Source organism: Vicia villosa, linkage group LG3 (genome assembly GCF_029867415.1).
Source record: "Vicia villosa cultivar HV-30 ecotype Madison, WI linkage group LG3, Vvil1.0, whole genome shotgun sequence".
Classification (NCBI taxonomy): Eukaryota; Viridiplantae; Streptophyta; class Magnoliopsida; order Fabales; family Fabaceae; genus Vicia; species Vicia villosa.
The window spans coordinates 134,730,472-134,797,089 of NC_081182.1; the positions used below are offsets into that span (position 1 = coordinate 134,730,472).

General features: G+C 38.4%; 2 protein-coding genes across 2 annotated transcripts; both read right to left on the reverse strand.

Annotated features, from left to right (window-relative positions):
• Window positions 1–12,353: 12,353 nt before the first annotated feature.
• Window positions 12,354–15,494, reverse strand: LOC131662438 (tryptophan synthase beta chain 1-like). Its single transcript, XM_058932218.1, has 5 exons — window positions 15,013–15,494; window positions 13,828–14,184; window positions 13,159–13,601; window positions 12,934–13,028; window positions 12,354–12,738 (listed from the first exon to the last, which is right to left on the reverse strand). Exons 1-5 carry the CDS (start codon window positions 15,340–15,342, stop codon window positions 12,563–12,565), a joined length of 1,401 nt encoding a protein of 466 aa, XP_058788201.1. The 5' UTR covers window positions 15,343–15,494; the 3' UTR covers window positions 12,354–12,562.
• Window positions 15,495–40,140: 24,646 nt separating this feature from the next.
• LOC131659005 (uncharacterized) lies at window positions 40,141–43,248 on the reverse strand. Its single transcript, XM_058928251.1, has 2 exons — window positions 42,736–43,248; window positions 40,141–42,120 (listed from the first exon to the last, which is right to left on the reverse strand). The coding sequence occupies exons 1-2, from the start codon at window positions 43,246–43,248 to the stop codon at window positions 40,141–40,143; spliced, it is 2,493 nt and encodes an 830-aa protein (XP_058784234.1).
• Between the last annotated feature and the right edge of the window lie 23,370 nt (window positions 43,249–66,618).

Below are 66,618 nucleotides of genomic sequence, written 5' to 3' on the forward strand. Positions count from 1 at the left end.
AGAAACTTATAGTTTTGATTTATGGATGAAATCATAAGCTTGAGAAATTGGGGTTTTTAGTAAAAATCTTAGGGTTTGACTCAATCTGTGAAATTGATGTTTGTTGCTACTAATAAATCCTGAGTAGAGATCATATATGTTGTTCTATGCTTTAGTGTGAGTCTGGAACAGGTTTGAGTATGGAGATGATTGGTTTTAGACTTTGTTGAATCAAAAACCAGAGCTGGAAATTCTGTTTTCGCGCGCTTCGCGGCGCAAACAAGGGGTGGCGGCGCGAACATTGCAGATAATTCTGAGGTTTGGTTCTGCCATCAGTATGAGGCGCGTACAAGGGTTCGCGGCGCGAACACCATGAGATTTTGGTGAGGTTTGCTACTGCCAGAGGGTTCGCGGCGCGACCTAGCTGTTGCGCGGCGCGAACTGAAGCTTTCTTAGCCATTTCTTTAGTTTAATGAGATAAACCGTTTCGATCATAACTTTTGAACCAAAACTCTGTTTTAATCACCGTTCGAAGTGGTAGGAAGCTAGAAGCGTGTACTTTCTAGTAGTGTAGGTTTTGGGATCAAAAGGAGAATTATTTAATCGAGAGTCGGTAGTTTGCTTGATTACTTGGGTTATTTATCGTTCAGAACCATGTGAATGGTATGCTTTTGGTATGACGAATATGTACTCTATAATTGTGATAAATTGCCATTTACAGACAATGGTGATAATTGTTTGGTTGAGTTCTATTGCAGGTGGATTGGTATACCTTTGTTATATATGTTTATATCAAAGAGGTTTGGATAACTTCATTGTTATGTGAATAAAGAATAAGTGATGAAAACTAGGATTTGTTAGGTATGTGTAACTTAACAAAGAAAACCTAGGATGAGACATTATATGGAACATACATTTAATTAGAATTTTATGAGAAAAGGCTAACAGGCCTAGAGAAGGGCTAACAGGCCTAGTGATTTGCGTGAGCAATCACCATTGTATGATGTACTAATCGGAACCATTGTTTTTGTTTATTTCTTTTTCTTTTGAATGCTAACAGGCATTCTATGTGCAGAGAGGCACTGTGCAGAGAGGCACTAATAATCTTGGCAGGTTTGATTCCCGCTTTTGTGTACGAATGGAACCTAAGGGTAGAGACTTGTGATGGTGTACGGGCCATGTGAAGTGACGATTCATGGGGGAAGGCTCATGAATCCGAATCCATTTCGTATGTCAAGATTTCCCAAAGGATCCATGACTCGTGCCACCTCCTAGACGTAGAAGGGGACGGGAATAGAGGGATACCTTGGTAACGGTTTTCTGATTTGTAGTATTTATGTTGAGTTGTTGAACTCTATGTATGATTCCATATAATGTTAGTGTGTGAACTCAAGGTCTAGTTCCTTGTTGTGATTTGAGATTGATAGGCTAGTACCTTGTAAAGCCGAGAGGATCCATAAGATAGGGAACTCACTGAGATTTTGTATCTCACCTCATTATATATTGATTTCAAGTACTACAGGTTCCGCGAAGGGTAAGGAGAAAGCGATTTGATTCCTTATTCCTTATGTTTCTTTTTGGAATATGGCGAAGCTTCCGTTGTGGATTTCTTTTGTGATCATTGTTTGATCTAGTTCTTAGTATTTTCTTTTGGACATCTTGTATGTATGATGCCATTTAGTAGAACTTTTGTGTTAGGGCATTAATATGTATAATGTGTTGACTAGGAACTTATAAGTATTTTCAGTACCAAATACTTGGATTCATGTATACCTATATGCTTTGATGTATGTATTTATATATGGGTGTTACAGTTGGTATCAGAGCAGGTCGTATCCTCGACCTAGCCATGAGATATTATAAGTGTTCTTTCTGTCCAAGATGTGTTGTGTTCACATGAGTTTTGTTGTGTTATGACTATGGTATTGAGCCTGATCAACTTAATCCCATTTTGATGATCTCCAGGAACATGGCGGACGGACGCAGGACTCGTGGTCGACCCCCCACACGGCCTCCACAAGTGAATCCACCGGATGGCGGTGCGAATGTTCCCTGGCCCCAGTTCATGCAACAGATGCAACAGCAGCAGAATCAGTTCATGCTGCAGATGATGCAACAGATGAATGGCGGTCATAATGTTCCCGTGGTTGTGCCCGAAGCTGTAGGTGGGACTTATAGGGATTTCATTCGCATGAATCCTCTGGAATTTCATGGCGGACTAGATCTTATAAAGGCGCATGAGTGGGTGGCCAATGTGGAAGGAATCTTTGAGATCTTGCATTGTAGTGAAGAGAACAAGGTGGTGTTTGCTTCTCATTCGCTGAAGGGTCCAGCTATGAGATGGTGGAAGGGTGCTTCTGCTTTGATGACTACTCAGGAAGTACCTAAGGAATGGGAAAATTTCAAGACCACTTTTATGGAGAAATACTTTCCTAGTTCGCTGAGGACTAAGAAGGAGTTGGAGTTCCAACAGTTAAGGCAGGAAAATATGTCAGTGGCTACTTATGCTGAGAAGTTTGAAATTTTGGCTGCTTACTCTAGGCAGGCCGCGTATGCTCCTGATGAGAGTTGGAAGGTGGACCAGTTTCTGTTTGGTTTAAGGGCTGATATCTCACATAGTGTGTCCCAGAGGGAGTTCACTACTTATACGGAGTTGTTGCGACAATGTTATGTGGCTGAGACCAGTTTGAAGAAAGTTCAAACTGAGGAAGATTTGAAGAAGAAGAATCAACATGAGAGAGGAAGGCCAAGCCAACAATTTCGACCTAGGACACAAGCTTTCAAAGGGAAGCAAGTGCAAGGTTCTCGATCTAGTGCACCTCCGGTGTGTCGTAGATGTGGTAAGAATCACCTTGGAAGGTGTAACTTTGAAGGGGTGAAGTGTTTTCATTGTCAGCAAGAAGGGCATATGGCTAGGAATTGTCCTCAGAATAGGAATCAAGTGCAAGGAAGGGGTACTGGTAGAGTTTATACCTTGGATGCTAAGAAGACCAAGAGTGATAACTCTCTGATTGCGGGTACGTGTTTCATTAATGGGCATTCTTGTTTTGTGCTATTTGATTGTGGAGCAACACACTCTTTTGTGTCATTGCAATGTATGAAGCGACTTGGGTTGCAAGCTACTCCTTTATTTCCTCCTATGGCGGTTACTACTGCTATGGATGAGATGGTCGAGACACCGTTGGTGTGTGAGAATTGTGTGTTATCTGTGGGTGGTAGGAATTTCCAGATTGATCTTGTTTGCTTACCACTTAAGAAGGTAGATGTTGTTTTGGGAATGGATTGGCTTTTTGCTAATTCGGTATTCATTGGGTGTGAAGAGAAGTTAATCATTATCCCATCTGAAGAAGCTACTCCGAAAGATGTTTTGACTACTATACTGGAAGGTACAGTAGGCATGATTAATTTCTTGTTTGAGAAAGAGAAGTCTGTTCTGTTGGTTCTTACTGAGGAGACGGGTGACAAGTTAGAGGTTTTGCAAATTGCTGTTGTTAGAGAATTTCCTGATGTTTTTCCTGAGGATGTCACTTCTCTTCCTCCGGAAAGGGAAGTGGAATTCTCTATTGACCTGATACCGAGAACGGCTCCTATATCCATTTCTCCGTATCGGATGGCACCGCTTGAATTAAGAGAATTGAAGGGGCAATTGGAGGAACTGATGGCTAAACACTTTGTGCGACCTAGTGTCTCGCCGTGGGGAGCTCCAGTATTGTTAGTAAAGAAGAATGATGGTGTGATGAGACTATGTATTGATTACCGTCGGTTGGATAAGGCCACCATCAAGAACAAATACCATTTACCAAGGATAAACGACCTGTTAGATCAATTGAAAGGAGCCTGCGTGTTCTCGAAGATTGATTTGCGGTCGGGTTATCACCAAATCCGTGTGAAGAGCTCAGATGTGCCAAAGACTGCCTTTAGAACCCGTTATGGTCATTATGAATTCTTGGTGATGCCTTTCGGTGTGACGAATGCTCCAGCTGTTTTCATGGATTATATGAATCGGATATTCCAGCCTTACTTAGATCAATTTGTGGTAGTCTTTATTGATGACATTCTTATTTATTCTCGTACTCCACAAGAGCACGAAGAACACCTGAGGATTGTTCTGTCGGTATTGCTAGAAAATCAATTGTTTGCTAAGTTAAGCAAGTGTGAGTTTTGGATGACGGAGGTAAGATTTCTTGGTCATGTCATATCTCAAGGAGGTGTGGCGGTGGACCCGTCAAAAATTGAAGCGGTAATTAATTGGGAGAGATCGAGTAATGTCTCAGAAGTTCGAAGTTTCTTGGGTTTAGCCGACTACTACAGAAGATTTATAAAAGGGTTTTCTCAATTGGCTTTACCAATGACTAGACTTACCCGAAAGGAGTGTCCTTATGATTGGGATTCGGGGTGTGAACAGAGTTTCATGGGCTTGAAGGAAAGATTGACGACTGCTCCTGTTTTAATCATTCCTGATCCAAATAAGTCCTATGAAGTATTTTGCGATGCTTCCAAGAAAGGATTAGGAGGAGTATCGATGTAGGATGGTCAGGTGGTAGCATACACATCTCGACAGTTAAAAGTTTACGAAGAGAATTATCCAACTCATGATTTAGAATTGGCTGCGGTTGTTTTTACCCTAAAGGTGTGGCGTCATTACTTGTATGGAGTTCATTTTGAAATGTTCAGTGACCACAAGAGTTTAAAGTACCTTTTCGATCAGAAGGAGTTGAATATGCGTCAGAGGCGGTGGATGGAATACTTGAAGGATTACGATTTTGACTTGAAGTATCATCCAGGCAAGGCAAATAAAGTGGCGGATGCCTTGAGTCGTAAGGTGTTAAAGAGGGCCGAATTGATGATGTTAGAGTATGCATTATTGGAAAAATTTCGAGATCTCAACCTTCAATTTGTTTGGACCCAAAATGGAGTATTGATGGGAAACTTGAATGTTAATTCTATTTTGAGAAATGACATTCAACAAGCACAAGTGACAGATGCTAAGTTACAAGAGGTGTTGGTTCAACTAGGGTTTACTCGAGCAACGGATGGAGTAATTATGTTTAATCAGAGGATGTGTGTTCCGGACGATGCGTTATTGAAAAGAAGGATTTTGGATGAAGCTCACAAGGGTGCTTTCACTATACATCCGGGTTCTTCAAAAATGTATCAAGATTTGAAAAGAGATTATTGGTGGTCCGGAATGAAAAGAGATGTCGCGGTGTACGTATCGGAGTGTGCGGTATGCCAACAAGTAAAGATTGAACATCAAAGACCAGGTGGATTGTTACAACCACTAGAGATTCCAATATGGAAGTGGGATAGTATTTCAATGGATTTTGCGGTCAGTTTACCTCGTACTCAAGGTGGATATGATTCTATTTGGGTGATTGTAGATCGGTTGACAAAATCTGCACATTTCTTAGCCATGAAGACTACTTACAAGGCAAGTCATCTTGCACGATTATTTATTTCAGAAATTGTGAAGTTGCACGGTGTACCCTCTAGTATTGTGTCGGATAGAGATCCAAAGTTCACTTCGAGGTTTTGGAGAGCTTTTCAACAAGCGATGGGATCTAAATTATGTTTGAGCACGTCGAACCACCCTCATACGGATGGTCAAACGGAGCGAACGATACAAACCTTGGAAGATATGTTAAGAGCTTGTGTGCTTGAAAGTAGAGGAAATTGGAAGGAGCTTTTACCATTGATTGAATTGCGTACAATAACAGTTATCACGCAAGTATCGGTATGGCACCTTATGAGGCATTGTATGAGAGGAAATGTAGAACACTGTTGTGTTGGTCAGAAGTAGGTGATGATAGAATTTTGGGACCCGAAATTATTCAAGAGACCACAGACAAGATTAGAATGATTCGTGAGAAGGTTAAGCAAGCACAAAATCGTCAGAAGAGTTATGCGGATAACCGTAGGAGGCCTTTGGAGTTTATGGAGGGTGACCATGTATTCTTGAAGGTTACTCCGAGGTTGAGGTTGAAAGGACCGTTTAAGTCGAGGAAATTAAGTCCGAGATACGTGGGACCGTATGAGATTCTAGAAAGGATTGGTGAAGTAGCTTACCGTTTAGCCTTACCACCTTCTCTATCAGAAATGCATGATGTTTTTCACGTGTCTCAACTACGGAAGTTTATTCCCGATCCTCTTCAGCCGGTGTTACCAGATGCAATTGAGATAGAATCAGATTTGACTTTTGAACCCTTACCGAGCCGCATAGTGGGAAGAGAGACTAAATTGTTACGAAACAAGGAGATTCCTCTTGTTAAGGTTCAGTGGGATGTGACGCATCCGGGTGATGCTACATGGGAACTTGAATCGGAAATGCGGGATGCTTACCCTCACCTTTTCAGGTAATTCTTAAATTCGAGGACGAATTTCTATTTAATGGGGGGGGGGGGGGGGGGGGGAGGATGTAATACCCCGTATTAAATTAAATGCTCTAATGTTATTAGCTGACACCGAGGTTTTTATAAATTGGTACATTAGAGATACTTTTGGACATTTAGTTAGTAGTGTAACTTAAGATATTTTCTTATATCTTTTTCCTTTTTGCTTTTCTTCATTTTGGAACAAGAAGAGAAAGATAGAGAGAAGAAGTAGAGAGAAGGAAGAGCAAGAGGAGAAAAGAGGAAAAGGCTTGGATCTTCATCATTTCTCCGCCGAATCGACTCATCTTCGACATCAACGACTCGTAATCGAGGTGGGTTCTAGTTAGAAACTTATAGTTTTGATTTATGGATGAAATTATAAGTTTGAGAAATTGGGGTTTTTAGTAAAAATCTTAAGGTTTGACTCAATCTGTGAAATTGATGTTTGTTGCTACTAATAAATCCTGAGTAGAGATCATATATGTTGTTCTATGCTTTAGTGTGAGTCTGGAACATGTTTGAGTATGGAGATGATTGGTTTTAGACTTTATTGAATCAAAAACCATAGCTGGAAATTCTGTTTTCGCGCGCTTCGCGGCGCGAACAAGGGGTGGCGGCGCGAACCTTGCAGATAATTCTGAGGTTTGGTCCTGCCATCAGTACGCGGCGCGTACAAGGGTTCGCGGCGCGAACACCATGAGATTTTGGTGAGGTTTGCTACTGCTAGAGGGTTCGCGGCGCGACCTAGCTGTTGCGCGACGCAAACTGAAGCTTTCTTAGCCAATTCTTTAGTTTAATGAGATAAACCGTTTCGATCATAACTTTTGAACCAAAACTCTGTTTTAATCACCGTTCAAAGTGGTAGGAAGCTAGAAGTGTGTACTTTCTAGTAGTGTAGGTTTTGGGATCAAAAGGAGAATTATTTAATCGAGAGTCGGTAGTTTGCTTGATTACTTGGGTTATTTATCGTTCGGAACCATGTGAACGGTATGCTTTTGGTATGACGAATATGTACTCTATAATTGTGATAAATTGCCATTTTACAGACAATGATGATAATTGTTTGGTTCAGTTCTATTGCAGGTGGATTGGTATACCTTTGTTATATATGTTTATATCAAAGAGGTTTGGATAACTTCATTGTTATGTGAATAAAGAATAAGTGATGAAAACTAGGATTTGTTAGGTATGTGTAACTTAACAAAGAAAACCTAGGATGAGACATTATATGGAACATACGTTTAATTAGAATTTTATGAGAAAAGGCTAACAGGCCTAGAGAAGGGATAACATGCCTAGTGATTTGCGTGAGCAATCACCATTGAATGATGTACTAATCGGAACCATTGTTTTTGTTTATTTCTTTTTCTTTTGAATGCTAACAGGCATTCTATGTGCAGAGAGGCACTGTGCAGAGAGGCACTAATAATCTTGGAAGGTTTGATTCCCGCTTTTGTGTACGAATGGAACCTAAGGGTAGAGACTTGTGATGGTGTACGGGCCATGTGAAGTGACGATTCATGGGGGAAGGCTCATGAATCCGAATCCATTTCGTATGTCAAGATTTCCCAAAGGATCCATGACTCGTGCCACCTCCTAGACGTAGAAGGGGACGGGAATAGAGGGATACCTTGGTAACGGTTTTCCGATTTGTAGTATTTATGTTGAGTTGTTGAACTCTATGTATGATTCCATATAATGTTAGTGTGTGAACTCAAGGTCTAGTTCCTTGTTGTGACTTGAGATTGATAGGCTAGAACCTTGTAAAGCCGAGTGGATCCATAAGATAGGGAACTCATTGAGATTTTGTATCTCACCCCATTATATATTGATTTCAGGTACTACAGGTTCCGCGAAGGGTAAGGAGAAAGCGATTTGATTCCTTATTCCTTATGTTTCTTTTTGGATATTGCGAAGCTTCCGTTGTGGATTTCTTTTGTGATCATTGTTTGATCTAGTTCTTAGTATTTTCTTTTGGACATCTTGTATGTATGATGCCATTTAGTAGAACTTTTGTGTTAGGGCATTAATATGTATAATGTGTTGACTAGGAACTTATAAGTATTTTCAGTACCAAATACTTGGATTCATGTATACCTATATGCTTTGATGTATGTATTTATATATGGGTGTTACAGGAGGAGCTTCAGAAATCTGTATCTGCTGAAGTTTCACCCTGAGGGGTTCAGTGGCCTCGCTAGTTTTTCCTTTCAGATCTTCAGTCATATCTGCATCGAAGGATTCTTCAACATTAGTGTTGAAGACTGCATTGTCATTTAGGTCTTCAGTAGCCTGCTTTCCAGTTGAAATTGTCTCTGATTCCGGAACATCTACTTCAGACACTTCCACCATGTTGACGTCAAGTGGTTCACACAGGTTAGTGGCAGCAACATTCAAAGGGTCTGTGTCAACCTTCACATGACTCTTGGTTTTGTCAGCGAATTTCAAACGTCCGTCCTTGATAGCATTTTGAATTAGATCCCTAAAAAGAAAACATTGTGAGGTTTTATGGCCTAAAAAACCATGATATTTGCAAAAGCCTCGCTTCTTCCGCTGTTCTAACAGAAGAAATTTGGAATTAGGAGGCACTATCATCTAGCCATCTTTTACTAATAAATCAAATATTTCGTCACACTTAGTGACATCAAATGTATAAGTTTTCTTAGGAAATCTATCATTTTTATCATTATCTACTGGATTTTTTCCATTGGCATGGGTGAGCAATTTGTAAGAATAAGGTGGTACTTCTTTTAATTCAGCTAGATCTATTTCGACTTCTTCCACGCTGTATGAATCTTCAAAAGATTCTCCGTCAACGTCTTCAGCTTCAATATATGCTACTCTCTCCTTCTTGTAACTTTTATTTGCTCTGGCCTTTTCTGCTTTTAGTCGTTCGACTTGTCGAACCCTATCTGCCAATTGAGCCATATCCCTTAGGTATTGGGTATCTAGTTTCTTTCTGATTGAGTAATCTAGACCACCTGCAGCCATTTCGACTAATTCATGTTCTGGTACAACCGTGAAGCATCTTGATTTCATCAAACGGAACCTGTTTAAGTAATCATCTATAGGCTCTGTGAACTTCCTCTTGATGCTAGCCAATTCTTTCAGGCTTATCTTGGTTTGACCCATATAGAATTGTTCATGGAATAATCTCTCCAAGTGTGCCCATGCGTCTATGGAATTTGGGGGTAATGTGGTAAACCAAGTAAAAGCATTTTTTGTTAGCGAACTGGGGAAGTATTTAATCCTAAGGTCCTCGTTGCCTGCTAAATCGCCGGCTTCCGTCAAATATCTGGCTATGTGTTCCACAGTTGACTCGCTGGTGTCCCCTGAAAACTTTGTGAATTTTGGTATTTTGGTACCCCTTGGTAATTCTGTTTGCATGATATATTCCGCTATGGGGGACGTATAATTTGGACGTCGAACTCCAGTATTGAGGCCATTATTGGCCATAATTCTCTCTATCATGGTAGTTAGGTTATTTTCAGTGGCCATATTCTCTCTTCTAACCCTTTGAACTACTTCGTCTGGGTGTTCGTTCCTACCTACTATCCTTAACCTGGGTCTTTCCTCCGCCATCTCCTGATGGACAGGAATAGTCCTTTGGCTTGAACCTTCTAGGTCTATTACTTGGTTCCTTTCAATTGCTGCTGTTCTAGGTGGGGGAACTATGTCAGCGGTGGTTGCCCTAGGCGGAGGGACTACATCACCGGTTGTTTCTCTAGGCGGAGGAACCGTATTTTGAACACGTTCCAAAATGGGTTCACCCTCTCGATAAGGGGGTTGATTACTTTTTCGCCTAGGTTGTGGGACTCCTAAGAAATCCGCCATTCGCCCTATTTGTGACGATATTTTTTGATATGTTTCCACATTGTCTTGGTTAGTCCTTGTAATGTTTGCTACTAATGGATTGAAAATCGACCCCAATTCTCTAGCGAGGACTCCTAACATATCATGGTTACTTGCATCCATCTCCTGTCGAAATGCTGCTTGACTATTTGTGGTTAAGGGAGGTATTTGTGCAGAGAAACCAGTGTTTTGTGCGCTTCGACCTATCGAACTGACATTAGGCGAAAACGTTGTTGGGTTAGTTGTAGTGTATGTAGAACCCGTCCCTCGTAATCCTGCCATGTATGAATATGGCATTCCATATGGGTTGTTGGGTCTCCAACCTTCGAAAGCGGTTGATGGTCTTGGGGTAAATAATTGACTTGCGGCGTTTGTCGAGAAAAATGGTATCTCGTTTATGCCTGTGAGTGGAGGCACGGTAGTCGAACTCGAGACTGGAACAGTCCTTGTTGTCCCTGAAGTATTCTCGGGTATAGCCTGGGAACTACTTATGGGTCTAGATCCTGTCGAAACCGGTATATCCTACGCCTCTTGAGTAGAAGTCGAAACGTGCGTGGAATTTGCCGCTACTGTTCCTGACCCCTGTGGGGGATCTTGATCTCCCCCTCCACTGGCCGCATTGACCATTTTCTTGTTGTACCTTCGTTTAGGAATCGGTTGTGCACTGTTGGTTAATTTACCGTTCCTAAGGTTCATACAAGGTCTTGATATTTTCTAGACAAAACAAAACAATCGATTAATAACAATCTGTTTGACACTGTCCCACCGGGTGTGCCAATTTGTTTACGGTGATTTCCGGTAAACAACCGCTAGTCCTCCAAACTATAAAATATACTTTGGTTACTCGCAGGATCGACTAGATTGATCCTAGGACATAGTCAAACAATTGCCTCTCGATATGATTTGATTCATGTTCGTTTGTTCTGACTTCAAGAAAACTTGTTTGTGATGTGATCGAATGAATATTCACTTAAAAACAACACTTGTTACATATGTTAATATGTCTTTCGACAAAAGAAACGTAAACAAAAGCATGTAAATTGCAGGAATGTAAAGTGCAGAAATATAACGTGCAAGAATGTAAAGTGCAGAAATGTAAAGTGCTTCGAAATGAAAGTTAAACAAAGAAAAAGGAATTGAAAAGATACTTGAATAAAGAAAGATACAAATGTATTTAAAATGGTGTTGGTGTCATACGTACATTTCTCAGCGAACTCGTTCTCTAAACACTTGATACTTGAGTGATTTGTGAGTGATTTGTACAAAATGAACACACGGAATCCTAACATTAAGACCCTTATTTATACTAATTTCGACCCTAACGGTCCTATACTAATCTGATGCCACGTTGCCCACAAGAATCCCTGGGATGCCATCTGTCCTTGTGCAATTACACAAACTACCTCGAAATTCAAATCTTCCCGTCTGAATCCTCTCTCGACGCGTGGCAACGTGATCAGAACCGAGAATGCCACGAAAACACGTTCAACCTCAGTACCTTACGTGTTTCGCAAAACGTTTAAGTCTCAAAGATAACCCTCTTCGAATTAGCCCCAATTCTGACTATCTTCGTTCCAACTCAAACAATCATTCTCGAAACATGGCCATCAGTAGCCATCTTTAATCTCAGAAATGGTCATCAGTAACCATCTTCCTTCGAATTCTAACTCTTCAAAGAACATTCTTTCTAAACGAAATCTTCAGCCAACACATTGATAAAAAAAAAAAAAAAGTCATCTTGCAGACATGTGAATCAGTGAGGGGTTTATTTCTGGAATGCCACATCATGCAATAATAGCTGCTCTCTATATGGCTTTGTAGTTTTATTTTATGTCCCTTTGTTATAATGAAGATGTTGGCACCTAACTCATCTCCAGGTACTCTTGGTTGAATTCTCGTCCACCAATATCTAGAATACGGTGATAGATCCAAGTTTGCATCAATATATACTAATTAGTTAACAATCCAAGTTTGCATCAATATATACTAATTAGTTAACAATATTAGGCCCCATTTAACCACGATTCTCTGCATTATCAGGCACACGTCCACAACATAAAATCTCGTTCGTAGTAGGTATTAAATCACAACAATATTCAAACTCATACATCACTATAGCTTTCAAAAAATACAACACTCTCAAGCAGCAAATTTCAACAGCATATTTTAGTATCATTTATTACCTTACTCATAACATTCAAAACAGATAATTATTCGAGACTGTATAGCCGCAGATGGTTCTTTGACTATATATTACATTTCATGAATTTAAAGTGAACTAATCCTGTCTCTAAGTATGAAAACGAAACCAACCATTCAGCAGCTAAACCATTATTCAATACAAGAACAAGAAACCTTCTTCAAACTTTCAGGTACTTGATAGCAGTATGAACATCCTTATCACCTCGGCCGCTGAAGTTAACCACAACCTTTGTTCCGTTAGGAAGAGTTGGACATACTTTCTCAAGATAAGCCAAGGCATGTGATGTCTCAAGAGCTGGAATGATGCCTTCGAGTCGCGAAACTCTCTTAAAAGCTGCACGTATTATGGAAGACATCAATTATTGGAATAAATATCGAACAATTATAAAGGACAACTATGCCAATTGGAGAGAGCAGGAAACAAAGCACGAAGACTTAAAAATTCACGCAATTTTCATATTATACAAAATATTTTCACGTATATGTTTAATCATGTAAATTGTAAGCAACAAAGTCGCGGCAGTCCTACCTTCCAATGCTTCATCATCAGTGATGCTATAATATTCAGCACGTCCCAAGTCTTTCAAAAAGCTATGTTCAGGTCCAACACCAGGGTAGTCCAACCTAAAAAACAGTTTTTTAAGGAAAATAAGACAATCAGAACAGCCAGAATTCGAACTTTGGTTCTATCAAGTAAATATAATCTAAGTAAACACAAGAAATGTGATATAAAATTATTGGTCCGAAGAATTACCCTGCACTAATAGAGTGAGGCTCAACAATTTGTCCATCAGCATCCTGCAGCAGATAGCTCATGGCTCCATGCAAAACCCCAATTTCTCCTTTCGTTAATGTAGCAGCATGCTTGCCACTGTCGAGGCCAAAGCCAGCAGCTTCCACACCAATTAGCCTAACATCAGTATCATCAACAAATTCATGGAAAAGTCCCATGGCATTTGAACCTCCACCGACGCATGCAATCAGAACATCTGGTTTCCCTCCCCATTTTTCCAATGCTTGCTTTCTGGTTTCCTTGCCGATCACAGCATGAAACTCTCTCACCATCATTGGATATGGATGCGGTCCAGCGACAGAACCCAAAATATAATGAGTTGTTTCAACGTTCGTCACCCAGTCTCTTATAGCTTCGGATGTAGCATCCTTAAGTGTAGCAGTCCCAGAGTGGACTGGTCTCACCTATATTACAGAACTCAACTATTAGACACGATGTTGATACAAACACGTAGAATACGGCAATAATTTAATACAGGAGATGTGATTTAAGGTAGCCACATGTGTTGGTGCAGGACCGACACACCTAACTCTTTATAGGGAAAATTGTTACCATTTTTTCAACAAACAAGAGACTAAATATAGGATACATTAACTAAACCAAATGGAACAACAATAAAAACTGCTATACCTCAGCACCAAGAAGACGCATTCTGAAGACATTCAGTGACTGCCTTTCCATATCCTGTGCACCCATATAAATAATGCATTCTAAACCAAATCGAGCACATACAGTAGCAGTTGCAACTCCATGCTGCCCAGCTCCGGTTTCAGCAATAATGCGTTTTTTGCCTAATTTCTTGGCAAGCAAAGCTTGAGCAACAGCATTGTTAATTTTATGGGCTCCGGTGTGGTTAAGATCTTCCCTCTTCAAATAAATTTGAGGACCTTCACCATTAGGCCTCTTGTAATGCTCCGTCAACCTTTCTGCAAAATAAAGAGGTGTCTCCCGACCAACATAGTCCTTTAGAATCCCAGCCAGTTCTTTCTGCAATTAAATATCAATTTCAGAAGATTTCCTTTATTTTTCTTTCCAATAAACTGTTTTGATTACTGCCTATGTTTGAGTGTGTGTGTGTTATAATATAGTAGATCAATTGAGCGTATGTTTGGTTTTGCGGTGAAAAAAATTAATTTTAAGTGAATAAATTCTGTTATAATATAGATCAAATTCTAGTTTCAAGTAGAATCAATTCATCAATTCTACTTTAAAAGAACCAAACACCTCAAAAAATCATTCCAAAATCAATTATACACCTCTATAATCGCTTTTGACTCTTCCAAAAGATAAATCAAACATGCACTCAGTCAGAAAGAGTTCTATTTTGTTGTTCTGTATGAAACAAAAAATGATAAACATTCAAATTATCATAAAACTTCAAACTTTACAACCATCAATAGGTTAAGAAACAGAAAGTAAGAAAAAAGTGAAGTTAACCTTAAAAATTCTAAATCAAACTAACAGGGATGAGTGCAATCTTTAACCTCAGCTAAGTTTCTGGCAAATGACTAAACCCAACTTTCATGGAAAACCAAAGACGAATCAATTGAGCAAACAAATTAGCATTCCAAACACATTTAAACTTTCACAAAAACGAAACAAAACAACCATTGCCCTCAGTGCCACATTTCAACAGTCAATTAGTGTGCAACACCGACCAACAAACAAAACTCATTATTAGCGAAAATTAGCAAAACCCCACATTGCAAAAGAAGCAAATCAGTACCAGAATCTAATTAAACAGTTTCACAGAAAACAAAAACGTATCAATTCCCTTAAAAAAAACCTTAAAAATTGAATTTTTTTTTACAGAACCTGAAAATCTTCATCAGCAGCAAGTGCATAGAACGAAGCTTCAAGCTCAGTAAGAGCATGCATAAGAGTTTCAGGAACATATTTCCCACCATACTTCCCAAACCTCCCAAACGAATCGGGTCTTAGAGGAACAACCGACCCATTTTCAACCTTGTTCTGATCCTGCAATGGGAGAACAGAGGAAGCATCTCTAGTGACAGAACAAGAGATTTTTGAAGGTAAAGATGCAGACTTTAAGCTAATTGAATGAAAATTGGAAGATGGGTAGTTTTGTTCTTTGGAAATTGGAAGTAACATTGATGAATTGAGAGTTGAAATGGATGAAGCCATGTTAGGTTAGGTTTTTCTTTCTTCTTTGTTAATTGGATTGAAATTGATGTTGTTGTTGTTGAAGGTTTATGGAATTTATATGGATTTTTGAGATATGGGAATTTTGTCTATATGCTCAAAAAATTGAATGTTGAAGAAAAATATTTTACTTTTTATGGTACTATGAATATTTGAAATTTGAATATAGTTTTGATTCATTGTAATATGACAAATAAAACATTTTGGGATATTATAAATTATTTTTCAAAAATTTATTTCTTTTTAAAGAATTAATTTTAGAGGAGGAGATTGTAACAAGTGACCATGTTCATGTTCAAGATACATAAGATTTTATGGTTCACAGAATATTCACAAAATTGGTTATCTTTATTTTCTAAAATACTAGAAAGACTAAAAATTAATTATGATATTGACCTTCATAATAATATGATTTTTTAGGTATATATTGGTAATGTTAACTGAATTTATTGTACGTTATAAATTTGGTGCATGGAACTTGTAACCAAATTATTCAATTACTATCAAATGTTTTTATAAATATATTAAAGAAGAATATTTTTTCCTTTTTATTTATTTCTTAATATTAGAAATCAGATAAGAGATGAGAATGAAAACATGAAATTATTAATTTTTGAATATATTTATTAAAAAGCTGTTTACTAAACCAAATGTTTCAAAAATGATATATATATATATATATATATATATATATATATATATATATATATATATATATATATATATATATATATATATATATATATATATATATATATATATATATATATATATATATATATATATATATATTACTAGAAATTTCATTTTTAATGGTCATATTAATATAATATTTTTTCAATTAATTTAGAGACTAAAATTTAAATCTTACAAATATAATTATTTGGGTCTTGATTTCGGTGATTAATAAAATTTAAAGATAAAAAAATAACACGCCAAAATTTAACGGATTATTTGAATATTCAATGTTTTTTCTTACATTTGGAAATTTTCATTTTTATTTCATATTTTCCACTAAAAATTCACTTTTTATTTCTTTAATTCAATAAAAAAAAATATACCATCTGTGGCAAGCAAGGAATGCTCTTTGCTTTGAGAAAGTATCTCCAAGTCCGGATCTTGTCCACCAAATCAAGGTTGCAGTGGTATTGCGGGCGCGGGTGATTAAATGTGTGAAAAATCATGTTCAATTAGGATCTTGTGAGATTAGCTAAATCTTGGTCTATTTGTTTGGTTAGAATTTCTGTAGATGCCTGGATCTTTTGATCGGCTTTGTATTCGACTGTTTTGGTAATAAAATTATATATTTTACTCCAAAAAAATTCAATAAAAAAAATTATTTTTTTTCTCGTCACTTTTCTACGCAAACTCTAAAATATCTAATTCACGCTCACATTTTTCAGAAAAACAAAACTCATTTCCCACATTTTCAATTGTATTTTTCGCATTCTACTCACTTATAGTTTTTCCATTTTACTTTTCTCTTCTTAAGTGAGAAAAATAGGCTGAGTTCTCATTGCTACTCTTACTTCATCACGAGAAGCACCTTTTCAAGTTAGATTCGACAATTGTAACACTCTTCTAAATCCACAAATATTTCGCATATAATTTGTGAAAATTAAATCAAATAGAATCACAAACTCAAGGGTGTTGTCACACTTCATAGAAAACATCATTATAACAATCTTACTTCATAACACGGGTTACATCAATTAAAAGATGTATTTGATTACGATTCAACACGTCACTTTAAAAACATCGCAGCAGAATCATCGTCACATAATAAACTTCTTCATAACAAAACACATAAATATTCGGTCTTATTACAACTTGGATTTAAAACCATGTATGACATCCGAAAATATTATGAAAATAGTTTAATCAAATATAATAATCATCCGCAAACACAAAGCGTTTTGGACCCGATGTTACATATCAGAGAAAGACACCACTAATATAAAGTAACTAAATAAAACTCTCCGAAGCTATCCTCGAAACTTCTACGAACTACTCTTGGCAGGGCCGGTCCTTTGAATTTGGGTGCCTTGGGCGAATCAAACGAGTGATGCCCCTATAATTTTTCTAAACAAAAAATACATAAGGATAAAAGAAATAATTGGATAAAAAATACATTTTCATTTGGCATTGTGCAAAAAGAATAGAAGTATGGATCTTTGTATCAATATTTATACTACATCAAAAGATAAACAACTATAAAGAGAGTTATTCTTCTTCTTCTTCTTGATCCGATCTTTTTTCTTATAAAAAATTGACCAAACTTTAAAATTATTTAAATATCATCCTCTTAGCATTTTTTTGTTGCAAAATCATTAATAATTTGGTCATAATCAAGATTCTTCATGAAGGATAGAAAAACATTTAGAAAGGGGGGTTTGAATAAGTGTGACTTTAAAAACTTGTAAGATAAAAACAATGAACACAATTATTTTTATCCTGATTCGTTGTTAACGAAACTACTCCAGCCCACCCCCTTAGAGTGATTTACCTCAATTGAGGATTTAATCCACTAATCCAACTGATTACAATGGTTTTCCACTTAGATAACCTCTAAGTCTTCTAGAGTATACAGATCACAACTTGATCACTCTAGGAATTCACCACTTAGATAACCTCTAAGTCTTCTAGAGTCTACTGATCACACTGATCACTCTAGGAACCTTTTACAATCAATGTAAAATAATGTTTACAAGAGTATGAATTGCTTCTTATAAAGCTATAATCACAACAGTGATATTTCTCGTAAGTTCTAAGCTTAACACTCACTAAATATCACAAGAGTTTGTGAGGTTGAAGATGAAGTTCGTGAGCTTTAAATTTGACAGCGTTTTGGTATAATGTCCAAGAATTCGTTAGCTGCTTCTGATCAGAACTTCCATATATATAGGCTTTTGAGAAGATGACTGTTGGTTTCATTTAATGCATTGCGTGAATAGTACAACTTTGCATTTAATGTTTCACACTTTTGTCAACTACCTCGAGCCATGTTTTTCCTGGTTTTACTGACTTTGCCTTTTGTAGATTCTAACGTTCCTTTTGCCAGTCAGAGACTAGACTTAATAGTCTGTCGTCTTGTACTTGCTTCTGAACTCAGATTTGTAGATACAACGTTTGAATATCAGAGTCAATCAGCTTGGTGCAGAGCATCTTCTTCTCTTCTGACTTTGAAGAGCTTGAGCGTGATACCGTTCAGAACTTCAGTGCTTCTGCTTCTGACTTCATGTTCTTCTGATGCTTCATAGTTCATGTTCTGATTCTGCTTGACCATCTTCTGATGTCTTGCCAGAGCATGTTCTGATGCAGCCTTCCAGAACCTTCTAAGTCAGTGCTTCTGAGCGCTGAATTGTGCATACTCTTTATGTATTTCCTGAAATGGAAAATTCAAAGGATTAGAGTACCACATTGTCTTATACAAAATTCATATATAATGTTATCATCAAAACAAGAATATTGATCAGAACAATTCTTGTTCTAACAATCTCCCCCTTTTTGATGATGACAAAAACATATATAATTGATATGAATTTGTAACCATAATATCAAATGACAAAAGACAATTACACAGATATAGCATAAGCATATAATCAGAGTGTGTGAATATGTCTCCCCCTGAGATTAACAATCTCCCCTTGAAATAAATACTAGAATATTTTTATAAATGAAAGACTTCCCTGAGTATTTTTCCATTTCAGTAGAGACTTTCACTTTGCATAGAACTTCAGAATATTCAGAGCTTTTGCTTCTTGCTTCCATAGGACAGCTTCAGAGCTTTGAATTTCTCCCTTTGTAATCAATTGAATCACTGCATGCTTGATTGCATCAGAACATTTTTGAATGTATCAGAGCAGACTTACATCTTGGAATGTATCAGAGCATACTAAACAAAGATATATCAGAGCATGAATGGATCAGAACATTCTTAAGAAGCAAATGTATTAGAGCATTCAAAAGAAGAAAATGTATCAGAGCATTCTAAAAAAGAATATCAAAACATTCTTCTTGCTTCTGATCTTGAAGCTTCTCAGCGCTAAGCTAGCTTCAATTTCTCCTTTGTATTTGCTTCTCATGTTGAGCTTTTTCAGAATATCTTTAATCCTGCAAAAAATCTCAGAGACATAGAACTTGCAAATAATGTTAGGAAATGTTGAGACTTAATCCCATCAACTGATATAACAAACCAAATCAATTATCATGTTTCTCCCCCTTTTTGTCATAACATCAAAAAACATTAAAAGATTCAGATGATAAAAGACACATAGAGTGAAGAAGATAATATTTCATTGATCAAAATATCAGAAGGTACAAGAAACAAATGCAAGTCAAAGCAGATGCATAGAAACAAAAGAAAACAACTAAGACCAAAGACAGACGACGACGGGACAAGCCTATTAAGCTAAGATGGTGTTGCACCCCAAAATTTGGCCTCTTTCTCTGTGCTATAATTTATAAGGGACGTTTATTTCGTCGCTCAAAATCAAAGAAAAATAATAAAGAGTGTCATGGTTTCAAGACAGTTAGATTCAACTGAGTACGTGTGATGCAAGTTATGGTTTCGGGATATCACACCAAGGCATAATTTGAGTTATGGGGAGTGTGTGAATCATCTCAATATTAAGGCATTCATCATGGTTCAAAGTCCAAATTATACGTTCCAGTCATATTTCTTTGTTATCAAGATTTTAGAAGCATTCTTTCATTGGTTGGTTTTTATTACGAGTTTTGGTACAAATTGAACAGAATGGAAATATAATTGCAAAGTGTTATGAAGCTTGAATACTTATAATAATACGACTTTGATTCAAATGTTAGAAGAAGGTTATTCAAGATGCAAACTTTGGATTGTAATTCGCCATTTAATTGCAAGAACAAAAAGGAGGCATTTCAATTCTAATCAAATTCCATTTCGATTATTATTACAAGTCATCCAAAAATTCAAGTCTTCCACAAAATGTACAAAGCTCTTTACAACAGTGTTCTTTACAAAGAAGAAAGTCAACTGTCCATTCATTACAAGTTCAAGACTATTTCATCAGAAACATTACAAAATTCCATATAATTCATTACAAAAAAGTGAATGATAAAAAGAAAAGCAACGTGTTCGTGTTCGACCAAGTTTCTTCATGCCATAATCTATCTACACCTAAAAAAATCATGCAACGAATAAAACCAGTCCAAAATAACTCCCATCGGTTCAGCCCTGCAGTTAAACCAAAACTTACAAAGAAAACCTATTCACAAAAGCCAACCGAACCGAGACCGGTTCGTACAAAAAGCACACCAACAACACAAAAGGAATAGAGGGTGACAAGAAGCAGAACAGAAAATAACAGAGAGGAGAAAATCTGAACTAAAAGAGAACATAACCGAAAAAGTAACAAACCTGAACCGAAACGTAACAAACTTTTCTTGGCATCTTTATCTTCACCTTCACGCTTCCATTTCATCACCTACCAATCTTCTTCTCTCTGAATTTCAACTACACTATAATCATCATCCATCATCAACCTTCGATAACCTTCAATCACTCGACACCTTCTTCACTCTTCTTCATCTATGCGGAACAAAATCTCAACCTCCATCAATAATCCTCACGCTTCAATCAAAACCTTCAAGAACATCATCTTCTCTGAATCACACATCCATTTTCAATACGCATAAAGTTCTGCACAATTCCAATCAAGTCATCATGTCAACATAACCGTTATCTCAATCTTCATCACACTTGAGTTCTTCAATCATCAATTACCGAGTTCACCATGTTATCACGAATTCACCAAAAAAAACTCTCCAACCTTGAATCTCCAAGAAAACGACTCTGTAGAATCGTACCCGCTCTAACGTCGTCGAGCTTCATCAATCTCTTCCACCGCGAAGAAATTCAATAGGCAACAACAACGCATCATGCAGAGGCCACAGAAAAACGCAAGAGAATTCAAGAAGACGAGGAAAGCGAAAGAGAGAAAGAAGGAGACGAAGAACGGAATCGTATATCTGAGCAATGACCTTCGGTTTTTCTCTTTTCCTCTCGCTGCCGTTGAAGAAGGCGTCAAAGCTTCTCCGATCAGTAATCCTACAATCTTCGTGTTCCGTTCTTATTTTCTTTTGAGACATGATTTCGATTGATCGGAGAGAGGAGACGGAGGGGAGATGAGCGGGTGATTGAGAGAGACGCGAGAGGAGCGAGTGCGAGGCGGAAAGGAGAGTGGTTAGCAGTGTTGTTCCACGAGCTTCATCGGAGAAACCGGAGAAGAGAAGGTAAACCGCCCCGGTCGCCACATTTTGTTCGTGAGGAAGAAGAAGCTTCAAAGAAACTCCAATGGCCACATTTGATAGTTAACCCTAATCCCTTTCCTTTTTAATTTTAGCAATGTGAATTAATTGATTAATTTGAGTTTTAATTGTTTCATTAACTGGAAAATGATTTTAAAAAAATATGATTACTGAAATTGGTTTAGAAGTTCTAACGGATTGAATTACATTGGGCTGAACACGAAATTGCAATCTACACCCCCATAAGCCCAATCATATCTCTTTTTTTTTGTGCTAATTGAAACCTGAAACAAAAAATTCTGCTGGGCCTAATACATGTTAGGGCCTACGCCCAGAACTGCCATACACACCATATATCCAACTTTTAACCCCCTGGATCTATCTCAAATTCATGTTAGATTTAGGATTTTTCACTTAGTTTCTTCCCTATTTTTAGGTAATAAAAATGACATAAAAACAATTATATTTGTTAGACTTTTGCATGATAAAAGAATAATAAAAACATGTAATATCTCTTGCTTGTTAGAATTTAAATATTTTGTTATATAGTTTAGTTTTAACGTTTATACCCGATTTTACGGTTTTGGTGTACCTTTTGATTTGTAAATACTTGCTTTGGTTTCCATAATACTTGTGTACATATTTGACTAACATTTGAGCATTATTTCTGGTTGTTATCTTATTTTCGCTCGATTTATGTTTAAAAAGTGTGTTAATTTCTCATTTCGTATCCTTTTTCGGTGTAAAGCACCAACGTAATTCCGATTGCGATGTTTGTTATCTCTAACTTGTATGCTAGTGTGCAAGGCTTTTGGATAGTCATCGGTCGACGCTTATTACGTGAGTGTTCTGCTCTATTTGCGGGACACAATCTCATTCACTCGTACCGTGTTCTCATCATGGAGACACGTTCTTATTACTTTATATCTGCTTGTTTGGTTTGCTTGTTCCTCTTGCAGGTGTATTGTGATTATGCTCGACGCGCATGTCGACCTTTGTGTGCTTGCATGGCTAATCGGCGTGCTGACTATTTGCTTTTGCTTTGCTAGCTCGCTCGCGGGATCCTTAGTTTCTTTTCTTTTCTTCGCTACAGTTTACGGATCATCATCCGTTTGGTATTGATCCCGTTTCATTTTATTTTTTCTCGTACTTTATCGCTTTCTCGCATCATCCTGTAACATGAGAAGTAGGACTTAGACATGCACTGGCCAAGCCCTCGAAAGAGGCTATGTTTTTGTTGGTGTGTTTATATTTGTGCTTTACGGCAGGGAGTCACTATGTAATAAGCCCTATATGGCACTCCGTTAAGTCCTCATAGAAGGCATGCGGAAAGGGTTAGTAATCAACCCCCGCCCAGTCTCATCGAGTCCGTTCAGTATGCGCACGCTACGCGTTGCTCGCTTCTGAACCTGCACAAGATCTTGTTATCGAGTATGTCAGGAAAAGGGTTCATGCAACCAGACCCCCGCACTTCCTATAGCTCACGTTGATCGACGTTGACGCTCGGTGTACGCACGCACCATTTTCCTTTCATATCCGTGACGGCTTGGTTGCTGAGAGGGACCCGCTCCTCTTGTCTATGGCCCGATCATTTTCGCGAGGTCTAATGCTTGGTTGACTCGGGTGATTCGCTCCCATTGGCTATGGCGGGACCGCTTTTCTACTACTCGGCCTGCGCCGGCAGTTTTGTTTTCTTTACGATCGGAGCTCGTTTGTGTGATACTTTTGTGTGTTGTTTTTGTTTTCCCCCATAGGTTTCTAGCTTAGTTTAGACTTGTACCCTTTGTATGATAACATTAGGTAGCAAGCTTTCCCCCTTAGCTTAGGTTTTCCTCATGCATTCTTTAAAACACAAACCACACTCTTTGATTTTCTTTTCTTAAGAGCTTGTTATTTCCGCTCCATTCTGTAGCAACCTGCTATAAAATTAAGATTTAGAGTCGCCACCTATTCTGAAAGGCGAATAGGAAACCCTACGTAGTTAAGAGATCGGGGTAAGTTATTATAATCAGGTCGAGGGAAGGTGTTAGGCACCCTCAACCCTTTCCTAAGGTTTGTATCTAAGGTTAAGGCTTATGGCTAAAATATTTAGGATAATAGCTAAAGAAGTGAAAAGGGGGAAAATTGAGATTTGAACTGGATGGAGGTTTTAGGGAAGGGGACTCGCCTTGGTTATCCAAGTGCCTAAGTATCTCCTTATGGAGAATCAGAGTCAACGTAGTTCGGGCACAGGGTTGTACGCCTTATAATTAGAATTTGTGGTTTGAAATTGTTCTAAAGGCTTTTTGAATGGCCTATCGCAGTTTTGAATTTGATTTGAAAGACATTTTGAATTGCCTGGTTGAAAAGGATGAAAATCTGTAGTTTGATTTGAAGTGTTTTGGATGTTTTAGATTTGGGCGCACAACCCTGGTTTAATATGTCATCGTTAGATGCGATGATTAATAGATTTGATCAATATAGCTAACGGATTAAGGGGGCATTGCTGGTTACTCAGATCGATAGATTCGATCGTCGCGGGCAGCAAATTAAATGTATTTTAGGTTTTTATATATCTTATCTCTCGTCTAATGCGACTAATAGATTTAGTCGGGTTGAGGAGAGAATTAATTAAGGGTTAATGTTCTTTGCCAAATGGGCAGTGGGATTGGACAAACCCTAACGCATATAACCATTCTAGGGTTTTCGTGATTTTTAATATTAATTAAATCAATTAAGTCGAATAATCAAAATAATCGAATAATCGGGAAAATCCAAAATCCTAATTTAATCTAACCCTAATTTTATACCCTAATCCTAATTAAAATAAATTAACCTAATCAAACATAATTAATTAATACTTAATTTGATTTAAACAATAATAATACAAAAAAATTATATTAAAAAAACATGGCAGTTATTCTGTGTAGCGCATTCTTGAAGTTCATGATAAGGTTGCAGTTCTTGGGGCGTTTGATCTACTTTTGATGTGATCTAATGGCTGGATATTGAGTGTGTACAGTGGTCTTTCGTGTGCCGTGCGCGCTGGATCTGCTGATGAGAAAATAGAATAAAAATGTAACAAAACCTGGGGTCGAACCAAGGTACCAAAGGTTATAGGTCTCTCTCCCTCGCCAAATGTGCTAGATTCATTATTCAATTATGTTACGGAAAGCCTGTATTATGTAACAATTAATATCTTAACTGAATAAATACAAAAAATACAAGTCAAACGAGTGGGCCCAGACCGAGTAACCAGCGAATAGAGAAGGGAGAGAGACAGCTGCTGAATGCTGACTAGCCTATCAACAATCCACACGCGCGGAGGGAGAGAGGGCATTTGTTGACTGCCCAATCGGATTGCGCCTGGAGGCCACGCATGCAAACGCCTCAAAGTCCAAGAGTTTTGTAGCCACCGGAACAGTAAGTCCGTTCTTCTTCTCCGACGACAGGCGTCTGCGAGCCTGCGTGAATGGCAGCGAATAACACGAAAAAACGCCCAGATCCCGTAAATAGCATGTTGCGAACCCAATGGAATCATCATCTTGACCTGCGGCACGCTGCAACCATGTATACGAAGATGAAGAACCTTGGTGCCACAACAATGGCATCCGTCGATCCGGTGCCTAAATTTCACATGTTCTTTGTTCAACCTGCCTTAAACAACCTTCTAAACACGAATATCAACACGAAATAAGTTAATAAGTCTTAATTATTGGATTCGAAAACTTCAAACCTTGTCTCCAATGAAGATGGGCTGCGACGTTCTGAGGACGTTTGTTTCTGTTCGATGATTGGGATGAGTTCTTGGGATGTTCAGGAATGCAATGGGGTCATTGAGAGTCGTTCAAACTTTCCAGAGAGTGTTATCTGTTATGCCCTAATATTATCAAATTTTCTCATACGTGAACCCTAGTTTTTCTTTGGCCCAAATCCCCCCAAACCTTGTGAACACCTTCTGTACTTATAGTACAAGGTGTTAGGTCATCAGAACTTAACTGAATCTTTTTTAAATCCATGATTAGCATATTGATTGAGATCACCATGAAAACCTTCCAAAATTAGCTCTAATTCCCCTCTTCATGATTTTACACGATTTGCTAGTTATCCCTAGGTCATCTTGGGCTTCCAATATAATAGCAATCCAAGCCCTTAAGCCATGCACCATTCTTTTGTATTTAAATTTTATTTTTTTATTTAAGATTTAATAAATATAAATAAAAGTCATAAAATATGAAAATAGGTTTAGAAATTTTATTCATGTTATGGGTGTGTTGAATCATTTAAACTAATTGAAAAATCAAAACAAATTATTTCAATTTTATATAATTTATCAATGTTTAAATGAAATAAAAATTCTATTAAATAAAGATAAATATAATAAAAATAAAATAAAGGTTTCAAGAATCCTTTTATGGGCCATGGTTATGTTTGAAATCAAAATTCTAGGCCCATTAGTCCAAAAACCAAGTTTTGGTCAATTAGGGTTTCACGCCTCTCTTGAAAATTGCTCAACCTCAACCATGCGTATCTCTCTCAATTTTAACCCCATGGAGGTGTTATTGATCAATTTATAAAGCTTAGAATGTCTTCTAAATGATCCTTTTTGTTTCATATCAATTGAGTCTTCCATGTTCATGTATGCTTCATTTGAAAAAAGATGACTTCTAATTGACTTTCAGAAGGACCTGTAATGTTTTTGTCTATATCTCCCAAATGGTGCATTTCTTGATTTTGGGCCTAACATCAAAGTTGTAGAGAATGAAATTTCCTTGAGAATAGGCTTTGGTTGGACAATTTCTGATAAACCATGTGAGAGTTATGACCGGTCAAAGTTGAGTTGACCTTTTTTAGTGAAAAACCCTGATTTGAACCTTTGATTAGGAGAGAGTGACTTGAGTTTAACCACTGAGCCTTGAACCCTTGAAGATGAAATAAGACGAGCAAAGTTTGGGGTATGACACATTCCCAAGCCTAAGTCTCTAAAGGTCGAGCAGCGGCGTGTGAATGTAACTCGTTCACCTAAAAAACACAAAACAAATAGAAACTAGTTATCCGAGCTACGATACCTCTGATTCCACAAAACGGATACGTAGGCAGCGGGGTAGGGCCCGTGTGTAGCAGCCTGCCCTAAAAATTAAAGATTAGAGTCGCCACCTATTCTACCAAGGCGAATAGGAAACCTCACGCCGTTAAGAGATCAGAGTAAGATACTATATTCAGGTCGAGGGAAGGTGTTAGGCATCCTCAACCCTTTCCTAAGGTTTGCATTATAATGATCAAGGTTTATGGCAAAAAATAAAGAAAGGCTACAGATAGTCAAAAGGGTTAAAAGCAAGATTATTAATATTAAAGGTTTGTAATTCAAAGGAATAAAATCGGGACAAAATGAGATTTATGGGGGAGGGGACTCGCCTTGTTGCCAAGTGCCTACGTACCTCCTTATGGAGGATCAGAGTCTACGTAGTTTGGGGAAGGGTTGTACGCCCTTAGAGTTGTAATTTGATTTGATATGGTTTTGGAGGTATTTTGAGTTACCTATCGTAGTTTTGATAATTCGTAGTTTTGAAAAGGTTTCGGGAAGTGTTTTAAAGTTTGGGCGTACAACCCTGATTTTAATTTGTACTATTAACCGCAATAATCGATTGATTAGACTACCATAGTTAAAAGATTAATAATTGTATCGTTACCAATTTTAATCAATTGATTTAATTATCACTAATAACGAATAATAGTATTTTTTAATAATTTTTATGAATTAATTTGTATCGTTACCCCTCGTAATCGATTGATTCGATTAAAAAGAACAACAAATTGGAATGAGAGAAATAAAAGAGTTAATCATTGCAACTAATAGAATAGTTGAAATCATTTAACCAAATAGAAATTAATTACATTTTAATTAAATAATATTTTAATTAAAATTATTATTGACCATAGCGATTAATCGATTTAATCGGAACGAACAACAAATTATGATTTTTAATATTAACATTATATATTAATTTTACTTGTAAAATAATTATTATTATATAAATAAATACTTTAAAAAGATTTAATTAACATAAATATGTTAATTAAAATAATTTTTAGTTTATTGAGATTATGATTCTATGTGGCTGGATTTGAGGTTTATATTATGGGGACTAATTCTGGGCGTTGGATCTAAGGGGTTTGAAGATCCAGTGGCTAGATCTGAAGGTATATGGTACATGGTCTAGATGGGAACACACAGGATTGCACAGGAAATTTCAGAAAAAAATATATGCCTTAGGGGAGGCTCGAACCCACGACCTCCCCCTCGCAACTATCTCCACTAGCCAACCCAACCACGCATGCAAGTCGTTAGTCCAACGCACATTAAACAATAAAATATGAAGACAATTGGGGCACATGAAAACGCGCGCGCAAAGTTCAAACAGGCCAACCAGACGAAGACAGTTCATTGTCTTCCTCAACTATACCTGTATTTTCTGGATATTTAGCTACCATTTTACTACGAACTCGTTCGTAGCAGATGCACCTGAAAAAATAACGAATCTCACACAATGCATATATAAATTTTTCGCGACCCCTCTGTCCTCTTCGTCTTGCTCTTGCGAACCTATTTATGCCCTTACTTTCTCCTACTTTTACCTCTAACTAAAAAACCCTAAATTTAACTCAAGAACCCTAATCCTATCAACAGTGGCAATCGGTATCAAATGTGCCCAGTGTCATACCCCAATTTTTGACCTAAGATACCACCTCATATCATTGCATATGCATCATTTGCATAGCTTGTGTTTGCTACTTGTGACTCAGCAGGGTTAAATCAAGAAATCACTCATCAATACAAGTAACAATCAATTAGGGTTTTGTTCTCCCTTCATCTCAAATGAATCATCTTCATCAACAATCAACATTTGGTCCTCAGAGATTCATTTCAACAAGCTCAAAGGCTCTGAACCAACTAGATTAGGGTTTTGACTGAAGATAGCATACTCCTGACTTTTGCTCAGGATGTGACCCAATGACTTGGGACATGACCTCAAGACCCCAAGTACATCATTTTGACCTAATACATTGACTCAAGACATCTCCTACACAAGGATTGATCAACAGTGAAATTTCAAATCATCAGAATTAGGGTTTTGAACTATCAGGGACTAAAATCAGGGATCACATTTGGGAAACCCTAAAAATCCCCAGGAAGTCAATCAAAGGTTTCAATCATCCTCAAATAATCCCTATGACAATATCCAATGGAAATTGCATCTCAATTCAAGATCCACAGTCATCAATTTCATCAGGTCGACAATTAGGGTTTTTGACCTAATGCACTGAACAACTGACTTTTTAATCAGGACATGGTGCCACAACTCAAACCATGGCTCAATATCCTCTAATGCTTCAATGTGATTTATTCATACCATCCATTTGGTGAGGATAGCCTGTTTCATTTAAAACCTCCAGAAACGCAATTCGTCTGAAAAAGTCAACTGTACAAAATCACCATTGACTTTTGGGGAATTTTGGTCAAACATGACTTTTGAAGTTTTAAATCATCAATATATGATATGAGAAGTCATTTGATCAAGAAAAATCAAGAAAATCAATCAAGAATCAAAAAGTCAAAAGTTTGACTTTCCATACTTAGAAAAATTTCTAAGTGTTTTTCATGGTTTTTTCCAAACTTTGGAAGGGAATAACTCAAAATTTCACCTACAAACTGAAAAAAACTTCCAACATGAAAGTTGTAGATTTTGATCCAATAAACAACTTTGACACATATAATTTGTTTCCATAAGATCAACCATTTAAGAGATATGGAGCTTCAAAGTTGGCATCTTTGGAAAATTTCACTTGAAACTTCATTTTTCTCAAAGTTCATGGATCTTTTTCACCCACTTCCTTAAAGATCTTGAAGAAACTTTCAACTAGGGTTTTGAAGTATGTAATATGAGCTTTCCAAAATGTCCAAGAGCATGAAAAAATATGGAGTGTAGCTATGGTTTTGAATTTTGACATTAGTGACCATTTCACTTGAAATTTCAAGCCATTTTTGCAAAGTTATGAACCAATTTGCCAAATAATGCAAGTAATGACACACCAAAGCAATGATTGAATGATATTTTCTGGTTTAAGATCAGATAGGAAAGAGATAAGAAGCTTGGCCAAAATAACCATGGTTTAGTTACTTTTAACCATTGCATTAAATGTGAAAGATTCCTTTCTATCCCTTAAGCCAAATCATCACTTCTTGAAGCAAGTTGCAAAGCTCTGAGTTCAGACTCTTTGGCCTATAAATAGAGGTCATTACCTCATTCAAAAACACACCAAAACCTCACAAAGCATAGGTTTTCTCTTTCTTTCTTGAATTGCAAGTTTCATGTTTCAAAGTGAGGTAGAAATCCCAACCTCCAAATCCTTGAAGCTATGGCCAAAGTGATGATTCTAGCAAACCATAAACATCATATGGGATGTGTTTGAATCACTCATGCACCCAAAAACACCTCAAATCTCAGAATCACTACCTCACTTCCATAATTGCATATATTGAACCTTATCATGCCAAAATCCATACCAAGCTATATCTGTCCAAACCAACACTTCTAACACCATCCATATACTTCATATGAATGATCCAAACACTCACCAGCAATCTGAAACACCTCCATCTTCAAATTCGATTCACTCTTAAAGCATCTGCAGATCGGGTACCATGGCCATGCTCAGATGAATTCAGTTGGTTCCAAGCATCCAGACACCTTCCATAATCATCATTGAAGCTATCCAGATCATCACAAAGCATCTGTAACACCTCCAGGCACGATTTCAATTTCCAGTTTGGCCGTTTTTGAGGTAAGTGTTCTTGAACTTCAAACTCTATCATACATGCATCATAAACGCAAAACTGAGTTACTATCTTGTTTCTGCACCATCACTGAATAATAGCCCTCAATCAATTGCATCATATCATGATTATACACGATTTCACAAAGATTTGTCATATTAGGGTTCTTCGTGTTCATCAGAGGATTAATCATCTTAGAACAAAAATAAATGAAATTAAAGGTCGTCATCATGTTCCTCGTCCAAAACCGAGTGAGATAGACCCTTGGATCGATCAAAACAACACAGTTTTGAAGAATTTTGAAAATCAGTTAGGGTTGTGTTCTTGGCGCCAGATTTGGTTTGAGAAATTCAAATTCTTGATTTAAAATATATTTTATCAAACGCGTATGTTTAACAAGCCACAAGCGTGGCTCAGTTGGTCCATGTTTTGGCTGATGAGGAGAGGGCGTGAGTTCAAGCCCTAGGGGAGACAAAACCAATTTTTTGCAACCTTTTTTCTTTCATTTTTTAACAAAATTCACCAATTAATTTAACCAATCAAAATTCATTATTTTCACTTCATTTTTTTACACTCTTTATTTAATATACATATTTTGACAATATTAAAAAAAATCACAAAAAAAGATTCATTTAATACTTTTTTAATTAAGTTTAAAATGACATGTTTTTAAGTTTTTTAAATACTTTTAAATATTGTTTTTCACTTGATTTTTTAAATCTAATCACTTGTAAATATTTTTGGAGCAAACCCTAATCATCTAAGTGTTAATTAAGGATAACCTTTTTGTTTATTTTGATTAATTAACTTCTTTCAAAATTCAAACCATTTTAGAACGAGCGATCGCGATTCTTTTCAAAAACGATAAACCATTTCTTTTTGAAACTATTTGATTAAATCTTTTTAATTGATCAATTGATTTTCAAAGCGATGTGGGGCCTCTCGAATATTAGAGAGTATAAGTCCCTTTTCCTTTTTTATACAGTTTTCTTTTGTACAGAAAACCTCTTTCAAAACAATAACTTTCAAACAGTTTTTTCAAACCTCGCGTCTGTAAATAAAACAATCAACCATGTTTTATAAAATAAAACATGGGCCTCCACATAGGTATAAGTCCCATTCCAGTACATGAAATTAGGTATTTCATTGTACATACACATTTTTGTACATATCTTAATTTGTTTTTTAACTTTGAATAACAAATCAAAAATGAAGGTTTTCTTTAAATCTTCCCAAAAATATACCATGGGCCTCCATGTAGGTATAAGTCCCAAGCCCTTTGTGAATACCTGTTTACATAGCTTTGAATAAACTCAAAAGGGCCTCTCCCCGAGTATGAGTCCCGAGCCCCTATGTATACAAATGGAGCATGCTTACAGGTATATTTCCTTCATAAACTCCATTATATGCACACACTTTGTCATATATATGTGCTTGTTCATACTTGTTCATATCTGTTCATATAACTGTTCATATTTGTTCATGTACTCGTTCATATTTGTTCGTACTTGTTCATGTTTGTGATTGTGTTATATATATTTGTTCAACTTAGTACAACACTAGGTTCCCCATAGCCTCCTATTGGGCTTCGTGCAAAGAATCTCACTAGTTTAGGTTAGGACATAGAGTATGGTTTCCCGGTGAAATCGCTCTAAGAGCTCAAACCAACTATACCATGCCTCCCCTTGGGCTTTGTACAAACGAGTGTCCCTCCCATAGCCTCCTCTTGGGCTTACAATGCAAGGACCCTGGATTGTCCCTCCCATAGCCTCCTCTTGGGCTTACAATGCAAGGACCCTCGGATAGCCTCCTCTTGGGCTTCGTACAAGGACCCACGGGCTTCTTATAAGCATCCCCAATATCCAAATCAAATACCCTAGGAGATTAGACATTTTTCATCTCTATGCTAGGAGTATCTCTTCTATATCATCACAAACAATCAATCAATCAATCAAACTTTTTGCCACAAGGCTGGCTAATCAATCAAACTGTTTTACCACCGTACTGGATGATTAATCAAAGTTTTTGTCACAAGGCTGACTTCATTGAAACTTTTGCCACAAGGCTGGCTGATTAATCAAAGTTTTTGTCACAAGGCTGACTTCATTGAAACTTTTGCCACAAGGCTGGTTAAACAAAAACATCTTTATCATTCTAAGCGCCATAAGTGGCACAGCCCAGGGCTTATAATGAAAAGATTTTCAAACAAAAATCAAACAGATGTATGTGATGATATAGATTAGATACATCTAGCATTTAGACGACATTTGTCTATTTTCCTTTGCTTCCACTAGCATAAGTGGGAACTACGATTGCTCTGACTTTCTCAACATCCCTTTGAGAATACGTAGGCACAAGGTCGATCCTTGGCGAGCAAAACAAAACAAAAAAAACATTCAAACCTTAGCACCCGTAGACCCCGAGCTACAGATGCTCTGATTCCCTCTAAGGGATATGTATGCAGAGGATCGCGATGATCTTTGCGAGCATAATCAAACAAACACCTTAGGTCCCACCTATTTCACAAGAACCTCTCAATAACATGGAATGAAAAACAAAGCAAAGAAACCTATAGAGTACTATAGATACGTTGGGTGCTAATACCTTCCCTTCGTATAACCAACCCTCTTACCCAAAGATCTCTCCCCCCACTTTTTAGGTTATTGCAGCTTTTTTCCTTTTCCTCCTTTGGAAATAATAAAAAGTTTGGTCGGTACAAAAGAAAAATCATTTTTTTGAGCACTCGAGCCCAAAGAAGGCATCAGGTGTCTCATCCGAAAAAAGACATACGATTTTTCGCCCGCGACACCCAGAAATCCAATTAAACACACAAGAATGTTCACAACAATCATACAAACCATAATATGCAATCAGAATTACATGAGAATGCGTGAACTACTCTAATCGAGCCAAATTTCTGAGCTACCTACCTCGGTCAATTGGAGATTGTTCTGGGGTTGTTGTTGCAGCGCAATGATCCACACAGCTTCAGAATGATCCCACGAACCTTTTGCAATCCCTAGATCCTCTTGAAAGTCACGAATTCTACCAAACTGAATTCCAATTTCTTGGTGAAATTTTCAGTTCTTAAACGTGTGCCTCTTGCAGAATTCTCAACCCCTATTCATGTGGCCTCCATTCTCTACTTATAGGGAATGTATTAGGTTAATAAAATTGTCCAAAACCTCACTTGAATCCAATCTTGCAACTTTGAGAAATTTGATTTAAAATTTGATTGGAAACTTTCTAATTTTGTCAAATTTTGTATCAATATTTTCTCAATCAATGTACCACGAAATTATATTGCTAATATGTCATAAATGTGATTGGAATTGGCTCATGTGAATATTTTAACACAATATTTGATTTTTCCTTTAATTATATTATTTTAAATCATTTTTAAATGAAATAAAAATCATATAAAATCAAATAAAAAGATAAAATTCGTGGCACTTGGTTTGGGTAACATAAGTGACTTGTTGACCAAGGTTGAATCATAAAAATATAGGCCCATTTGCAAAAAAATCCAATTTGAACCTCTTTTATTTCACATTTGGTCCTCCAAAATCACCCTACTTTGACCAAGCATATCTCACTCAATATTTTAGCTATGAATGAGTTCTAGGACTTTTTGGAAACCTCAAGAGGTCCTCTATAAGCCACTTTGGAACATATTTTCCATTTGTAGCTTTTATCTTGATCATATCCCCTTTGACAAAAAACTGCTTTTGCATGATGCTTGAAAAGGACCTATAAACTTTTGCATTATACCTCTCAAATGAAGCATTTCTAGCCTTGGCTTGTGAGAGACAAAGTTGTAGAGAATCCAATTTCCTTCCAAATAGGCTTTGAGTGGGGAATTTTTGATGTTCCACGTGAGAGTTATGGTCAGTCAAAGTTGAGTTGACCTTCTCCTAGAGAAACCCTAATTTGAACCTTTTTGCATTTGTTCATCCCTGAGTTTCTACTGATAAATCATGATCAAATTTTTATCAAATGATGGATATACACTTTTATATTTGATGTTTGATCAATGATCAGAGGTTTGGACCATGCTTGGATTGTGGTTGACTTTTAGGTTTAATCAGTTGACTGTGAATCTTGGAGTTTGTTTGAGCAGGTAACTTTTGGAGTTGAGCTTTGACTTTTGCCATGGAGCTATCTTAGGTCATTATGAACCATAGAACTTTGATTGAGAACCTTATCTTATTGATCTTTTCAAGAGAACCTCAAACCCTAGCCTCAGGAGACTCTTGACTTATGGAATGTTGTTTTGATAGAACCCTAATTGTAGGTGGGATGAAGAAGGCAAATTTTGGGGTATGATAGCTGCCCTTATTTAATCACCTTCGACTGAATGGCGTGAGGGTACGCAGTTCTCACGTCTTTGGATCGAAGAGTTATTAAATAATGGAAGACCCCTTTGAATTTGCCTTGTACCCGGTGGTGGAGAAAGGAATGCCTTGCTAACGCTTGAGGTTTACGCAGCGAGGACTCGTAGCTTGCTGCATAGAAAGTAGTTACCTTTCTATAGTGCTAGCAAGGGTTTGCAGTTCGTAGGTAACCCACTTACTATAGTCATTGTAAGTCGTCGCGGCTGGTATACCTACTCCCTATCGTAGTTTGAGTAAGCTCATCGTAGATGGTAGGGCACACTTACTATTATGCTAGTAAGTCATCGCAGTTTTCCATACCTGCTTACTATCGTAGCTGGAGTGAGTTTATCGTAGATGGTATGACCCACTTACTATTGTGCTAGTAAGTCGTCGCAGTTAGTCATGCCTACTCACTATCGTAGTTGGAGTAAGCTTATCGTAGATGGTGTAGCCCACTTACTATTATGCTAGTAAGTCGTCGCAGTTAGCCATACCTGCTTACTATCGTAGCTGGAGTGAGTTTATCGTAGATGGTATGAACCACTTACTATTGTGCTAGTAAGTCGTCGCAATTAGTCATACCTACTCACTATCGTAGTTGGAGTAAGCTTATCGTAGATGGTGTAGCCCACTTACTATTGTGCTAGTAAGTCGTCGCAGTTAGCCATACCTGCTTACTATCGTAGCTGGAGTGAGTTTATCGTAGATGGTATGACCCACTTACTATTGTGCTAGTAAGTCGTCGCAGTTAGTCATACCTACTCACTATCGTAGTTGGAGTAAGCTTATCGTAGATGTTGTAGCCCACTTACTATTGTGCTAGTAAGTCGTCGCAGTTAGCCATACCTGCTTACTATCGTAGTTTTGATTAATCCCAAAAGGGCTACTTGCTATAGCTTTAGCAAGTGCTCACCTGGGCCAAAAAGATTCACTTGCCTTGATACGGACAAGTTCACCTGCATAGAAGGTTACTTTGCAAATGCATTATGCGTATGCTTATGATCTTGTTGTAAATGCATGAATGTTTATGCAAATGGCACGTATGTGAGTGTATATGAATATGGATATGTATGATGACTTCGATGTACTATCTTTTGTCACCCATTGGATTTGTTTAAAACCTTTCGAGCAGCTTTGCGGATCTTAACTCAGATCGTCTGAGGTTAGTCTATTGGGATATTGCAGTGTTTTCGGAACTATCATATCACCAGGCGTGTATTGACTACCGGAGATGTCGTGGTCTCATCCCCTTTATTTTTTCTAATGATTTGTAAGTTTCTTGTTTTAAGTTCAAAGTTTAAAGTTTACGAGGAATAAATTATTCTTTGCATTTGGTATTGAAATGACGGAAGACACAGTGTGAAAGGGAAAATCTTTTATTGATTATTGCCTTGAATTGGCGAATGTACAAAAAAGTATGGGAGAAAGAAAAATGACAAATAGAAATGATATTAATATTGCTATCGCTCTTTTGTTATCGAGGGCCCCAGTAATCCTTTGACTTCAGAAGTTGGTGATTGCACGACTTTTTATCCTTTACGAATCATCTTGGATCTCGTTTGGAATCTTGCCCCTGCTATGCGTAGTACTTCTTGACTGCATCTGAATTGATTGGATGCGACAACTCATCTCCATCCATGGTGAGGACAAGTCATCCTCCTGAGAATACTGTTTTGACGACATATGGACCTTCATAGTTAGGTATCCATTTTCCTCGGGCATCGAGTCGGGGTAGTAATATCTTCTTGAGGACGAGATCTCCTTCTTTGTAAGTTCGAGGACGGACCTTTTTATCGAACGCCTTTTTCATCCTTTTCTGATAGAGTTGTCCGTGACACAAAGCTGTCAGTCGCTTTTCTTCAATGAGATTCAGCTGATCAAGACGGGTTTTTACCCATTCCGATTCTTCTAACTTTGTATCAGCTAGGACTCTTAAAGAGGGAATCTCTACTTCGATGGGAAGAACTGCTTCCATACCATAGACCAAAGAGAAAGGGGTCGCCCCTGTGGATGTGTGCACTGAAGTTCTGTAACCGTGTAAGGCGAAGGGAAGCATTTCATGCCAATCCTTGTACTTCCTCACCATCTTTTGTATTATCTTTTTGATATTTTTGTTTGCGGCTTCAAAAGCGCCATTCATCTTAGGCCTATATGGTGAAGAATTATGGTGTTCAATTTTGAATTCTTCGCACAACTCCTTCATCATATTATTGTTCAAGTTCGATCCATTGTCAGTGATGATTCTACTTGGAATCCCATATCGGCATATGAGGTTATGTTTGATGAACCGGGTAACCACTTGTCTTGTTACATTAGTGTAGGAAGCAGCCTCGACCCACTTGGTGAAATAATCGATGGCAACCAATATGAATCGGTGTCCATTAGAGGCTTTGGGTTCGATCATTCCTATCATATCAATCCCCCACATCGCAAACGGCCATGGTGAACTTAGCACATTCAATGGATTTGGCGGTACGTGTACTTTGTCGGCGTATATTTGGCATTTGTGACATGTCCTTGCATATTGGAAGCAATCAGCCTCCATTGTTAACCAGTAGTACCCTGCTCTTAATATCTTTCTTGCCATTGAATGTCCATTTGCATGAGTTCGAAAGGTTCCTTCATGGACCTCCTTGATGATCTCCTTGGCCTCATTCTTATCCACACATCTTAGTAACACTGAATCGTAGTTTCGCTTGTATAGGACATTACCATTGAGGAAGAACTTGGATGCTAACCTCCTTAGTGTCTTTTTGTCGATTGCGGAGGCGTTCTCTGGATATTCTTTTTTCTCCAAGTATTTCCTAATATCATGGTACCAGGGCTTGTTATCGGGTTGCTCTTCGATCGTAAGGCAATAGACTGGTTCGTCGAAGTGTCTGATCGTTATCCGAGGTTCGTGATTTGGCCAGGTTACTTTAAACATAGAGGAGAGTGTTTCCAACGCGTCAGCCATTTGATTTTCCTCCCTCGGGATATGATTAAAAGTGATGGTCTCAAACTCAACCATTAGTTCCAGTATGAGGTCTCGGTATGGGATTAGCTTTGTATCTCGCGTATCCCATTCTTTATTGACTTGGTGGATTACCAACGCTGAATCCCCATATACCTCGAGTAATTTAATTCGTAGATCGATCGCAGCTTCTAACCCCAATATGCACGCTTCGTATTCTGCAATATTGTTGGTACAGTCGAAACATAATCTTGCAGTGAAGGGTATGTGACGATTGTCAGGAGATGTTAAGACTGCCCCTATGCCATGCCCTAGTGCGTTTGAGGCTCCATCGAACGTAAGGGTCCACACCAATCCTGGTTCGGGTCCTTCATCGGGTCCAGGTATTTCATAGTCTCTTACTAGCATAATGTCCTCATCAGGGAAGTCGAATTTCATAGACTGATATTCTTCGATGGGATGATGAGCTAGATGTTCTGCCAGTACACTCCCTTTTATTGCTTTTTGAGTGACGTATTGAATGTCATATTCTGACAGTAGCATTTGCCATCTAGCGATTCTTCCTGTGAGAGCCTGTTTTTCGAACACATATTTCAGAGGATCCATCCTCGATATTAACCATGTGGACTGAATCAGCATATATTTCCTTAGACGTTTGGAGGCCCATGCTAGGGCGCAACATGTCTTTTCCAACGGTGAATATCGAGATTCGCAATCGGTGAATTTCTTGCTAAGATAGTAAATAGCGTGTTCTTTCCTACCAGTTTCGTCTTGCTGCCCTAGTACGCATCCCATAGACCTTTCGAGGACAGTGAGGTACATGATCAAAGGTCTTCTTGACACGGGAGGCACGAGTATCGGTGGTTCTTGTAAATAATGCTTTATGGTTTTGAAAGCTACTTGACAATCGTCGTTCCACCTGATTGGTTGATCTTTTCTTAGTAATTTGAATATGGGCTCACATGTAGCAGTTAAGTACGAAATGAACCTTGAGATGTGGTTCAAACGACCTAGGAAACCACTAACCTCTTTTTCTGTTCTTAGAATGGGCATTTCTTGTATGGCCTTCACTTTGTCAGGATCTACCTCTATGCCTCGTTGGCTTACTATGAATCCTAACAGCTTTCCTGATCTCACGCCAAATGTACACTTGTTTGGATTCAACCTTAGCTTGAACTTCTTTAAGCGTTCGAATAACTTTTGCAAGTGCGTAATGTGTTCCTCTTCTGTACAGGACTTAGCGATCATGTCGTCCACATATACTTTGACTTCCTTGTTGATCATATCATGGAACAGCGTGACCATAACTCGTTGATATGTTGCCCCAGCATTTCGCAATCCAAAAGGCATCACCTTGTAACAGAAGGTACCCCAAGATGTCATGAAGGTGGTTTTCTCCATGTCTTCGGGAGCCATTTTGATTTGATTATACCCAGAGAATCCATCCATGAATGAAAATAGTGAAGCTTGTGCGGTATTGTCCACTAGTATGTCTATGTATGGTAATGGAAAGTCGTCCTTTGGGCTTGCCTTATTCAGATCTCTGTAATCAACACACATGCGCACCTTCCCATCCTTCTTAGGAACTGGCACTATATTGGCGATCCATGGTGGATATTCAACCACGGTAAGGAAACCTATGTCAAACTGCTTGAGTACCTCTTCTCGGATTTTATTATCCATGTCGGGTCGAACTCTTCTGCGCTTTTGTCTGACAGGCGTACAACCCTCTTTGAGCAGTAGCCTATGTACGACGATGTCTGTATCCAAGCCAGGCATGTCGCGGTATGACCAAGCGAATATCTCTACATAGTCTTGGAGGAGTTTGACCAGCGTTGCTTTTAGGTCCTCGTTCAGTGTTGCCCCAATCTTGATTTCCTTGGGTTCTTTATCGGTGCCCAAGTTTATGATTTCAATGGCTTCTTGAGGAGGGAGCATGCTTTTGGATTCTCTGCCCATTAGCCTTGACAATTCTTCCGGAAGTCCATCGTCTTCCTCATCCCCTTCCTCAGACTGATTAGCGAGAGCCTCGAGTTTACATTGAGTTTCAGCAGTATTATTATCGGTGATGTCAGAAGGTGATCTGCACATGTTTATGTTTTGTTTTTAGTATGCAATTATGATTGTGCTTTTGTTTTATGCAAGAATGTTATTTGTCATTTTTAGGAAAGTAAATGCAAGAACGAGACGGTGTTTTCAATACCAAATGCAAAGGACAATTTTATTAATAAACTCAAACTTTGAAAGTAAATGGGGCCCTTACAAACCAACTCTATGCTTCGGGCGAGGCATGAGCGACATTGTTTTTTGATTAATTGAAAGGGAAATAAAACACACGACAAAACAAATTACTTTGAAATATAAACTATCTCTGGTATCTCCAGGCTTGTCCAATTTTGGAGCTGTTCTCCTGGTCTGATCATTCGGATGAAATTGGATGTACCCTCCATGCTAGATATCATGGATACATGCTCGTATCCGCCTGTGACGAAAGTTTGCACGATCGGAGGGAATCGTTGCTCTTCCTTTGCAGCCTTCTTTGTTTGTTGACATCCTAACACCAGACGATCTCTTTTCTCTTGCACTTCTGGAATCTTGCCCCATCCTTCCATTTTAATGTCTTGCAAATCTCTCCAGGATGTTACCGTCCTTCGTATTTTCTCGATTGGTAGCGTGACAACAGTTGCGATCTCTAGTGCTTGGAACGAAGTCTCTAATGCCCCTTCTCTAGCCTCGATGTATCGGTACGAGTCCAGATTGCTAACAAATATATCTTCCTCCCCATTGACGATCACTATAGAGTTTCCATCCACAAATTTTACTTTCTGATGCAGAGTAGAGGTAACTGCCCCAGCAGCATGAATCCAGGGACGTCCCAATAAGCAGGTGTAAGCAGGTTCAATCTCCATTACTTGGAAATTGATGCAGAAAGTATGAGGGCCGACTACAACAGGGAGGTCTACTTCTCCGAACACTGGGCTTTGTGATCCATCGATGGCATTAACCACTAGACGACTTGGTCTAACCACTAGGCCTTCCAAATCTATTTTATCGAGGGTAGCTTTTGGCATCACATTTAGTGACGAGCCTGTATCAATCAGAACCCTTGATAGGTGAGCTTTCCCACATTGTATAGAGATGTGCAAGGCTTTGTTATGCTCCTTCCCTTGTGGAGGTAGTTCATGATCACTGAACCCCAGACATGCCCCGGCCGTGAGGTTAGCCACCATTCCATCGAATTGGTTCACAGTGATGTCTTTAGTCACATGGGCAGCATTCAGGATTTTCATCAAGGCGTCTCGATGCTTCTCGGAGTGTACCAGTAATGAGAGGAGCGATATTTTAGATGGTGTTTGTTGTAACTGGTCCACCACTCTATAATCACTCTTCTTGATTAATGCTAAGAATTCTTCAGCATCCTTATTAGCGGCTGCCTTATCCTTGGGAGAGCCTTCTTCAGTTGGTGTTGCGGCAGTCCGATTACTGGCTGGCGCCAAGTTCTCATTAGATTGTGTAGTTTTGAATATACGACCGCTACGAGTCATGCCCCCAGGTCCGATAATGTTTGACACGGCAACATTGGTACTAGAATTGTATTCCCAAGGGACTGCTTTCATTTTGTCCATAGGGTATGGAGCTCTGACAGGGATTATTCTAGTGTTCCCTTGTGTGGGTATTATCACCGGTGCCTTAGAATAGGGGATAATTAATGGCTTCTTTGCCCCTTGGGTGGGTATTATCAACGACTCGTTTCTTTCTAGCATAGCCACATATTCCTCTTCCAGATGTTCCTTCAGCTGAATCAGTCCTTGATCCATGAGCCTTTGCAGAGTGTCCTTAAAAGCCTCGTTATGTTCCAGGATGAACCCCCTTGCTAGTAGATACCTCTTAAGGGAATCTATGGGGGAGCTCCGTTGTTGAACTAACTCTTGCTTAGTAACGACCTCGATTGTATTGACTGTGCCATCATGATGAGGCATGGGATTTGTTTTCACATTAGGTTTGTCAAAGGCGATTGCCCCTGATTCTATCAAATCCTGAACCTTGTGTCTGAAAGCCCAACACTTTTCCAATGTGTGTCCGGGGGAATTAGCATGAAATTCGCACCTTTCATTAGGGTTGAACCTGGGTGAAGCTTTTCCGGGAAGCGGAGGTGGCATAGGCCCGAGCTCTACCAATGACTCGCTCACCAAGTATTTTAGTATTTCACTTCTGGAAGTAGGCAAAGGATCGAATTTCCTTGGAGGACCTTGGAACCTGTTTTGTTGAGGTGGGAATGACATAGGAGGTCTCGATTCTTGGTGCACCACTGCATTGGTTTCCCCTTCCTTCTTTTTAGCGAAGGTTGAGGTGGGCCTCTTTGAGTGATAAGAGTTGGATGATACTCCTTGTATCTTCCCATCTTTGATCCTGTCCTCAATTCTTTCTTCGATGACCACTAGATCTTAGAATGCTGAGGATACACTTCCGATCATCTTATCGTAGTATGGTCCTTGTAGAGTTCTCATAAACATGTCAACCAGCTCCTTTTCTAGCAACGGAGGTTGGACTCGGGACGCCATTTCTCGCCATCTTTGGGCGTATTCCTTGAATGATTCTTCCTTCTTTTGGGACAAATTTTGTAATTGCATTCGATTGGGTGCCATGTCCAGATTGTACTTGTATTGCTTTAGGAACGTATTAGCAAGGTCGTTCCAGCTTCGGAGATGCGTCTTTTCCAATTGCATGTACCATTCAACAGATGCCCCACTTAGACTGTCTTGGAAGAAATGCATCATTAGCTTTTGGTCATTGGCATAAGCAGCCATCTTCCCGACGTACATGCATAAATGACTTCTTGGGAATGTAAGTCCTTTGTATTTTTCAAAGTTGGGTATCTTGAACTTATGAGGAATAGTCAAATCCGGAACCAAGCTCATTTCATAGGTATCCACATCAAAAACATCATATCCTTCTACTGCTTTCAGCCTTTCTTCTAGCGCCTTGATTTGTCCACTATTTCTAGCACTTTCTTCAGAATCAGATTGGGTTTGCTTATGTTGGGGTTCCTGGTTTGTTTCATCCGCCTCCCCATATTGTAAATCCACGTAATCCTCATCCTTAGGTGGAATGTTAGCAGGGATGCGAACCGTGCAAGGCGCCCCCTCTTTCTGAGTGGTGGGAATGAATCCTTCATGGGAACCTTCTCCCTCTTCATGGATTCTGGTAACTCTCTTAGAGGAGTGAGCATTTGATTTGCGAGGGTCGAAGCCCTGAACAAATCCTAACAGCGGGTTGCCATCGTTCGGTATTTCCTCATACTGATTCCGAGCTTCCCTAGCCTTTTCCTGTTCATCCCTGATGTCCTTCATGAAACTCAACATCTGAGCCATTCCTCCCTTAATCTCATCTACAGTACCTTTCAACTGAGTTACTTCTTCGTGAAGGGCGGCTTGATTATGCTCTAGTTGTTCCATGGCTTTCTTCTCCTAAGCACGGGTTTGGTATGGTGGTATGGTTGCTTGGTTGCCTTCTCCAATGGTGTGACTGGAGATAAAGATAGTTTTTTCTTTTAATGCTTTGAAAATAAACTATGGTATGCATGATATGAATGTTATGCTTATGTTATGTTCATGTCTTATCCACATTATTATAGTAAATATATATATTCTATTTTTTTATATTCTTTTTCTTGTACTTTTCTCTCTCTTTTTTTTTTATGTAACTATTTGGTGAATAATATAGGAACAATAAGTAAATGCGAAAAATAAACACACTTTATTAATTGAAAGGAAATACCACTTTATTGTTGGTTTACAAATAGGAATGGAAACTGAAATTAAAATACTTGAAATAAAAGCAACAAAGAAATAAAATAAAATTAGGAATGCTTTTGGATGTCTTCTCGGAACTTGTCCACCATGTCCCTACAAAGCTCCATAAATTCTTTGACTTCTTTAGGAAGGATGATAGGAGATGATTCCGCCTTTGCCAAACTCCTTGGAATATCTTGGAGCAAATCATTACACAAGAAGACTAGCTTATCATAATTATCGCGACATTTTTCATAGTCTTCAAGCATCTTAGGAACCATGCTCACATGTTCATTTGCCGTAGAAACAATTGTGTAAAGTCTCTTCCAATGATCTCTTTCATCCATGGCTGCCTCGTACATCTCTCTTTTCCTTTTGAACACTTGCCTAAGTAATGTCATGGCTTGAAGTGCTCTATCGTACTCCCCGGTGCGCTGTAAAAGTGCTTCTTCCATGGTTAATCTCCTTGCGCGCTCTTGTTGTCCATAATTGCGAGCTTCTTGAAGATCATATTTGAGGTTCCTTATTTCTTCCTCTTGATCTTTAGTCCTATCAGTTAATTCAAAGACTACATCTTCTAGATTTTTCTCGGATTCCGCTTTGTCATGGGAAGCTTTTTCATAACGTCTTCTCCACCTTGCAATTTCTAGATTTGCTTGTTCCAATCTCTCATTATATGCTTCTAGATTATAATTAGCACTTAGGACTCCTTCGGTTGCACGTTTCCTTTTACCTCTTTGCCTATCATTATCTTCCTTCATTGCTTGAAGCTCTTGGTTTTTATCTTTAAGGTCAAAGCGTAGTTGGCTCCTTTCGTTGGTAAGTTGATGTATATCAAGCTCTAATTTTTCCTTTTCCTTTCGGGACGCCTCTAGGGAAGCCCTGATCCCTTCTACCTCTTTGATGGATAGAGGAACAGGATTAGGAGAATCAGGCTTGTATGCGGGATCCACAACAAAAAGAAGCAAAATTTTTCCAACTCTTTCTTGAACCCAACTAGTATAAGGCTCTCTAGCAATGATGTTCTTTGGCCCAAAACTCTTTGCTTGAACATGCCTCCAAGCTTGAATTATTTTCTTTAAAGTCCTTGGTTCCCCTTTTCCATTGTCATGCAAGACTAATTCCTCCATTTGTGGTTTGGGGGGTTCACAATCCATAGAATGACCTAGTTGGCGCAGTGCTAAAATAGGATTATAATTAATGCATCCTAATGTTCCCATTAAAGGCACATTGTTGAAATCCCCACACTTGTAAATAATCTTATCGGAATTTAATTTCTTTGCATACCAAGGGATAGAATCTGCTTTGAGAGCCCTTAATTTTTGGGACCAATCATTTCTAGTCAACTCTTTAATAAAACAACTAGCTTTGTAGAGATGGGAAGTCAGCCAAGAATATAGTAAATGCACACAACAAAATAGCATCCCTTTCTTCTTCATACACCGAGCATGGATGGCATAATAAATATCAGCAAGGATGGTGGGAGTTGGATCCTTATCAATAATCCTAAAAGAGGTGAAAGCATGAATGGCGGCAGGATCAATATAATCAATATTTTTTGGCAATAAGACAACGCCAAAGATCAAAAGAGCTAATAAATGTCCACAAATGTCCCATTGTTTTCTTTGAGCATACATTAAAGCTTGATTTTCTAAGTAAGATCTTTTGATCCCATGCACATCTCCATCAATTTTACAATTAGATTTCAACTCCGTAGCGGTCAATCCCAAAGCTTTTGCCAAATCTGAGAAATCAACTTCTTTACCCACACCAGTATAGAATTCCCATTTATCCTTGAAAATCCTAACATAGCATCCATTTCTTCCAAAGTCGGAGCCAACTGAAAATCTTGAAAAGTAAAGCATCTAAGCGGAGGATCATAGAATTGGACCAATGCAGTGATAGCTTCCTCTTGGACTTTTACCTTTAACAAATCCAAAATATCTCCATAACGGGCCACAAACCTATCCAAAGCACTGGATGGTAGTTTTTCCTTTATTATTTTTAGTTTCTTGATATCTGGGGTGGAAACAGCAAAGGGGATAATGGGCTTCTTTGTACTCATCCTTCCTACAAATTCACCAAATAAAATACATTTTTATATTTATATATTTTTTTACTTTACCATTTTTCTGTGGATAAGTCATGATAAAATGCATATGATGAATGATGCATGCACACAAATAAAACAAAAAAAAATAAAAACAAAAAACAAATATAATAATCACAAATAATATTTCATATTTAATCACATAAACACAAAAGCCCTAGGTTCATAGGTTCGACGTAGCGGCTTTTAGGGAGCCTACCCTTTCCATTGGTATGTCCTAGACACGGGTCTCATGGGGTCGTTCGTAGCCTCCGAGACTTCTTGTCTCTTCGGATTTTAGAACAACTCATTTTATCCAATGAGGTTCGAATTTTTGGGGTAGGTTCTCGGAGAGATCAGCTGACTATCCAGTCCTGCCCTCAACAAAGTCAAGCCTCGTTTTGGAAATTTTCGAATATTCAACCCACTCCAAGTGGAGTTATGAATGAGACTCGTAGGCGATTCAAGTCCCCCCCTGATCTTAAGGATAACTCCCACACTTAGGTTTTAACACAACATAATATATACCCAACAATGCATATAATATAACAATTATGTAATTAAATACAAATATCAAAGCAAATAGAATATTTTGCAGAAACAATTAAACAAATAAAAATGAAAAACAAACAATTAAAAAAAAAATCAAACGCAAAACCCTAAAAATGGCAAATTAGCCAAACCCTAACACTTTGCCAAACCTAAACCCTGCCAAAACCCAAAACCTATAGGAGCATAGTATTCATCATTATAGTTTTCCCCAACAGAGTCGCCAGCTGTAGCAACCTGCCCTAAAAATTAAAGATTAGAGTCGCCACCTATTCTACAAAGGCGAATAGGAAACCTCACGCCGTTAAGAGATCAGGGTAAGATACTATATTCAGGTCGAGGGAAGGTGTTAGGCATCCTCAACCCTTTCCTAAGGTTTGCATTATAATGATCAAGGTTTATGGCAAAAAATAAAGAAAGGCTACAGACAATCAAAAGGGTTAAAAGCAAGATTATTAATATTAAAGGTTTGTAATTCAAAGGAATAAAATCGGGACAAAATGAGATTTATGGGGGAGGGGACTCGCCTTGTTGCCAAGTGCCTACGTACCTCCTTATGGAGGATCAGAGTCTACGTAGTTCGGGGAAGGGTAGTACGCCCTTAGAGTTGTAATTTGATTTGATATGGTTTTGGAGGTATTTTGAGTTACCTATCGTAGTTTTGATAATTCGTAGTTTTGAAAAGGTTTTGGGAAGTGTTTTAAGGTTTGGGCGTACAACCCTGATTTTAATTTGTACTATTAACCGCAATAATCGATTGATTCGACTACCATAGTTAAAAGATTAATAATTGTATCGTTACCAATTTTAATCAATTGATTTAATTATCACTAATAACGAATAATAGTATTTTTTTAATAATTTTTATGAATTAATTTGTATCGTTACCCCTTGTAATCGATTGATTCGATTAAAAAGAACAACGAATTGGAATGAGAGAAATAAAAGAGTTAATCATCGCAACTAATAGAATAGTTGAAACCATTTAACCAATTAGAAATTAATTACATTTTAATTAAATAATATTTTAATTAAAATTATTATTGACCATAGCGATTAATCGATTTAATCGGAACGAACAACAAATTATGATTTTTAATATTAATATTATATATTAATTTTACTTGTAAAATAATTATTATTATATAAATAAATACTTTAAAAAGATTTAATGAAAATAAATATGTTAATTAATATAATTTTTAGTTTATTGAGATTATGATTCTATGTGGCTGGATTTGAGGTTTATATTATGGGGACTAATTCTGGGCGTTGGATCTAAGGGGTTTGAAGATCTAGTGGCTAGATCTGAAGGTATATGGTACATGGTCTAGATGGGAACACACAGGATTGCACAGGAAATTTCAGAAAAAAATATATGCCTTAGGGGAGCCTCAAACCCACGACCTCCCCCTCGCAACTATCTCCACTAGCCAACCCAACCACGCATGCAAGTCGTTAGTCCAACGCACATTAAACAATAAAATATGAAGACAATTGGGGCACATGAAAACGCGCGCGCGAAGTTCAAACAGGCCAACCAGACGAAGACAGCTCATTGTCTTCCTCAACTATACCTGTATTTTCTGGATATTTAGCTACCATTTTACTACGAACTCGTTCGTAGCAGATGCACCTGAAAAAATAACGTATCGCACACAATGCATATATAAATTTTTCGCGACCCCTCTGTCCTCTTCGTCTTGCTCTTGCGAACCTAATTATGCCCTTACTTTCTCCTAATTTTACCTCTAACGAAAAAACCCTAAATTTAACTCAAGAACCCTAATACTATCAACAATGGCTATCAGTATCAAATGTGCCCAGAAATCCAATTAAACACACATGAATGTTCACAACAATCATACAAACCATAATATGCAATCAGAATTACATGAGAACGCGTGAACTACTCTAATCGAGCCAAATTTCTGGGGTTGTTGTTGCAGCGCAATGATCCACACAGCTTCAGAATGATCCCACGAACCTTTTGCAATCCCTAGATCCTCTTGAAAGTCACGAATTCTACCAAACCGAATTCCAATTTCTTGGTGAAATTTTCAGTTCTTGAACGTGTGCCTCTTGCAGAATTCTCAACCCCTATTCATGTGGCCTCCCTTCTCTACTTATAGGGAATGTATTAGGTTAATAAAATTGTCCAAAACCTCACTTGAATCCAATCTTGCAACTTTGAGAAATTTGATTTAAAATTTGATTGGAAACTTTCTAATTTTGTCAAATTTTGTATCAATATTTTCTCAATCAATGTACCACGAAATTATATTGCTAATATGTCATAAATGTGATTGGAATTGGCTCATGTGAATATTTTAACACAATATTTGATTTTTTCTTTAATTATATTATTTTAAATCATTTTTAAATGAAATAAAAATCATATAAAATCAAATAAAAAGATAAAATTCGTGGCACTTGGTTTGGGTAACATAAGTGACTTGTGGACCAAGGTTGAATCATAAAAATATAGGCCCATTTGCAAAAAATTCCAATTTGAACCTCTTTTATTTCACATTTGGTCCTCCAAAATCACCCTACTTTGACCAAGCATATCTCACTCAATATTTTAGCTATGAATGAGTTCTAGGACTTTTTGGAAACCTCAAGAGGTCCTCTATAAGCCACTTTGTAACATATTTTCCATTTGGAGCTTTTATCTTGATCATATTCCCTTTGACAAAAAACTGCTTTTGAAGGATGCTTAAAAAGGACCTATAAACTTTTGCATTATACCTCTGAAATGAAGCATTTCTAGCCTTGGCTTGTGAGAGACAAAGTTGTAGAGAATCCAATTTCCTTCCAAGTAGGATTTGAGTGGGGAATATTTGATGTTCCATGTGAGAGTTATGGTCAGTCAAAGTTGAGTTGACCTTCTCCTAGAGAAACCCTAATTTGAACCTTTTTGCATTTGTTCATCCCTGAGTTTCTACTGATAAATCATGATCAAATTTTGATCAAATGATGGATATACACTTCTATACTTGATGTTTGATCAATGATCATAGGTTTGGACCATGCTTGGATTGTGGTTGACTTTTAGGTTTAATCAGTTGATTATGAATCTTGGAGTTTGTTTGAGCAGGTAACTTTTGGAGTTGAGCTTTGACTTTTGCCATGGAGCTATCTTAGGTCATTACGAACCATAGAACTTTGATTGAGAACCATATCTTATTGATATTTTCAAGAGAACCTCAAACCCTAGCCTCAGGAGACTCTTGACTTATGGAATGTTGTTTGGATAGAACCCTAATTGTAGGTGGGATGAAGAAGGAAAATTTTGGGGTATGACACCGTGCGAGTATAACTCTTTATTTTCCCTACATTTTGCATGCATTTTAGTCCAGATTAGTGTAGATTTGTTACACACCCATAGTTTTAGACACAGGCGTGGATACCATCGAGTACGATGGGCGCGAGGGGTGCTAATACCTTCCCCTCGCGTAACCGACTCCCTTACCCTTTTTCTCTGGTCGTGAGACCGTTGTTTTGTGGTTTGCTGGCATTCCCTTCCTTTTCAGGATAAATATGTAAGTGGTGACTCTGTTAATTTTCGCGGTAGCGACAACTGGCTACTCTGCTAGGGACGTCTCGACCTATTGCGGGTTCGGACTTAGCGAGTCGATCCTAGCGCTTGTGTGTTTATCTTTGGGTGTTTTATTGCTTTGCATATTTACCTGTTTGCATTGCATTATATGTGTGCTTTTACTTTTCTACATCATATTCTGGACTGTCTGGATCTCTGTCTGTTGGGTGGGTGTTTCAAGAGGTAAAAGGCCCAATACCTAGGCTATGTGTGAACCATAGGAACCCTAGGATAGAGTGGGAGCATGATTTGTCTCGAGGTGTATGTCTCGGGATGGATTATGTGACCACGAGCAGAGTAGTGGTTTCAAACGGAGGTATTATCGTCACCCACATTCGCGCTGTGATGATGCTTACCTTCGGACGGACCGTATATTGCGTTTCATGACCTTACCCAGGCCTAGATTTTACCCGTGAGTGGGGAGGGAATCAATGATCATATAACAGGTACATTTTTGGTGACCGCTGTTCTCGTTCGTGGGTTACCGCTATCCTCGTTCGTGGGTTACCGCTGTTCTCGTTCGAGGGTTACCGCTGTTCTCGTTTGTGGGTTACCGCTATCCTCGTTTGTGGGTTACCGGTGTTCTCGTTCATGGGTTATCGTTGATCTTGTTCGAGTGTACTATTGGTTCCTGTTCGTGGGGTACTATGGTTCTTGTTCGAGTGGTAATCTATGTTCTATTCCAGTGTGTTGTTAACTATGGGTTTTGGTTCCATGGATTGACATTCCGTGTTCCGTGGATTGACATTCTGTGTTCCATGTGGTATAACATTTGGAGCCGAACCTTGACTTTGTACTATGTGTGTTACCGTCAATCCAGAATGCCCGGTGGGCGGCACTAAGTCCCACCACCTTGCATCATTGCATATTTACTTTTGAAAAAATGTTGTACAAAAATAACTAGCATACATGTTCCTTCCATTTCCAAGGAATCACATCTCTAAGCCTCGTATCGAGCTTTTCCATCTCTTGCTTTCTAAAAAATAAAAAACATGAGGATTCCTTGGAAATTGAATGAACATGACATTGCATTCATATCATGCATCTCATACATTTCATGCATAACAGGTGTTCAGGATTGAGGATCTCTTATTTAGACTTGGTACTCTCTTCAGACTCAGACTTGATTTGTTTTCATTGTGTGCTCAAAGATCAGTCATGAAACAACTTTGTCTATCTTGAGCTTGCACCATTTGCATTGCTCGAATCCCTAAAGCATTACAAATTCCGTGTGACTTTGCCAGAATCTTCTGCCAGACAGTAATCAAGAGTGATCTGCAAAGGCATCTCTCATTCTCAAGGTTCTGCTTAATGTCATACCCCAATTTTTGACCTAAGATACCACCTCATATCATTTGCATATGCATCATTTGCATCTCTAACAAATTGCATAGCTTGTGTTTGCTACTTGTGACTCAGCAGGGTTTAATCAAGAAACCACTCATCAGTACAAGTAACAATCAACTAGGGTTTTGTTCTCCCTTCATCTCAAATGAATCATCTTCATCAACAATCAACATTTGGTCCTCAGAGATTCATTTCAACAAGCTCAGCAGCTTTGAATCAATCAGATTAGGGTTTTGACTGAAGACAGTATACTCCTGACTTTTGCTCAGGATTTGACCTAATGACTTGGGACATGACCTCAAGACCCCAAGTGCATCATTTTGGCCTAATCCATTGGCTCATAACATCTCCTACACAAAGATTGATCAGACAAATCCTCAGATCAGAGTTTTGAACTATCAGGGACTGAAATCAGGGATCACATTTGGGAAACCCTAAAAACCCCCAGGAAGTCAATCAAAGGTTTCAATCATCCTCAAATAATCCCTATGACAATATCCAATGGAGATTACATCTCAATTCAAGATCCACAGTCATCAATTTCATCTGGTCGACAATTAGGGTTTTTGACCTAATTCACTGAATAACTGACTTTTTAATCAGGACATGGTGTCACAACTCAAACCATGGCTCAATATCCTCTAATGCTTCAATGTGATCCATTCATACCATTCATTTGATGAGGATAGCCTGTTTCATTGAAAACTCTAGAAACGCGATTCGTCTGAAAAAGTCAACTGTACAAGATCACCATTGACTTTTGGGGAATTTTGGTCAACCATGACTTTTGAAGTTTTTAGTCATCAATATATGATATGAGAAGTCATTTGATCAAGAAAAATCAAGAAAATCAATCAAGAATCAAAAAGTCAAAAGTTTGACTTTCATACTTAGAAAAATTTCTAAGTGTTTTTCAATGGTTTTTTCCAAACTTTGAAAGGGAATAACTCAAAATTTCACCTACAAACTGAAAAAAACTTCCAACATGAAAGTTGTAGATTTTGATCCAATGAACAACTTTGTCACATATAATTTTTTTTCATAAGATCAACCATTTAAGAGATATGGAGCATCAAAGTTGGTATCTTATGAAAATTTCACTTAAAACTTCATTTTTCTCAAAGTTCATGGATCTTTTTCACCCACTTCCTTAAGGATCTTGAAGAAACTTTCAACTAGGGTTTTGAAGTGTGTAATATGAGCTTTCCAAAATGTCCAAGAGCATGAAAAAATATGGAGTGTAGCCATGGTTTTGAATTTTGACATTAGTGAACTTTTCACTTGAAATTACATGCCATTTTCACTAAGTTATGAACCAATTTGCCAAATGATCCAAGTAATGATGCATAGAAGCAATAATTGGTAGATATTTTCTGATTTGAGATCAGAATGGAAGAGGATAAAAAGCTTGAGAAATAACCATGGTTAAGTCACTTTTAACCATTTGCATTTAATGTGAAAGATTCCATTTTATCTCTTAAGCCAAATCATCATTCTTGATCAACTTGCAAGAGCTTTGTATTCAGAAACTTTGGCCTATAAATAGAGGTGCAAATCACTCTTCAATTCACACCAAAACCTCACAATTATAGGTTTTCTCTCTTCTTTCTTGAATTACAAGTTTCATAGTTTTCAAAGAGGTAGAAAACTCAACCTCCAAATCATTGAAGTTATGGCCAAAGTGATGGTTCTAACAACTCATAAACATCATATGGGATGTGTTTGAACCACTCACACACCCCAAATCACCCCAAAACTCAGATTCACTTTTCAACCTCCATATGAACATCAAATGAGCCTTATCATGCCAAAATCCACACAAGCTCATTTCTGTCCAAACTAATGCTTCAAACACATTCCATATATCATATATGAGCTATACCAATCATCATCCATGACCTGAAACACCTCCATCATCAGATTCGATCCTCACTCCAAGCAACTGCAGATCGGGTCCCATGACTATGCTCAGATGAATTCAATTTGTTCCAGACATCCAGACACCTTCCATAATCATCATAGAAGCTATTCAGATTGATACAAAGCATCTGTAACACCTCCAGATCAAAATCCAATTCTCAGTTTGGCCGTTTTTGAGGTAAGTGCACTTGAACTTCAAACTCTACTCTCCACGCATCATAAATGAAATATGAACATACCATCTCATTTCTGCACACATGAGGATCATTAACCCTCAATCAATTGCATCATAACCTGCACATACACGATTTCACGATCAAATTCAGTTTTAGGGTTCTTCATGTTCATGCGAAAATTGACCCCCTTAGAGTGAAAATAAATGAAATTAAAGGCCATCATCATGTTCCTCGTGAAAAACCGAGTGAGATAGACCCTTTGATTAATCAAAACAACACAGTTTTGAAGATTTTTGAAAATCAGTTGAAGGTGTGTTCTTGGCGCCAGTTTTGGTTTGGAAATTTCAAATGCTAAGTTTAAAATATAATTCAATAGAAGCATGTATATTACAAGCTGCGCGCGCAGCTCAGTTGGCAAGTGTTTTGAGTTGTGAGAGAGAGGGCGTGGGTTCAAACCCTAGTGGAGACAAAACCAATTTTTTACCACTTGTTTTCTTTCATTTTTTAACAAACTTCATCAATTAATTTAACCAATCAAAATTCATTATTTTTTCTTCATTTTTTACACACTTCTTATTTAATATACCTATTTTGACAATATCAAAAAAAATCATCAAAAAATATTTATTTAATATGTTTTTATTTAGGTTTAAAATGACTTATTTTTAAGTATTTTTAATACTTTAAATATTGTTTTTTCATTTAATTTTTTAACCTAATCACTTGTAAATATTTTTTGTGATCAAACCATAATCATTTAGGTCTTAATTAAGCATTAAAACTTGTTTTAACTTAATTAAGTTGACTTTTGTCAAAATCAAATCGTTTTAAAACAAGCGATCGCGATTCTTTTCAAAAACGATAAACCATTTCTTTTTGATTCTCAAAGAAAACTTTTGATTAAATCTTTTTAATTGATCAATTGATTTTCAAAACGAAGTGGGGCCTCTCGAATATTAGAGAGTGTAAGTCCCATTTCTTTTCTTTTTGTACAGTTTTCAAAACATTCTTCAAAACAATAAAACTTCTTCAAAATAAACAATTTTCAAACAATTTTCAAATCATTTTCAAAGCAACAAAACTCCAAAGAAACAAAACTTTTCAATATACCATGGGCCTCCATGTAGGTATAAGTCCCGAGCCCTTTCGTACATACCCATTCCAGTACATGAAATTAGGTATTTCATTGTACGCCTTTTTGTACATACACCTTTTGTACATATCTCAATCTGTTTTTTAACTTTGAATAACAAACCAAAAATGAAGGTTTCTTTAAATCTTCCCAAAAATACCATGGGCCTCCATGTAGGTATAAGTCCCAAGCCCCTTTGTAAATACCTGTTTGCATAGCTTTGAATAAACTCAAGTGGACCTCTCCCCGAGTATGAGTCCCGAGCCCTGTGTATACAAATGGATCATGCTTACAGGTATATTTCCTTCATAAACTCCATTATATACACACACTTTGTAACTGTTCATATTTGTTCATGTACTTGTGCATATTTGTTCGTACTTGTTCATATGTGTGTTTGTGTTATATATACTTGTTCAACTTAGTACAACACTAGGTTCCCCATAGCCTCCTATTGGGCTTTGTGCAAAGAATCTCCACTAGTTTAGGTTAGGACATAGAGTATGGTTTCCCGGTGAAATCGCTCTAAGAGCTCAAACCAACTATACCATGCCTCCCCTTGGGCTTTGTACAAACGAGTGACCCTCCCATAGCCTCCTCTTGGGCTTACAATGCAAGGACCCTGGATTGTCCCTCCCATAGCCTCCTCTTGGGCTTACAATGCAAGGACCCTCGGATAGCCTCCTCTTGGGCTTCGTACAAGGACCCACGGGCTTCTTATAAGCATCCCCCAATATCCAAACACAAATACCCTAGGAGATTAGACATTTTTCATCTCTATGCTAGGAGTATCTCTTATATATCATCACAAACAATCAATCAATCAAAATCAAACTTTTTTGCCACAAGGCTGGCTGATCAATCAAACTTTTTTGCCACAAGGCTGGCTAATCAATCAAACTGTTTTACCACCGTACTGGATGATTAATCAAAGTTTTTGTCACAAGGCTGACTTCATTGAAACTTTTGCCACAAGGCTGGCTGATTAATCAAAACTTTTTGTCACAAGGCTGACTTCATTGAAAGTTTTTGCCACAAGGCTGGTTAAACAAACAAAAACATCTTTATCATTCTAAGCGCCATAAGTGGCATGACCCAGGGCTTATAATGAAAAGATTTTCAAACAAAAACAAACAGATGTATGTGATGATATAGATTAGATACATCTAGCATTTAGACGACATTTGTCTATTTTCCTTTGCTTCCACTAACATAAGTGGGAACTACGATTGCTCTGACTTTCTCAACATCCCTTTGAGAATACGTAGGCACAAGGTCGATCCTTGGCGAGCAAAACAAAACAAAAAAAACATTCAAACCTTAGCACCCGTAGACCACGAGCTACAGATGCTCTGATTCCCTCTAAGGGATATGTATGCAGAGGATCGCGATGATCTTTGCGAGCATAATCAAACAAACACCTTAGGTCCCACCTATTTCACAACAGAACCTCCACCGTAACATGGAATAAAAAACAATAAAGAACCCTGTAGAGTACTACAGATACGTTGGGTGCTAATACCTTCCCTTCGTATAACCAACCCTCTTACCCAAGATCTCCCCCCACTTTTAGGTTATTGCAGCTTTTTTCCTTTTCCTCCTTTGGAAATAATAAAAAGTTTGGTCGAAATAAAAGAAAAATCATTTTTATGAGCACTCGAGCCCAAAGAAGGCATCAGGTGTCTCGTCCCACAAAAAAGAGGAACAAAACGATTTTTCGCCCGCGACAGAAAAATGGCGACTCTGCTGGGGACCATCTTTTTATTGTTTCCAAAGGAAGGGTTATTTCTAATTATTGTTTTTATTTTAATTTTTGTTACATGTGTGATTCTTTGGTTCTGTTACTTGTGTGGTTCTGTTACAAGTGATACATTATGGACAAATCCTAACCCGGATTAAGTACACATAAGAAATTAGGTGGAGGGTATAGTCATGTGCAGGCACACTTGAGAATCCTTCCGCTCAGTGGAGGTTCCTTGTTGGTAATATATGTTTAGCATGCTTTCGTAGCGAAGACATTATTGCCGCATTGAACTGTAGAAGCTGAGAGACCGTAGAACCCCAACCCATCCTGGCCTTATTAGGACGTGGTGCAGAAACGATCCAGGTGAAGACTTGGATAGTTGTCATGCGGAGAACCACACTCAGACGAGTTTTTCTTGAGAATATTTCTGGCTCATCAGTTTAGTTGTGAAAGCCGGTAATATCCGAAAGAAAAATGTAGACTCTGACGTATCAGTAGAACATGTTGTACAGGTGATTAACTAGATCTATCCCTATTTGGTTCTCTGACCTCATGCTCGTGACGCTGGACCTTTGAACCTGTGTGTACTATGTTTGAATTACCATGTTTGTGTACCATGTTTGCGTTACCATTACCATGTCTGTTTTACCATGTTTGAATATGTGGCATTCATGCATCCACGCATTCATACATTCAAAAAAAAAACCCATTTTTTCCATAAAAACATGATTTTTCCAAAGATTTAGAGAAATTTTCTTTGCAAACATTTTAGGATTTAGTCATGGAAGAAGTAAAAAGGCATACCAAGAAATACGGTTTCAAAGCGCCTGATGTGGGAAAACTGATAGAGTTAGCATCTTCTGTACAAAATCCTTCTAATTTTAGGAAAAGTTATGGAAAGCTTTTGCCTATCCTGAACACTCATGTTGATGAAGGACTTCTCAAAACTCTGGTTCAGTTCTATGATCCCGTTTACCGTTGTTTTACCTTTCCAGACTACCAGTTGGTACCGACCTTGGAAGAATATGCCAATCTTTTGGGTATCCCTGTGTCTGACAAAATACCCTTCAATGGTTTGGAAGCCATTCCTAAGTCACATGTCATTGCAGCAAGTACCCACTTGAAGAAATCTGAAGTAGAGAGTAATTGGACTACCAAAGGAAACCTTCCGGGTTTAACTTCACACTTCCTGGTAAAGAAAGCCTTTGATTTCATCGAAACCGGTAGCATGATAGCTTTTGAAGCTGTACTAGCCTTGCTCATCTATGGGTTGGTTCTGTTTCCCAATGTCGACAACTTTGTTGATATCAATGCCATAAAGATTTTTCTGATTGGAAATCCTGTTCCGACTTTGCTTGGTGACATGTATTTCTCTGTCCATCATAGGAATCGCCAAGGCGGTGGAATTATTGTATGTTGTGCACCTTTGTTGTTCAAATGGATTGTTTCACACTTACCTGAGTCTCCTATTTTCACAGAAAACCGAGAAGGTTTGCGTTGGCCTCGAAGACTTATGTCTCTTACTAATAATGATATTCGTTGGTATACCTTGGCTCGCTGTGGTACAGAAACCATTGATAGTTGCGGAGAATTCGCCAACGTACCTCTCATTGGTACACAAGGAGGAATTAACTACAATCCGATCTTAGCCCGACGACAACTCGGGTATGCAAATTCAGTTAAACCTGTTGGTCTCGCAGTAGAAAGCTACTTCTATCAAGAAAGGGAAGATCCTCAAAGGTTGAAGACAAGAATGATGAGAGCTTGGTACGACGTCCAATGGAAAGAAAAAGGTGAGGAAAAGAATTGCATTGCTACGGACGCCTACACCTGCTGGGTAAAGAAAAGAGCAAAGGAGTTTCAAATGCCTTATGATTATGAAAGACCCATGTCACTTGTGGTACCTCAACTACCCAATATTCCCATTCCCACTATGAAGGAATACCAAGACACTTTAGCCAAGATGAGGTTAGAGAAAAATGCTTGGGAGCACAAGTTTCGTAGGACCGATATGGAAAACAGAAGGTTGAAGAAACAAGTGAAAGATCACGAAGAAACTCTCTACTGTCAAGATGGATGGCTCATGAGTAAAGATGAGAAGATTCGTCAGAAAGACACTGCAATCAAGAGGTACATCAAAGAAAGCAAGAAAAAACCTGAAGGTTCAACAAGCAACGCTCCAACTCCTGACGATTGGAAGAATATTGTTGACAAGTTAAAGACCGAAAAGGCCGAATTGAAAGCTTACTATGGGAAAGAAATCATGAAGCTCAAACTGCACAATGCATTTGGTTCTTCGTCTGATGAAGATGCTTAGGATTGTTTAGCTTTTTATTTATCATTTGCTTTTGTAAGGAGCTACGCTCCAATGTTGTAACATTTCCCATTATTGTAATAAAAAAAAATGAATGAATAAAAGATCAGTTTGTGTACAAATGTTTGCAAGAAAATAATCTTTAAAATATTTGGAAAAATCATAAATTTCTTTTTGCATACATCATTCTGCATATCGAGTCTGTTGTATAGAGTCTTATCTTTTGGATCTTTCTCCATTAGATCGTCAAGCTGTCGCGTCTCAAAGTTTCTCGACCGCGCTCGCAATCAGATCACAGATACAATACTCGTTCAAGCAGAACAAGAGTAATGGAACACTCTGAACAAGAGAATATTGAGCTCCGTGGTACAGTGACCACTCTTCAGGAAAAGTTGGAAAGTCTCACTACTCTGGTTGACTCTTTAATGGCCGCACAGAATCAGCCGCCGCCACCTAACAGTCAAGCAACAGTAACATCTGAGGTCACTACTCCAGTTTCTACGGTTGCATTCGGCATTCCATCTTTCTCCATGCCAGAAGGTTGGGGCACGTCTTTCAGCTTTGGTACAGGTTTCTGCCATAATGTTTCTGGGGTTCAAACATCCACAACTGAAGCGCCTGCTGCTCAGAGTTCACAGTTCACTCCAAATCAGGGGATAACTTTTTCTCAAGTTACTATGGCACTTTCTCAACCCACTATGACGGTTCCGACTCCTATGGTTCACACTGTTCCTTATGATGGCAATGAGATTTATCATGATCAGGGTGATAGCACAAATCAGCGAAGCCTTGTAGGAGATCTCCAAGAACAATTCAACAAGATGCAGCTGGAAGTCAAAGCTATTCGGGGAAAAGATTTGTTTGGAAAGAATGCCCAGGAACTATGTTTGGTTCCCAGTGTACAAATACCTGCTAAATTCAAGGTCCCTGATTTTGAAAAATACAAAGGTAGTTCTTGTCCACAAAGCCATCTTGTGATGTATGCCAGAAAGATGTCTACTTATGCAGATAATCATCAGTTGCTTATCCATTACTTTCAAGACAGTTTGACTGGTGCCGCACTGAAGTGGTATACAGGCTTGGATAGCACTAATATTCGGACTTTCAATGACCTAGGTGAGGCCTTTGTCCGGCAATACAAGTATAACTCGGATATGGCTCCAGACAGAGATCAGCTTCGGTCCATGGCTCAGAAAGATCATGAAGCTTTCAAAGAGTATGCCCAACGATGGAGAGAAACCGCTGCTCAGATTAATCCACCGTTAAAAGAGAAAGAGATGACAAAGATCTTTTTGAATACTCTCAGTCCGTTTTATTATGAACGCATGATTGCTAGTGCTCCAAGTGATTTCACCGAAATGGTAAACATGGGTATGCGTTTAGAAGAAGGAGTCCGAACAGGACGTTTGACTAAAGAAGGTGGATCTTCAAGTGGAACCAAAAAGTTCGGAAGTGGTTTCCCAAAGAAGAAAGAACAAAGTGTTGACATGGTATCCCAAGGGAGGCCAAGAGGAAATGTCAATCGTCAACGACAGGTTGCTTCTATCACACCAGTCGTTAATACAGCACCGAATCCGGGGTTTACTCCTCAGTTTCAGCAACAACAGCCTCGACAACAGGCTCAGCAGTTAAACAATAATCAGAATCGAGTACAAAGAGCTCCACAGTTCAATCCGATTCCGATGACCTACACAGAATTGTACCCTGCATTGATTGAAAGAGGCCTTATTCAAACTAAAGCACCACCACCAGTACCTGAGAGACTCCCATGGTGGTACAAAGCAGAGGTCTCATGCCCTTATCATCAAGGGGCACCTGGCCATGATCTTGAGCATTGCATAGCTTTGAAATATGAAGTTCAGAGGTTGGTTAGATCTAATCTCCTCTCTTTCAGAAATTTGAATCCTAATGTGCAAGCAAATCCGCTGCCCAATCATGGAGGGCATGTTGTAAACATGGTATATGGATGTCCTGGTCCATACCGAGTCTATAATATCAACTTCTCAAGAGCAGATTTGGTACAAATGCACGCCACTCTCTGTCGAGGGCCGAGTTTTCTCCAGCATCAATATGGTTCCTGTAGAATATGTTGTGTAGATCCTCACTGGTGTTCGATTGTGAGAAGAGATCTCCAAGTTTTGCTAGATAATGGTACTATTGAGATCTACAGAAATAGGGATGAAAATGAAGTTAACATGATAGGATGTTATCCGCATGAGCTTTTAGTCTCAGATATCAACTCGGAAATGCCTACAGTTAACATCGTCGTTCCTCATTTCAACATGCCTGAGCGCATGGAAGTTACTTACAACAAGCCGAAGGTTCCTATTGCTCCTTTGATCATTTGTCTACCTGGACCTGTTCCTTATAACTCTGACAAGGCAGTTCCATACAACTACAATGCAACAATGATAAAGGATGGACAAGAAGTTCCTTTGCCTACTCTTTCATCTGTTGTAAACATTGCTGATGTGAGTCGTGTAACAAGAAGTGGACGTGTGTATACTCCGCTACCTCCAAAGCAGCCTGTTGCTCCTGTTACTGGGCAAAATCCTGTCAATACACCAGTAGAGAATCTTGTGGAAACTCCTGTCAGTAATCCAAATACTGATGTTGGTCAATCCAGTGGGACCAATGGCAATCCTGATTTTGATGAAATTTTGAAGCTTATCAAAAGAAGTGAATATAAGATTGTGGATCAGCTTATGCAGACTCCTTCAAAAATCTCAATACTTTCATTGCTGTTGAATTCAGAAGCCCACAGGGAAGCCCTGATGAAGGTCTTAGATCAAGCTTTTGTAGATCATGATGTGACTGTTGATCACTTTGATGGGATAATAGCCAACATAACAGCTTGCAACAATTTAAGCTTCTGTGATGAAGAACTCCCCGAGGAGGGTAAAAATCACAATCTTGCTTTGCACATTTCTATGAATTGTCAGTCAGATTCTTTGTCTAATGTGTTGGTAGACACCGGATCTTCCTTGAATGTGATGCCAAAGACGACTCTTGCTCGCTTGTCTTACCAAGGAATGCCTATGAAATTCAGTGGTGTAGTAGTCAAAGCATTTGATGGATCGCGAAAATCTGTTATTGGTGAAGTCAACCTTCCCATGACAATTGGTCCGCATACATTTCAAATCACCTTTCAGGTCATGGACATCCAAGCTGCTTATAGCTGTCTGTTAGGACGACCATGGATCCATGAAGCAGGGGCAGTAACTTCTACGCTCCATCAAAAGTTAAAATTTGTAACAAATGGAAAATTGGTAACGATAAGTGGAGAACAAGCCTTGATGGTGAGCCATTTATCCAATTTCTCTTTCATTGGTGCTGATGATGTGGAAGGAACTCAGTTCCAAGGTCTCTCTTTAGAAGACGAATCTTCCAAGAAGAAAGCATCGATCTCTTCTTACAAAGAGGCAGTGAAAGTAGTGAAAGATGGAACTACCACTGGCTGGGGGCAAGTTGTGATCCCGACCAAGAATGAAACTAGAGCAGGTCTCGGATGTTCACCAACATTCTCAAACTGCACCAAGAAGGATGAAACCCTTCGTCCGATCAAAGAAACATTCATTAGTGGAGGATTCCTTAACCCAATTCCTCAAGAGGTTAATGTCCTTATCGAAGAATGCATCGAAGAAGGTTTACCCGATACTGAAGAAGAATGGAAATGTTATCTTAATGACTCAGGATACATATCTCAGGAAGAACCATATCCTCCGTCACAGAAATCCAAAGGCAAAGAAACTGAACCTATTCCTGCAGAAATTTGGGATACCTTAGGACAACCAAGTGGAAAATTTGATTATATGGTGAAATACACTGCACCTGAAAGTTCAAAGATTGCGATTGAGGATATCCAACCAACTGGATGGGGAGATCCCTTTGAATATAATAGTCAACCAGAAGAGGCTTACCAATGCTCTCAATTTTCTCAGCAGCCTGAAATTACTGGAGATTTCGGATTCAATGCATCTGCCAAGATTAACAAGCCTGAAGATGGTTATTATCACATAAATGCCATTTTTGAAGATGAAGGGGAAGATGGTCCCGCAGTTGACTCAGAAAGTGTCGCTGACAATGAGTCTCTTCATCCTGAAGACTGGGAAATACATCCTGAAAATTCTGAAGATTGTGACTCATCTTATGCTCTTCAAGAAGTAGAAGAAGACCGTTTCAACTCTACAAAGAACAAGGTTGACAAACCAGGACCTTCAAATCCTGCTCGACCAGCGGTCAATGTCAATGTTGGAGATAACTCTGAGGAGAATTTTCCTGAATACATAATACACAGAGGAGTTCGTTGCTACTGGAAAGCTGTCGACGTTCCGAATGTTGTTCGCCGCTCAAAGTAATCACCTCGCTGTTATTTTGACCTCCTGCCTTGCCCAAAGCAGAGAGATGTTTTATAGGGCTTTGCTTTTAAATGTTCCGCCCAAATAACTTTGTGTATAGGGCTTTGTTTTAAAAGTTTCCCTCTTTGTCCCGCCCAAGACAAATGAGTTTGTGTTTAGGGCTTTGTTTCAAAAATGAATCATAAATAAAGTGTCATTTTGAATTCCCTACATTATGTGTTTTATTTTTTTGCTTTTTTTTCTGGAAATGGTAATCCTAAAAAACCCAAAAAAAAAAAAAATAAAAAAAAAAACAAAAAAAAAAAACAAAACTTTCTCAAAAAAAATCTGCATACACTCTTGCATTCATAAATTTTCTGAAATAAATATAAATCACATGTGCAGATTTACTATTGATAAACCCATTGAATGCAATAACCCTATGCCCTCTCCCAACTTTGAGTTTCCTGTGTTCGAAGCCGAAGAAGAGGAAGAAGAGGAGATCCCGGACGAGATCTCTCGATTACTTAAGCACGAGGAAAGAGCCATTCTGCCTCACAAAGAGCCTTTAGAAAAAATCAACTTGGGTTCTGAAGAAGACAAAAAAGAAGTGACCATTGGATCGCTGCTTGATACTGATATCAAGAGTAAGTTGACAGACCTTCTCAAAGAATATGTTGACGTGTTTGCCTGGTCCTACCAAGACATGCCTGGGTTGGATACCAATATTGTTCAGCATTACTTGCCATTGAAGCCAGAATGTCCGCCAGTTAAGCAGAAATTGCGAAGGACTCACCCTGATATGGCTAACAAGATCAAAGTGGAAGTTCAAAAGCAACTCGACGCAGGTTTTCTTGTCACCTCTGAGTATCCTCAATGGTTGGCTAACATAGTGCCAGTTCCGAAGAAAGATGGCAAAGTCAGAATGTGTGTTGACTACCGTAACTTGAACAAGGCCAGTCCAAAAGATGACTTTCCATTACCTCATATCGACATGCTGGTTGATAACACCGCTAAGTTCAACATCTTTTCCTTCATGGACGGGTTCTCCGGTTATAATCAGATCAAGATGGCTCCTGAAGACATGGAGAAGACATCTTTCATCACCCCATGGGGTACCTTTTGCTACAAAGTGATGCCGTTTGGATTGAAGAATGCAGGCGCAACTTACCAAAGGGCAATGACTACTCTCTTCCATGACATGATGCATAAAGAAATTGAAGTCTATGTGGACGACATGATAGCCAAGTCCAGCACAGAAGAAGAACATATTGAATACCTTTTGAAGTTGTTTCAACGACTAAGGAAATATCAGCTTCGCTTGAATCCTAACAAATGTACTTTTGGGGTTAGATCTGGAAAACTCTTGGGTTTCATTGTCAGCCAAAGAGGTATTGAAGTAGATCCCGACAAAGTCAGAGCTATTCAAGAGATGCCTGCACCAAAAACTGAAAAGCAAGTAAGAGGATTTCTCGGACGATTGAACTATATCTCCAGGTTTATCTCTCAAATGACTGCTACTTGTGGGCCAATTTTCAAGCTTCTCCGCAAAGATCAAGGGGTTGTATGGACTGAAGATTGCCAGAAAGCGTTCGACAGTATCAAAGAGTACCTGTTAGAACCACCAATATTGATTCCTCCAGTTGAAGGAAGACCATTAATCATGTATCTTACTGTGTTAGAAGAATCCATGGGTTGTATGCTTGGACAACAAGATGAAACCGGTAAGAAGGAGCATGCCATCTATTACTTGAGTAAGAAATTCACAGACTGTGAGTCTCGTTACTCCATGCTCGAAAAAACATGTTGTGCTTTGGCTTGGGCTTCAAAACGTCTCCGCCAGTACATGATCAACAATACTACTTGGTTAATCTCCAAAATGGATCCGATCAAGTATGTCTTTGAAAAGCCCGCCTTAACAGGAAGGATTGCCCGGTGGCAAATGCTGTTATCCGAATATGACATTGAATACCGTGCTCAAAAAGCGGTCAAAGGAAGCATTCTCGCCGATCATTTGGCGCATCAACCAATTAATGAATATCAATCTCTCAAGTTTGACTTTCCTGATGAAGATGTCTTGTACTTGAAGATGAAAGATTGTGACGAACCGTTACCTGAAGAAGGTCCTGACCCTGGATCAAGATGGGGTCTAATTTTTGATGGAGCAGTAAACGCTTTTGGCAATGGAATTGGGGCAATCATCATCACTCCCAAGGGTACTCATATCCCATTCTCCGCCAGATTGCTATTTGATTGCACCAACAACATCGCAGAATATGAAGCTTGTATCATGGGTCTTGAAGAAGCCATTGACTTAAGGATCAAGATCCTAGACATATATGGAGATTCAGCCCTCGTGATCAACCAAATTAAAGACAAGTGGGAAACTTACCATCCTGGCTTGATTCCCTACAGAGATTATGCAAGACGTTTGTTGACTTTCTTCAACAAAGTTGAGTTGCATCATATACCTCGAGATCAGAATCGAATGGCAGGCGCTTTGGCTACTCTATCTTCCATGTTCAAAGTCAATCATTGGAATGATATGCCTACAGTCAGAATCACGCGCCTTGAAAGGCCTGCCTATGTGTTTGCAGCTGAAGCAGTCATCGATGATAAACCGTGGTTCCACGACATCAAGCGCTTCCTTCAAACTCAAGAGTACCCGCTTGGGGCATCAAACAAAGATAAGAAAACTCTAAGGAGGATTTCTGGCAGTTTCTTCCTGAACGGAGATGTGCTATACAAAAGAAATTTCGACATGGTTTTGCTCAGATGCGTGGATAGACACGAAGCAGACATGTTAATGCATGAAGTGCATGAAGGGTCCTTTGGAACTCATTCAAACGGGCATGCAATGTCCAAGAAAATGTTAAGAGCAGGATACTATTGGTTGACAATGGAATCTGACTGTTACAAACACGTGAAGAGATGTCACAAGTGCCAGATCTACGCAGACAAGATCCATGTGCCACCGACTCTACTCAACGTTCTCTCATCTCCGTGGCCTTTCTCCATGTGGGGTATCGACATGATTGGAATGATCGAACCAAAAGCTTCAAACGGTCATCGTTTCATCTTGGTAGCCATTGATTACTTCACCAAATGGGTCGAAGCAGCATCTTACGCCAATGTTACAAGACAAGTGGTTATGAGGTTTATCAAGAATAACATCATTTGCCGATATGGTATTCCCAGCAAGATCATTACTGACAATGGTTCAAACTTGAACAACAAAATGATGAAAGAATTGTGTGAGGAATTCAAGATTGAGCATCATAACTCTTCTCCTTACAGACCAAAAATGAACGGCGCTGTTGAAGCTGCTAACAAGAACATTAAGAAGATCATCCAGAAAATGGTCGTCACTTACAAAGACTGGCATGAAATGCTGCCATTTGCTTTACATGGGTACCGTACTTCAGTGCGTACTTCAACAGGGGCAACTCCCTTTTCTCTAGTATACGGCATGGAAGTTGTGCTCCCCGTAGAAGTTGAAATCCCATCAATGAGAGTCCTCATGGAGACTAAGTTATCAGAGGCTGAATGGTGTCAAAGCAGATACGATCAGTTGAACTTAATCGAAGAAAAACGCATGACTGCTCTATGCCATGGACAGTTATACCAAGCAAGGATGAAACAAGCTTTCAACAAAAAGGTTCGACCTCGTGCTTAAAAAGATCTTGTCTTTTCAACCAGATTCTAGGGGCAAATGGTCTCCTAATTACGAAGGCCCGTATGTTGTCAAAAGAACATTTTCTGGCGGCGCCATGATTCTTACAACCATGGATGGTGATGAACTCCCATATCCTGTGAATGCTGATG

Bases quoted from the DNA above. Each gene is read 5' to 3' on its own strand.
- LOC131662438 (XM_058932218.1), bottom strand. From the start codon at position 15,342: ATGGCTTCATCCATTTCAACTCTCAATTCATCAATGTTACTTCCAATT. The intron at 13,602-13,827 runs GTATAGCAGTTT...TCTGTAATATAG, and splicing joins TGCGTCTTCTTGGTGCTGAG to GTGAGACCAGTCCACTCTGG. The intron at 13,029-13,158 runs GTAATTCTTCGG...ACTGTTTTTTAG, and splicing joins CCTCACTCTATTAGTGCAGG to GTTGGACTACCCTGGTGTTG.
- LOC131659005 (XM_058928251.1), bottom strand. From the start codon at position 43,248: ATGGAACAACTAGAGCATAATCAAGCCGCCCTTCACGAAGAAGTAACT. The intron at 42,121-42,735 runs GTTTTTGATGTG...GCTAAAAAGAAG, and splicing joins AAGCAGTAGAAGGATATGAT to GAAGGGGAAACCAATGCAGT.